General features: G+C 32.1%; 6 protein-coding genes across 8 annotated transcripts; 3 read left to right on the top strand and 3 right to left on the bottom strand.

Annotated features, from left to right (window-relative positions):
• Positions 1-4,541: 4,541 nt before the first annotated feature.
• On the top strand, positions 4,542-6,909 carry LOC123206126 (aminoacylase-1-like). Its single transcript, XM_044623256.1, has 4 exons — positions 4,542-5,592; positions 5,758-5,895; positions 6,248-6,487; positions 6,570-6,909. The coding sequence occupies exons 1-4, from the start codon at positions 4,741-4,743 to the stop codon at positions 6,669-6,671; spliced, it is 1,332 nt and encodes a 443-aa protein (XP_044479191.1). The 5' UTR covers positions 4,542-4,740; the 3' UTR covers positions 6,672-6,909.
• A 6,033-nt stretch (positions 6,910-12,942) lies between these two features.
• LOC123206104 (ethylene-responsive transcription factor ERF014-like) lies at positions 12,943-14,049 on the top strand. Its single transcript, XM_044623232.1, has one exon. It carries the CDS (start codon positions 13,063-13,065, stop codon positions 13,744-13,746), a length of 684 nt encoding a protein of 227 aa, XP_044479167.1. The 5' UTR covers positions 12,943-13,062; the 3' UTR covers positions 13,747-14,049.
• A 2,482-nt stretch (positions 14,050-16,531) lies between these two features.
• LOC123206087 (prolyl-tRNA synthetase associated domain-containing protein 1-like) lies at positions 16,532-21,419 on the top strand. Of its 3 annotated transcripts, none has more exons than XM_044623204.1 (12): positions 16,532-16,715; positions 17,557-17,616; positions 17,713-17,763; positions 17,903-17,963; positions 18,112-18,188; positions 19,065-19,114; positions 19,414-19,496; positions 19,872-19,952; positions 20,105-20,185; positions 20,489-20,631; positions 20,716-20,814; positions 21,029-21,419. In XM_044623204.1, exons 1-12 carry the CDS (start codon positions 16,677-16,679, stop codon positions 21,092-21,094), a joined length of 891 nt encoding a protein of 296 aa, XP_044479139.1. In that variant the 5' UTR covers positions 16,532-16,676; the 3' UTR covers positions 21,095-21,419. The 3 variants fall into 3 exon arrangements, with proteins under 3 accessions (XP_044479139.1, XP_044479138.1, XP_044479140.1); XM_044623203.1 differs by having other exon boundaries at positions 16,534-16,715; positions 19,872-19,942; positions 20,029-20,185; XM_044623205.1 differs by having other exon boundaries at positions 16,538-16,715; positions 17,207-17,616; positions 19,872-19,942; positions 20,029-20,185.
• Positions 21,420-30,961: 9,542 nt separating this feature from the next.
• Positions 30,962-33,291, bottom strand: LOC123206084 (radial spoke head 10 homolog B-like). The gene is made up of 3 exons (XM_044623199.1): positions 32,116-33,291; positions 31,421-31,649; positions 30,962-31,310 (listed from the first exon to the last, which is right to left on the bottom strand). The coding sequence occupies exons 1-3, from the start codon at positions 33,012-33,014 to the stop codon at positions 31,146-31,148; spliced, it is 1,293 nt and encodes a 430-aa protein (XP_044479134.1). The 5' UTR covers positions 33,015-33,291; the 3' UTR covers positions 30,962-31,145.
• Positions 33,292-38,128: 4,837 nt separating this feature from the next.
• LOC123206118 (probable N-succinyldiaminopimelate aminotransferase DapC) lies at positions 38,129-46,867 on the bottom strand. The gene is made up of 2 exons (XM_044623250.1): positions 46,600-46,867; positions 38,129-39,462 (listed from the first exon to the last, which is right to left on the bottom strand). Exons 1-2 carry the CDS (start codon positions 46,837-46,839, stop codon positions 38,311-38,313), a joined length of 1,392 nt encoding a protein of 463 aa, XP_044479185.1. The 5' UTR covers positions 46,840-46,867; the 3' UTR covers positions 38,129-38,310.
• A 2,759-nt stretch (positions 46,868-49,626) lies between these two features.
• LOC123206116 (protein NODULATION SIGNALING PATHWAY 2-like) lies at positions 49,627-51,455 on the bottom strand. Its single transcript, XM_044623247.1, has one exon. It carries the CDS (start codon positions 51,260-51,262, stop codon positions 49,763-49,765), a length of 1,500 nt encoding a protein of 499 aa, XP_044479182.1. The 5' UTR covers positions 51,263-51,455; the 3' UTR covers positions 49,627-49,762.
• Positions 51,456-72,089: the final 20,634 nt, after the last annotated feature.

Genomic DNA, 72,089 nt, shown 5'->3' with positions numbered 1-72,089 from the left:
TCCAAAGCCATATGTTTAAGCGATCCTTCATCTTCATAATAGTTCAACGTAGCAAGCAAGCCATATGAAAATTGGATTCCTATTCATAATGGGAACAGTTGCTTTGGACAGGGAGACAGGCCAAGAAATGAGAATAATTAGAATATAATGATCACTATCTGAGAATTGAGATTTAAGATGGTGGGCATGCTTACTTTCAAGATTAACATGGAATTGCCACTGATAAGCTCCTTTATCAGAGAAAAACTAGCATCAGCCCAGAAATGCATTATTAGGATATGTCACCAAGTTCACACTTTCTTCACTACTTTCTAATTGCTTTTCACTCAGATTGCCAAATACGTTCAGTGTAGCCAAATGTAAAAGTCAAATGTCAATTCTACTAATTTGCAGTGCTCGTTTATGGAGAGGACTCCTTAACTATGAGGAACTCAAACACAATTGAATATCAATCACACAAGTCTTAAAGCATTTGCAGAAAACCAAAGGCAATACACAGTAGGAAGAAAGAAGATTGAGATAGGGAAAACAGAATATAACTGGCAATTATTATCTTTGATATTTTACCAGTATACTTTTATATGCTATAGTTTTACACAATTTTTTATTATTACAAATTTTAGGCAGAAAAATTTCTTCTCCTTGTAATGAGAATTATTCTATCTTTCCCCCACCCATTTATGCATACGACTCAATTCAACTAATTTGAATGGGTATTCATCCCTTACTAGATATAACAGTAGATTGTGTTGGGTCAGTTCTGGTATAGTCTATTGTATTTAAAAGTTAAGTTATGTTTAGGCCCATCATGCCTAAGAGTTAGATGATTCATAATATTTATATATTTTACATATTTTTTTATTGTTTACCAATTTATTAATTTTTTTATTCTTTTAATGTACATCGTCAAACTAGTCTATGAGCCTTGACCTAAGACCTATAGTATAGTCTGTATGACCTTTTGGGTCCGTTTAGTTAAGAGATTTAAAGATTATCTTAATAATTTATCTTTTATTACTTTAATTATTTTTATTTGATTTACAAAGTAATCTTTTATTATCAATGGTGTGTGTGAGGTATATCATGATAATCTTAATTATTATTACTATTTTATCCTTACTTATTAAATTTTTAGGACAAAATTATCCTCAATATTTAATTAAAATAATACAAAATATAAAAAATATTTTTATACATATTAATTTTTTATATAATAAATAAAATAATATATTAATATTTTTTTAGTACTTCTAATCAAACAAAATAATTATTTATATATAACAATTTTACAAACATAACTAAATATAATAATAAATTTATCACTAATAATTTTTAAAATAATTTATCTTCAAAATAATTGTAATAAAACATCGTTGGAACCAAATGCCCCAAAGCTTTATATGACTGGCAATTTTACGAGTTATGATTCCGTGAACCTTGCCAAAAATTGGGCCTGGGCTGCTGCTTCAAATGCAACAGCTGCAAAACTGAAACGGTAATGCAGATGCCAAGCGACACGATACTAAACTATGCTACTCTAGTAATTGGTCACTACACTGACTTCCCTCATCTCTGCTTTCCTGTGTCGGCAAAGAGATTGCTCAAATAGTCTAAAAAAATTGCTGGAAAAGAGAGTAAAATCTGATAGAAAATCTGGCAAGGACTTCCGGTGAAAAAGAAACCAAGGCAAAATCCTTGCAAGGCCGACGTAGAGAGAGAAGATTGGTTGTTTGAAAGAGCTGTGTATGAAAAAAAAAAAAAAACCTCTAACGCATTTTTAAAATTGAGGGATACAAGAGTAAAAAGTTTGTTCGCCTTATTAACTCGACTAGTTTGTGATTAAAGCCAAACAGACAGAACAAACTCTTCTTTTGGTCGTAGCAGTAGTGATCCCTATCATTTATCTCTTCATTTGTTGTTCGTTCTTCTTTTTTAGTTTCTCCAATGTCTGGCATCGTCGGCTTAGCCATCTGTTATTCACAATGTTCAAGATTGTGCTAGCCATCGTGTCTGATCGAGTTCCTTGTTTGCAAGATCTACCACTTGTGTGTCATTTTGGTAAAAGTCACTGTCTCACTTTTACCCAATGTTCTTACACTGTTCGGCTACTCTGGAACTTCCTCACCTTGATATATGGGATTCGAGGATGGGATTCTACTCATACCTGGATGTTGTTTTTACTAAATTTAAGTTAATAATAGAAAAAAAAATTTCATGTTCTGTTTTATTTTATTGTTTATTGTTTGCATAAGATCACAACTCTAACATATACCTTCAACAATATCCTACCACCCAAAATTCCGGCCACCATCCACTGAATCTACCATTCAAAACAAACCTAAATAAAAACCAATCTCTACAAAAACACTAAACCCATATCAACTATCAACACATCCCCATCAACAAATGCAAACCACGGCCATCGGAAAACTCAAAATCCTACAATCTCAGTGCAGTCGGTGGTCATAGTAGCTGCCTTGTGAGGCTCCTCACAAGGCCATAGTTGCGTCCTTCTTTGAGTCGTCTTTTGGCCACAACTACAGAATCACAAGGCGGCAACTATCTGGCTCTTGCAATGGTGGGGTTACTATATATTGGGCACTAAGAAGCTGGCCCCTCTGGCGTGGCTGCTATCTTATTGAAAGAGAAAGAAAGATCAGGAGCCAGAGGGGAAGTGAGAAAGGAGAAGAAGAATGAGAAATGAGGTGGCGATGAAGAATAAATAAACTGACGATTGGCATACTTTTGAGTATATAAATTATATATCATTTTATAATTAAATAAAATTTTAAATTAATCATAGAATAATATTTGATTAAGAACTTATCCTTTCACAAAATCTTTAGGAAAAAAAAAGGGTTTTTTTCTTTCTGCAATTTATTGACCCAACAACGAGCACTCACATTTTTTTTTAAGTAATGAGAGACTATTTAAATTGAATTATTTTTTAAAGTTAAATCAATCACATCGAACAAGAAAAATTATATTAATTAACTTTAAAATTATCAAATTAAATTACTCAAAACTATAATCTTAATATACCATCGATTCCTAAAAATTTGAGTCTAAACTCTTCACTTTAAGGAGGCGTTTGGTTCTTGGATTTTAAGATTACCTTGGTAATCTATTTTTTATTCCTTTGTTTGATTTGTCAGTAATAAAATATTACAGTAATCTTCTATTACCAATGCTGACATGGGAGGTAATATAGGTGGTAATATGATTACCACCTTCACCTTAGGTATTTAAAGATTACCAAGGTAATCTTGATTTTATTATAATTATATTATTATTTATTAATTTTTTGAGACAAAAATAAATTTATTTTTAATTAATATGATAAATAATATAAAAAATATTTTAAAATAATTATATTCAAGGGCATTTAAGTAAAATAATTTATTAATAATCTTTTATTACCTTTAACCAAACATAATAATTATTTATACCTATCAAATTTTATCAAACATAGTAATAATTTATATCCAGTAATCTTCTAAGTAATCTATCTTCAAGGTAATCTTTCTATTTTGGTAATAAAACATTACCCAAACTAAACGCCCCCTAAAAGATTATTTGGTTGAAGGCTAATAAAGATTATTATAATACTTTATTTTTATTATTTATATTATTTTATTTAGTTTTTTAATAATAAAATAAAATAATATTATTATTTTATTAATACTAATGTGACAGATAATATAAGTAAATATCTAATTACTATCTCCCTCTTAAGTATTAAAAAAAAAACAAAGTAATTTTGATTTTATTATAATTTTATTTTTATTTCTTAATTTTCAGGACTAAAATACGCTTACTTTTAATTAATATAATAAATTATATAAAATATATTTTAAAATAATTATATCTAAAATATTTAAGTAAAATAATATCTTAATTTTCTTATATAAATTTTATTTAAACATAATAATTATTTATATTTATTAATTTTTATCAAATCTATTAATTTTTATTAAATTTTATCAAATATAACAATTATTTATATTTAATAATCTTTTAAATAATTTATCTTTAATTTTAATTTTTTTATTTTTATAATAAAATATTATTCAAATCAAACTTTCTTTAAAACCTTACTCGATTTGTCACGGACGCCCGCTCCGTGGTCTCCGTTAGGGTTAGATTTGAGCCAAGCTAAGCTCGGCTCGTAGCCAGCTCAGGCTCGATTCGGTCTATTTATGGTCGGCTTGAGTTCAGCTCGAGCTCAACTAGAGCTGAACTCAGCTCGGCTCAGGTTCGACTTGTTTTTGACTCAACTCGTTTACGGCTCAGTTCGGCTCATTTTTCATATTAAAACGACATCATTTTGTGTATATATATGGATTAAAATAACGTCGTTTTGTATAAAAAAAATTTAAAAAATATCTACCAAGCCAATCCGAGCCAGCTCAAACTCGGTTCGAGCTCGATCGAGTCGAGCAGAGTCTGACTCGTTTCAGGCTCGAACCGAGCCCTAGTCTCGGTGCACCCGTTCCAGGCGTTCTTGTACTGTATATGCTATAAATTTTATATGATTTTGTTTGTTGAGATTTGAGATTGCTCAGCATTGTTTCAATTTTTTTTTATTTATAAAATATTCGTTATCAATTTGTAAATCCGATCATCATATTCATTCAAACATCATCAAATTTGAACTTGTAATAATTCAACTTCCAGAGTCAATGGCTCTTCAATTTTAAGAATATCTACTTTTCGATCTCCCGTTTCATCTACCTAACCATGGCTTCCATCTCCCAAAATCTCCTCCTGATACTCACAACAGCAGCCCTCCTTTCTTCAACACAACAGCAACATGTACAAGAACCAGAAGCCATAACTCGCTTCAAACAATACTTACGATTCAAAACCGCCCACCCTAATCCTAATTACACCGCACCCGTCTCCTTCCTCATCACCCAAGCTCAATCCATCGGCCTCCAATTCAAAATCCTCGAATTCGTCCCCAGCAAACTCCTCCTCCTCTTAACTTGGCCGGGCTCCGACCCTTCTCTCCCTTCTATACTCTTCAACTCCCACCTCGACTCCGTCCCCGCCGAGCCCGACAAATGGACCCACTCTCCTTTCTCCGCCTTTCACTCCCAAGAGACCGGCCAAATCTTCGCCCGTGGTGCCCAGGACGACAAGTGTATCTCTATGCAGTATCTCGAAGCCATCCGCAACTTGAAACTCATTAAAAAGTTCCAACCGACCAGGACCGTCCACGTGTCCTACGTCCCGGACGAGGAGATTGGGGCGGTCGATGGGATGGCGAAGTTCGTTGAATCGGTGGAGTTTCGAGAGCTGAATGTGGGGTTTGTGATGGACGAAGGACAAGCTTCAACGAACGATGAGTTTAGAGTGTTTTACGCCGACAGATCGCCTTGGAATTTGAAAATTAAAGCCGTGGGTTCACCGGGGCATGGCTCTAGGATGTTCGATAACAGTGCTATGGAGAACTTGATGAAGAGCGTTGAAATGATCACTACATTTAGAGACACCCAGTTTGATGAGGTTAAGGCTGGAAAAGCGGCGAATTCCGAGGTTATTTCGGTCAATCCGGTTTATTTGAAAGCCGGGACGCCATCACCAACAGTGAGTATTTGAGTCAAACCTAAAAAATAAAACTGGACTTCATCTATGCCAGTCCAAATATGCAAAAGATATTCTGGTTAAAGCCAACATGCAAAACTCAAAGCCCTGCAACAAAATTGGTATCAATGTTTGATTTTGTGAAGATGATGTTAATTGTTTGTGTAGGGCTTTGTAATGAACTTGCAACCTTCAGAGGCCGAAGCCGGGTTTAATATCAGGTTGCCACCAACAGCTGACCCCGATCTTATGCGGAAGAGAATTGCAGAAGAATGGGCTCCAGCGACAAGGAACATGACTTATGAGGTTAGTGTTGCGGTTTCATCAATTTGGATTTTGTACATGTTAATGTGGATATCGAAATCAAAATGATTTTTTTTCTTAACTGATGGGGTTTATGTAAATTGAATGTTAAAATATGTATACATAGTTTTGTTGTATTTATTTTTGTGGTGAACTTCGAACAATTTGCATCACTTTTATGGGAAGTGGTTTATTTCTTTATCAACTGCCTCCTAAATAGTATTTACATGATTTTAAACACTCTGTGAAGTTGGTTGATTTCAATTTTTTAAGTATACTATTTTCCTCCCTTTGTTTTCTCTGTAATTAACTGGATCTAAATGGAAGTTTGTGTTATTTACTCATATTACGACAGATAATTCAGTTAGGACCATTAAGGGATTACAAGGGGCGCCCTCTAATGACCCCAACAAATGATTCAAATCCTTGGTGGTCCGTTTTCAAGCAAGCTGTCACAGCAGCTGGAGGAAAAATTGCAAAGCCTGAAATTTTGGCTTCAACTACTGATGCACGATACATGAGACAGCTAGGGATTCCCACTCTTGGTTTCTCTCCAATGTCAAATACTCCTATCTTGTTGCATGACCATGATGAGGTTTGTCTGATTGCCAATCTATCTTTACGGTGCCCTTTCCATCTAGTGCTGATAGTGTTTCCTACCTTATTCTATCTTGCAGCATCTGAAAGATACTGTGTACTTGAGAGGAATTGAGATATATGAATCTGTTATCAGCTCTTTGAGTTCTTTTGTGGAAGCAGCTCAGGAAGCTTCTCAATAGACTCGTCATTCAGACGTCTCAGTATTTGTTAATGGGGAGGGTTTGATCCATAAGCTCAACTTAATCTGGAGGTGTTTTCCCGATTAGTATGGTTATGCTTGCACTCCCTCCAAATTGTTATTCTTGTAACATTATATGATTTGGTTGCTGTCTAGATCTTAGATAACAAAAATTGCTCTATTGGCTACTGCAGAATTGTCTGCTATAATTAATAATAGCATTAGTTCATCCTTCAGCAGTTTATGTGTCATGTTATGATGTCCTTTCCAGAGGACATCCTTAAGTAATATGAACTTGACTATCTTTCCTTCAGCATGATGACACATATGAATTGTGATGCTACAATTAGTATGCACTTGCACATCAACCCTACCGATACCTGTATAATTGATCCGAATTGCTTGTGTACTGTTAGGTACCTGGAGAAATTTTGGCAGCAACTCCTCTGTATAATCATACTCTCAGCAGAGAAAATTATGTAACTCACACTTCTGTAATTTTTATCCCAGCAATACAGTAATGGTTTCTCTACTCTTTCTTCTCAAGCAACCACAACACAACTCAATTCATCAATTCAAACAATAAACTCAGGTTGGATAAAACAGTGCAAAAGTTGATCAATACAAATTCATCATTTCATTCTGGAAAATGGGTGCAATTTACATCAGTTCGTTACACCACTTGATTCAACAAAATAAGAAAAACAAAGAGCTGATCAACTACAAACAGAATGAAAATCCCAGCAAATTTTCAGGAAATTCGAGAGGCCTAGATCTCTCCCCTAAATCTCCACTTTTCCTTCTGAATTTTCTGATGTCCTCCACACACATGCTTTCTTCTTTTTGTTGTCCATAACAGCCAAGTCTCCTCCTGCAGTGACACATTTCTCCTCTGGTTTTGGTGGTCTAGACCATTGTGAATTTGCTATTTGTTTTAGTCTCAAGCTGCTATGTGTATCAATTTTGTTGCTGCCAGCTGTGTCATTCCTTCGGGCCTTCTTCTTGCGAGAGACATAAATTCGGGACCTAAGATGGACATACACGCCAAAACTGGGTTTTGCTCCTGTCTGGTTCAGCAAATAACACCCACACCACAGCCATAAACACACCAGCCTAAGCACACAGTTTCCACCACTTTTTCATCTTTCACCCTAAGGATGTATTCCACTAGCCAACCTTATCATTCATACGATCACCCATTCTCACCAACATGGCAGCCACCAAACCAGCCACTGCCCCCACTACCCAGCCAGCCAAACCACCTTCCAAAGCTCCATCTTAGGACAATAGAGTTCGAGTAACCAGCTCAAAATCCCACTTTAGCTTGGACCAAGTTACTTGCACTCTTAAGGGCGATGTGCCAAAGCTAGTTATCGATGACGATGTGATCAATGAGATTGCCGCATTATGGACCCGGTCCCGAAGAGTGTCGATGTAACATTGCTGTTTTCAGGCCCTATTTTGCAGATTAAAGGTGCTTTACCATGTAGTAATTACGTGACCGTTTTGGAGCCATGATTGTATATAATATTCATTTGTAAATCCTATCATACATACAATGACTACGATTCATATTACAAATTTTACATATGTTTGTTAGAGAAATCAAATACATGTTCTAATAATGTCATTAATTCGTTAACAAAATAAAAGCCGACACACCCCATGTGAATTGCAAAGGAAATCAATCTTTTTTCCATTTCTTTTTCCAGTCAAATGCTTTTCCATTGAAACCAGAGATAATATTTAAAACCATGGCTACCTGGAAAGTGGAATCCCATGGTCTTAAGCTTATTTCCAAATCATACAAGAAATCTAGCTACTAATTAATTATTACTGCAGATCTCAATATCAAATGGAAAACTGAACACTACCCGTTTGATATTATCAGGTAAGTTAAAGAATTTAAATCCTAAAATATCATCAGGATTTAAACTCATATTCTCCTGAACATAGATTCTTTTTATTGCAACTCAACAACCTCTGAGGGCATATTGTAGTTGTAGTTGTTGAAGTTATTTTCCTGCAAGTTTCTCTTTATCTTTTAACAGAAAATATTAAAGAGATTTGATTCCTAACCCCACATGGATCTTGCCTCTTCATCCTCCAGCATACATATTTGAAGCCTTCTTCGCAGTTTCGCCCATCCTCACTTCACCATTTCCCCCATATCTCTCTATCAATCGCAAAGTGACGCCTCGACAAACCGACCCTACATCCCGCTGGCAGGACTCAACATTCTTCTAATACGGACGCCACATTCCTTATTTTATTTTACTTTGAGTTACATGCGAGGTACGGCAGCTCGTGAGTTCGGAGATTGTCTTTCTAATGTAAGATTAAACTACTCATATTCCCATCAATATATCTATATATTCAATCATCTCATCAAATGCATTTAGACTTTTGAGTACTAAAATAGCGATAGATAAAGATATTATATAAATATGATATATCGTACTTGATATATAATTCATTTAGAATCAAATTTACTGTTGATACAGTAAAATTGTCTCTTTTTTATATGCTTCCAAAATAATAATAATATTTTGATAAAGGATTATTACGTGTGCATTGAGAAGAGAAACTTATCCTGGTTTTATAGTAGTTCATGAATATATGTTTAACAAAAGTGAATTCCCACTGTTTAGAGTCTGTCGATGAAAGTCCCCCGGCTTCTAGTTTTTACACAGTTTGAAACTGACAGGATCTAGAAACTAGCAAACAAAGTTTTCCCATTTTAATTACAATTTTATTAATTTTCACTAAGTATTGTTAACTAAAGTCATTGTCACAGCTCACGGCTGTGCCTCTTAAAAGCATTAGGTCAACCAAGTAGTGCCATTGGCAAATTTACCATATTATTAAAATGAAACTTCCTTCTCATTTTCGTAAGCAAAGTCCTCAGAAAAATGGCAGATTTTATTATGAAAAAATAAGGCTGTACATGTCGCCTGAACATGTGATGAGTAGCAAAATAACATCAACAGAATGCTTAATCAGACCGACAAAGCCACCTGATAGAATATTTATTCATAGTAATGTGTAATTATTTTAGAAACATGACGGTCTAATTTTAAGAAGGTATAAGATGCCTTATTGTGATTCTTATAAAATTTTTTTTGGTTGTGTTCCCATAAGAAGGACAGATGAGGGATAGGGCTTGTACGGATTGCCTAAACTATTCTTTTGAGATGCATATTATTTATTGAATTAGAGTTAAATTTAAAATAAATCAAATTTGAATTTGGATCAACTCAAATTTAGCTCAGTTTGAGAGACTCTGAATTTGATCTCATTGAATTTTTTTTAAAGTTGTTTGAGTTCAACTCATTTAAAAATTATTGATTAAAACAATATCATTTTAAGTAATTTAAGTTGATTTTTTCATGTTTATGAGGTTTACTAATAATATACAATTCAAACGCAGGCTCAATAATAGTAAACTCTCGTAAAAGAAAGTAAAAGAAAGAGACCGTATTTTTAGGAACACGATGAATAAAATCTTTTTTATTTTTTTATAACCCAAAACCTGTCTATATTAATTGAATTCATCTTCTCCCTAATAGTTTAATGCTCTATCATTCTTCTTAACCCTTAGGGTCTAAAATTTTCTGAAGTATCGTTTAAAGCTAAGCTATTTTTTTAAGCATTAATTTTGACAAATGAGATATAGATATACAGCTGTTTCTTACCAATCTAGCAGATGAAGAAGAGGCTTCTCGGAAGCTCATTCAATATTGGGAAAAAAAAATTATCTAAAGGCAAACGTTGAAAAGTTTGAATGCACCATCACAGTCACAATCACAATCACAATCACAACCAGACACATATCTTGTCGCATATCTCATCCCACTCCTGCCATGAAAAAGTAACACGAAATTTGACCATTGAATTGCTTCTGAAATTCTTCATCCTACTCTCAGTGAAACAGAAATTAATTTTAATGATACTTCTTGAACTTAGTCCACTGGGGACTTGGTTAACTCTATCAAAAAAATAGTTTAATCTTCAACTTTCACTAGCATCAATAGCCTTTTCATGAATTTCTGCAGGAAGGTTGACAAAAATCGTTTAACAAAATGAAAAGGTAAAAGTGTAGTTAGTTCCATTCCAAAAAATAATATCCGGTTTAAATGGGATTTTTTAGACTTTTCAGAATGTGAAAACTAACTATGAGTCCGGTTTCAGTGTCTGGCTTTTGACCACATCAGTCAAGATTATCAAGTTGGTATTCTCTGAAAGATTTGAACCCAGACTCTTTCCTCTAAGTCACGCACTTTCACCTTCCAAACCACTCCTTGGCGGCCCATTGGCAATATTATTTTCCAAAGTAGTTGCTTTTACTAGCTTTTGCTGTAGCACAGAGAATCCCGTTGAATTTTTCACGAAAAGATAGAAATTATGAGCACTGTCGATTCATGAAGGCGTCAGCAACTTTGCAGAAAAATGTCATGGAAAGAGACAGCTGAGCATAATTTATGAGACCTGTTATCAGTAAGAGAAAATGACAGTTTTGAATGAGGCCAACGCGGTTTTAGAGCTGCGAGACAGAGCGGCAACAGCTGTTGTTCTACAAATTATGAATTATACTGCTCACTGTTTGACTGCGCGTGTTGATGATGAGTTTTCTGTTTATTGATTATGACTGATTTTGGAAATCACTATAAAAGTTAAATAATAAAATTTTGTATATAATTTTATATATAAATAATAATAATATATTATTTTATTAAATATTATTTTATTTTTAATTTTTTATTATTTAACTATTAAATGATACGTTATAAGTTATGCATAAAAATTTTATAGGTAAAACTACTCGAAATAAAATTTATAACCAAACAACTTCTCTTTTCACTTAGATGGATTGGTTATTTTTTAAATTAAGTAGAATTTAAGTTAAAAACTGTTTAATTTGATATAATTAACAAGTTAAACAAATAATTCAATTCAGTTTAAACTTATATTGTAACTTAACTAAAAATATATCAAACAACTGTCATCAAAACATTACTATTTTATCAATTATTAAATAAAATGATATCATTTTATTTAATAATTGATAAAATAGTAAATTTAAATTATAAATCTGAGCTACAAATTCGAATTATAAATTCGAACCATAAACTTTAATTGAGCTTTAAACTTCAAATTAAAAAATGGAATCAAAATTAAGTTATCTTTAACTTTGATTTAACCAAAATTGAGTCGATTTTAAACCTATCTATTTATTATTTAAATCAAACTCAACTTATATGTGTTCGAAACTATGTTCATTTTGCCTTTTTCTCAAAAGTTACACTGGAACTTTAATTTCTTTACTTTCAAATTGTGTTATAAATTGGTGTGATGCAAACATAGCAGCTCAACAGAACATTCTACGTCCAACCTTAAAGGTGTGTTTGGTTAGGGGATATTAAAAATTATTCTAATAATTCATATTTTATTATTTATATTATTTTGTTCAGTTTATAAATAATAAAATATTTTGATAATATTCTATTACTAATAGTGATGTGACAGATAATATAAGAACTAATCTAATTACTATATCCATTTTAGATATTAAAAAATTATCAAAGTAATTTTTATTTTATTATAAATATATCTTTATTTATTAATTTTTTTAAAATAAAAATAATCTCATTTTTAATTAATATAATAAATAACATAAAAAAATATTTGATGATAATTATACTCAAAGATATTTAAGTATAATAATATATTGGTATTCTTTTGTTATCTTTAATTAAATATAATAATTATTTATATATATTAAATTTAATAAATTTTATCAAATATAATAATAATTTATATTTAATAATTTTTAAAATAATTATCTAATTTTAATAATAAATTATTCTCTAATACAGAAAGCCATTAAAAGCTTTAGTCCTAACATGTCCCTTTGCAAAATCTAAGACCCCGAAAATTTTTAACCAATGAAGTATGGTGCCTTTGACCGTACATGTTGATTGGTCTTCTCAAAACCTAGGCAGCAGCAATTTGAAAATTCTATGATGATTTATCAGCATATATCTATGCACGTGAGTTGAGTTTAATTTTTGGTATTTGATTCTTGCGTTCTAATTTAACCAGACTATTCATACATTATTTTTTTTTTTTATGAACAAATATAAATGGATCCAACAATTAGCTGGACTGATTTTACTGTCGTTGGAGAATCGTGCCATTTTAGAAGCAAGCAAGAAGCAACAATTGTCCTTTTATATAACCAGAAATATCTGTCATCCATTTTAGTATTCATACTGTTCCTTGACTAGGGGCCTTCTAACTCAAATTCCCATCTATAAATACCAGCCTTCTTCCTCTTTCCCATCTTCAGTTCCTATCTCAGTCTTTTTGTTGATCTTAGTATTATTATAACAATGGTGAAAACTGAGCAGAAGATTCAACAGGATCCAGTATCAAAGGCAGTGCCGTCAACATCATCTTCATCGAGCAAGAAGAAGAAGTACAAGGGAGTGAGAATGAGGAGTTGGGGCTCATGGGTGTCAGAAATTAGGGCGCCAAATCAGAAAACAAGAATATGGTTGGGCTCTTATTCTACACCTGAAGCCGCAGCTAGGGCGTATGATGCTGCACTGTTATGCCTCAAAGGCTCTTCCGCAAATCTTAACTTTCCCATCACTTCTTCTCATTACATTCCTGACACCGTTTTGTCTCCTAAGTCCATTCAAAGAGTAGCCGCAGCCGCTGCAAATAGTGAAAATGCCGCCACCACCACCACCACTAACCCACCAAAATCACCTACTCTTCCTTCTTCTTCTTCTTCCTCTTCTTCATCGTCTTTAATCTCATCTCCGTCAATGTCCTCCTCGGCGTCTGATCAACTAATGGATGATGATGTCTTTTTATTGCAACCTATTGAGCAGACCTACAATGAAGCCTCCATTTCCATGATGGACCCGCTTCCATGGTATAACTTTGATGGGATTCAATCACCCAAGTACGTTGATCAAATGTTCAGCAGCGTCTCATTATTTGATCTTCCTCCAACGATCGATGACTTTTTGGATGAAGGAGATATTCGTTTGTGGAGCTTCTGCTAGCTGATCAATTTTTAATCCATTGAAACTCATTCATGATCTTCAGTTGTTAATTGCTTGAAGAAGACATAACTGACAATGACCTAAATTCATATTCATATATTATTAAAAAAAAAAAAGTGTATTTTTGAGTTAGTAAAAAGAAACCCACTTGGAGATGAGACATTTTTTTGGACTCTTTCATGTGGGTTTCTGCGTATTATATATATATTGCATTTACCAATTATTCAAAGTGTTCAATATGTCAATGTTATCCATGATGGTCTTTTCTCTTTTGTAACGCAATAAAATGTAGAATTATTTCAACTATCCCATCTTTTTTTTTTTTATTAAACAGATAAATTTCTGAATTTAAGATAATTAGTTGGATTAGTAAATCTCTGAGTTTATAGGATAAACTCTATGGGGTCTGCCTATCTCATGTTTAATTATGCGGTTTTACATATCTATAATAAATGCCATTGTTTCATTTCTCTCGTGCCTCGGAAGATTTTGGTTTTGGCAAGCCTTAGTCTTTTAAGGTGTCAGAAATGCCAACTTGACTTGGGACAAGTACCACAGAGGCGTGGAAACTTGAAACCATTCGCAGCAGTGTTTTCCTAGTTGGAGTTGCCATAAAATACCAATGTATAAACTCAGATGATTTGTCACCAACAGAAAGAAATTTAATCAAGATCTACTTTCCCTTCCTGATTCATTAATTAATTTAACCATTTTTAAACCATGTTATATAATTTTAATATACCTTTTATGTATTATAGGAATATAGTAAGACCTTAATTTGATATCTATTTTATGATCATCCTAATCTTAGAATCTTAATCTCTCTAATTTATGTTCATTGATATTCTTATATAAAAAGCAGTTCAAATTCAAAGAAATATTACATCAAAATCATTTTAATTCAAGTAAATAATATTTTATTTAAACATATGAAATGTCTTTTTGCAACGATGAATTTTATTTTGTTATAATTAATTTTGTCATGGGAATGATTTATTTACAATAAATATATAGTAAAATGAAAAATAAAAACCCCAATTTTCCAGATTGATAGTACAAAATCTGTTTAAAGGCTACAATTTTCCAGAAATTCTTAACACAATCATCTCTTCGCACTCTTGACCAGAAAGATTAAAAATGGTAACCCTTTTATGAATAATTTAATGATTTTCTAACCAGTCACTGCCATGGAAAATGACAAGTCCCATCAAGTTCGTTTACATCCAGTAGTTCGACGGCAATGTTCAGTCTTCCGAAGCCAAAACTGAACCTGGTCAAGACTCAGAAGTCTGGACCGTCGGTTCAAGCCGGGATTCGCACATGCACAGTCGTTTTGTGCAAAAGGGTACTAAGGCTGAGTGGGGATGGGGTCCCATTCTCCATTGTTTCTTCTACATTGAATTCGGCCTCTTGAATGTTGTTCTGGTTGGGTCCACTCTGTTGAAATTGAGATGTGGCCCCATCAGACGCGGCGGCTGGGCCCCTTTGGATTACGAATGACGACGACCCCACTCACTTAGCCATGAAGTTGTTGATAAATATTAGCACATAACAATGCTTAAATAAATCTAATGTAACAGTTTACAACATGTCATGTGCATTTCAATAATTAATCTGTCCAGAGTTTTCATTTTTTTATACATTATTGCCCTGAATTTGTTCATATTTGAATAAATCCAATCGATTTTTCTTGGGTCAAATGCTGTGTAGGATCTATTTGTATTCAAGTGTATGTAATACATTTGATAGCACTTTTCTAAAGTATTTTGATTCCATATAGTTAAGGTTTGTGTAGGACAAATATGTCAATTCTGTAATTCAAAACATAGCAAATTATGCATCTAAATTTGAAGAATTTACCTACTTTGATTCTTCGTTGGATGATCCATAACGTATTAATCATTATCCATAACACGATTTGCTTTTATATACAATAAAGATTACATATTGTCTTCTGTATTTTTGTGGCTCTGTAGCAAAACAGCAGTTTATCCTTGTTTTTGTATAATTTGCATGTTTGCAATGATAAACGAGTGACTATTTTTGGGTCAAATAGATTTTTTTTTTTTGGGTACAGGGAGGAGATTTTTTTCTACGGGGATAGGGAGAAGATTTTTCTCTATGAACAGAGAACGGAAAATCATTTTCATCCCTATAATGGGGACGGACAAGGGACGGGGATTGATAAACCCTGTGGGGACAGGGACGAGGATTGAGATCCCCTCCCCACCCCTCCCCGTTGCCATCCCTAGTCCAACTATCAAGCTAATTGTCCAATAATCATAGGTAGTTTATGCAATTGAGTCAAGTCGACTCGTTATGAATAGACTTAAATCCAATAATTTGTTAAAACTAGTATACTATGAATAAAATTATGTATACAAATAAATTTTATTAATTTATCTATACACTCTGATGTATCAAAATGTGATTAGATAATGTAATTATTTTCTTTTTTTGTCATTTCAAAATAATTTAAGGCCAAAAGATCTATTCCCACCAAAGGCTTAGTCTATTGACAAAGTCATACCCTCTATCTTTGGAAAATCTAAAGACCTACCAATTAATTGTTACTGTTAAAAAATCTATTAGTTATAAGTTTATAAATGATATTTAATCAATAATATTAATTATTCCCTTTTTCCCCCATTTAATTTAAAAAATATACAATTACCCCGTATAAGTATTTAGCCATAATTTAATCACATACTCTACATATTGGGCCCAAACTAACAAGTTGGATACAAGAAGTCCAACATCAACGCCCTAAATAAACCACCCGATAACCCACCGAGTTTAGTCAGCATAGAGCCGAGCCAACGTCACTCACAAAAACGACAGGACCTGCAATTTTTGTGCGACGTTTCGTTTGTTTATGCTAACTCAAATTTCGCGAACTCTTTAGCTTTGCTTCAATCCACAATTTACTAATGGGCTATTCAAAGGAACAGTTGCTTGCTCGCTTGCAGGTTATCTCTTCAAATTATTACCCGTTGAAGATTTTAACCATATTATATGTTTCCGAGTCAAATTTGATCTGGGTTTGCTTTGATATCAAATTTCATGGTTATATTGTAAAGTGATATGAATTTTATGTCTTGAGCATAACTTTTTAGCTTCCGTGAATTATGTATTAGAGTTTGTTCGGGAATTATCGTGCTTAAAGCGGCCATATGAACGATTTAACGTGGGAATAATGTGCAGCTAAGCTTATATATATATATATTTTTAAATGTTAATATGTTTTGGATCACTCTGTTGCTGGAGTCTTTACTAATTCATCCATTTGAACATGTTTTTGTGACAACTGGCCTTGTGAAGAATGCTGGGCACTGCTTGTTTATAGGTTGCATTTGCTCGCTGTATTTGCGTTTTGATGGGTTTATTTTTTTTCGTTGCTACCCAATATTCTTTCTACTAGTGAAGTTCTAAATTATTTTAGTGTTTTTTCTGCATGCAGCCATGACTCAATCCTTCTCACCCATTTTACATCGATTTTAGAATTTGTGTACAGTAGAAGTTGAGATTACTCTCCCTTGGAAATTTGAGACATCAGAGATTTTTTTTTTATAAATTTGGTCTATAATTGGACCGTGTTATCAGTTTTTCTTTTGTGATATAACGATATTTTTAATTTGCAGAACTGTTAAGACAGGCTTTACTGGAAAATGGCAACATTATGTTGAATACTGATTTTCTTATTTTTGTGTTTATGTGCATTCCTCTCTGCGGCGCTCTTGATTGAGTGTACTGGAGTTTTCTTTAGTATCTTTTATTTTCTGGTACTAATAATTATATTGGATTTCTTAGGATCTTCAAATTGAATTTTCCAAGTATGAACATCCTGTTGTAATGACAGTTGAAGCTCAGGTAAGAGGAGAAAGCAGGAGTTGGTATATATCATTTCTAACATACGCACATGTTACATGGTAATAGATCTGAAGAGAGACATTTCTTTACTTTCAGGAAAAATATGTTGGAGGTATGGGAGGTGGATGTAAAAATTTGTTCTTGAAGGTATATAATACTTGATACTGGTAAAGTTGTTTTAACTGCATATTATTATGGCCACGGATCTCCTTTCTTTTTTTTTTTTTTTTAATTTTTTGTTCTGTTACATTTATAGCGCAGTTATTCCAGATACTTGTATTTGTAGGACAAGAAACACAGGTACTATATTGTCTCTGCTCTGGCTGGTACAAAAGTTGATATGAAAGGTATAACATCATAGTATCAAACCAAAATGGGCATGTTGATGTCAAGGGCTTGCATATATTTGTGCTGCCTTGTCATTGGTTTCTGCTTATGAATGGATTATAAATTCATGGTTTTTAATGTGAGTTCTCTGGTCCCATAATTGTGCAGTTTTGTCTCAAAGACTTGGTCTTGGAAAGGGAGGTCTGAGGATGGCTCCTGAAGAGGCATTGCCCGAAATACTTCAGGTAGGTAGATGTCTCTGATACTACTCTCCCAGCATAGATACCATTCTTTTGTAAATTTTTTTCTCAACTCTCTATCAGTAAATGCATTTGTAGGTCTATTCCTTTTGCTATACTTTAGGTTGCATGTGCAAGCTGATTAATACCAACCAAATTAACCTTTTCTGGATATCTTTGTTATAGTTTCAAGTTGGTCCAACTATTGCACTGAACCTAAAAGAGGTGTTATCAGCTTGGGTATTCTTTAGCAATATCTGCACAGTAAATTGCTACTTACATGATATATAATACGTTTGTGGAAAGTCATCATGTTATGTTTGTATCATATTTTCCTATTTGTAAGAAACTAAATAGACCAGTTATTGTCTTCATTAAATATAATTTTAACATGGCTGACACTATGCAACATTGCAACTCAGTAATTACTAACACTTACAAATCAAACAATTATATGTTAACTCAAATATAACTTCTTCAAGATAATTTGAACAACTGCATTAATTACTGATCAACTGCTACTCTACTGTAAATTAACACATGCCACGAGAACTCCATGTGGCCTAATGAAGTGGACTTGAAAATAAATCCTCACATGACAAGTCTACCAACAGTAGTGAGATATAATCTTAGTTTATCTATTGCAGAGGACTTTGAGTGTTTTATAGACTTTATAGTGTAACAGATTGTTGTGTTAAGTGAGAGTATTTTGTTTGTCTTGCAATGGAAATTGTTCTCTTTTATTCACTTGGCGGAACTTTCATGTTCATTTACCAAAAAAGGGCTTGGGGAGTACAACTGTTTATGTTATGAAATATAGCATTGTGGACTGTCATGATATGAGCACAATCTGATGTTGTTGCACTTTTTGTACTATTCAAGGTGCCATTAGGAAGTGTTACTCCATTTGCGCTGGTGAATGAATCAGCAAGGTATTATTTTTATTTTTTCATTTACTTGGCTTTGAATTTTGCCTTTTTATATGTTCGATTTTAAATTTAATACCAAACACATGTTATCATATTTTCTTAAATTTAAAGTTATTTATTTATTATTTAGGAAACAAATCTAGATATTATTTTTGTTGGCTAAACATGAAGGGTCTTTTCTCATAAGGGACATATTATGCTATTTACTTTTCTTTGTAATTACAACATGCAATCAAGCAAAAAACAAAGCATGTTTACTGAAGCGTCTACCTAATATATCTTGTAATTTTTCTTTTGTGAAGAGATGTTGGACTGTTGTTGGATAAAGGATTCAAAACTCAGGAACGATGCTTCTTCCATCCACTGTCAAATGACATGTCAATCTGTAAGTGGAAAGTGTTCAAGGATTTTTATTGACAAATTTGTTAAAAATCTGAAAAAAAAAAATCTCATAAGAAAATGTTAACTAATTGAAAAAAAGTGTTCAAATCTATATTGGTAAAAACTCTTTTCTAATAATAATATTAACTAATTCAGAGGGTCATAGTAGAGATTTCAGAGATGTGAAAAGTATTGCATAATGGAATTTGCTTACTCATGAAGGGTTCTTACTGCACCCAGCATGTGCTTTTAGATCATCTGCTTCATTGGATTATGCATAACAGTGCTCTCATGTTATTTTAGTTGATCTGCATTACTTAGTAAGGTTCTGTCTTAATGAGTCAGTGTCTGATATTTCACATATTGTTTCTGTTACCAGCTCTTAATGCCAATGATCTGGACAAGTTTCTTAAATCAATTGGGAGAGAGCCATCATATGTTGACCTGGAGGTTATTTTGGGTTGAATTTTGTTGTTGTTTTCACTATGTAGTTCTTTAGCAGTTCATCCATTTCTATATCATTGAATCTCCTGCAGGCTAACCCCACAGTTGGAAAAGATCAACCTCCTGACCTTGCTGCTTTTGTCCCATCTGGTTCTACCATCCTGCCAGAACCTCCAGAAAAATCAGCTTCTTCACAGAATGCCGATGGGAACAACGTCATTACAAGTAGTAACTCCAAGGCAGTGGCAGGTAAATTTGCACCATGCATAATATGAATGTGGTACTTCTTTTATTTTTGAAAATTGGTGTTGGAAAGACATTGGAAGAATCTGATTTTGTTTTGAATATATGATGGCTATTTTTATGTTTATTGATCCATCAGAATAAAAAGGATAGTAAGGGAACTTCCTGTACAAGAATTTGTTTACTAGTTAGTGCAAGAATGCAGCTTCAATTAAATTGGTTCTTTTTCCCAAACTGAAGCAGTTGCAAGTCTATTCTGTGTAGTCTAGCTACTGAAACTGCAGCTATACTTCCTTTTTGTTGGTGCAGAGAAAGCTGTAAAACTGGCCAAAAATGTTCAGAATATTAAGGACAAGTCTGCCAATGCTGTAAATCCTTCAAGCGCCTTCACTGATGCTGAGAAATTTGTGGAAGAGATTCTGAATAAAATATCAGCCCAAATATTTTTAGAAGTATGTGATGTAGGATATTATGCTTTCTTCTTTCCCAGTCTAATAAGTAACTTTTGGATAACCTCGAGAAATTGAATCATACAGACCAAGGATGGCAGTATCAAAGAACATGGGGAAGAGCTTGGAACTGAGATTGCAAACAGATTAAGAAAATGCTGTTGCACAGAGTTCAAGAACCTTGCTGTGAGTAATTCATGAATCTGAACTTCTTTATTCCTCAAATTTTTCTCATAAAAGCAACACTCAAGTGTCTCAACAGTTTAATGTAGTTCATGTCTAGCATTTTTTTACCGTATTATATAGAATGGACCATAGCACTGTGTATGCTTGGGTTGATACATGTATTTTAAACATTCTAAGTTATATTATATAGTCACAAGGGAAACCTTTATTGCAGACGATATTCAAGAACACAGCGTATACACAAGGGTTTCACGCTGGTAGAGCTTCATTACTGAGATAATATTGGGGAACATGCTTTTACAGATTAAACCAAGCATTTGTGAGCTGGTTGTAGATGGAACGCTCTCTTTTCTATTAACTTGCAACTATTTTCCTTCCCAAAATTTGAAAAGCTAAAGGAAACAAATGTTCAACGTTAAACTTCTATCTGTTACGAGGTACATTGGTGTAAAACATTTTGAAAAATGTTTACTCATTTGAAATGGCTTTAAGATGTACCACTTTTTTAAAAATCTAAACCTTGGTTATAAATTTATAGTGGTCCTTTGTTGGATTTGGATCACATTGAGGTGAACAAATTTTATTAATTTATTTATATAAACTGAGATGGTAACGTGTGATTATTTTTTTTTTCACTTTAAAATTATTTAATTTTTTGTTGTTATATTAGTTTGTATAAACAAGTTAATAAAATTTATTTGTACATATAGTATTAAGTGTTTTGGACTGAGGTGAACTTTCTTGTTTCCTCAGGCTCAACTCTAAATTTGATGTGCTTTCATTTATAATAACATAATGATTCATGTTGTTCTCGTCGAAAAAAGTTTTATCGTTGAAGTCAAATGTTTTTAAAAGATAGCATCATCTCTTTATAGATTCTCACTTGAGGTATAAGAAAATCTCAAAGTTTTGTTTTTTAACTTTTAAAAGTTCAAACACATATTTATGAGTTAAATTTTGTTAAAATTCTCTTTTAAAGTTAATGACAAACTATCATTTAACAAAAAAATTTTAAAACTAAAGTTTTATTATATTTTTTCTTCTTAATTTAAAAATCTAATAATTTATCTTTCATCCAAAGTTTGAAAAATAATAATATTTTCTTAGGGTTTTCTTTCATCTCCGATGAGTGATTTCTTCTTGGTCAGCGGCTGACTTTCCTTCCTTCTCCCTCGATAGTTGCCTTCTTCCCTCCTTTATCATCTCAAACGAAGACCATTACCTTTGCAAAATTAATTAATTTCCACATAATTTTTTTAGTTTATAATCATCTGTAGTACAAATCTATTTGTGTACATGTATATAAATTTAGTGCGTGTGCATGATCAAGAGACGTGAAATGCAACAAATTTTGACTTTCTAGGATTGCAGAGGGCTATTTTTTCCTTGTGTGCATATAACTTTGCGGGCTGTTTGTTATCACTGTTTGATGTCTAGCTTAAGGAATGAATGAGTACTCTGCATCAAAAATTTATTTTTTTTATATTGTATATTATATATTATATCCTATTATATAATATATTTTTTTTAAAATAAAATAATAAAAAAATAATTATTGACACATTATTATTTTAAAAAAATACTATAAATATTTTTGATAATTCAAAATTTTTTATATACATTTCTAATATATTATTTATCCGTGTCAATAATATGAATCGTATAATAAGATATATATATATATATATATATATATATATATATATATATATATATATATATATATATATATTGTATTTGATATATTTTAAGAGATATATTATTTTTATTTATATTATATTTTATCATAGAATACATATTTTATATCATAGAATATTAACGACCAAAGGTGTGGTGCTCCAAGAGATTTGTGCTGTGGGTTATTTTGACCATTGGGCCTATGCCATTTCTCCAAAACTAGGCCTTTTTCACATCATTCCTTTTTTCTGGGCCAGTATTACTTACGGGTACTGAATTTTCTCTCGAAATTTCTACACACAAAAAACTCTTTTGCGGGTTATATGGAGCCTACATTAGCCCTCATTATCAATTAACAATGGCTTGAGTTTAGGCCCAAATTATGTTGAGACCCCTTGGACACTCCAATTTAGGGTTCAATTCAAATTGAGTTAAGTTCAAACTCAATTTGATTTATATGAAATTGAGTTCGAGCTTGAGTTCGCTTTAAATAAACTCGAACTCTATTGCTTTTAGCTTGACTTCGGCTCAAACTTGATTTGAGCTTGAGTTTTTTACTAGTTCGTTATTAAAACAACATCGTTTTAATACATATTAATCAAAACGGTGTCCTTTTATATCAACATTTTAGCTCACAAACTTGACGAACTAAACACTCTAAAGCTTGAACTCGAGAATATTGGCTTAAGCTTGGGCTCGTTCGAGCTAAGCTCAAGCTTGAATTTGAATAATTTCGATTCGAATCCAACACTAGTTCAATTGGATTGTCCATTCTCAATAGGCTGAAAGACTTATTCCCACTTAGGGTTTGATGAAACCCTAATCTTTCATCTACTAACTTTAAAAAATTCAAATGCTTATCATTATATTAAAATTCATAGTTAAAGTTAAGGATAAAAATGTTATTTAGTTAAAAATATTTATAAAATAAAAAATTTATTATATATTTTTTTTAATATAAAAATTTAATAATTTTTTTCACCTAAAATTTGAAAAGTAATAATTTTTTTCTTAAAATTTTGAAACCGTCACTATTACCAACAAAATTCGTTGTCTTCGACAGCCTTTATCCTTAGTCTCTCCATTTCTCTTTGATGACCTTCATCCTTAATCTCTCTCTTAGGCGGACTTACCGCTGTAATCCCTCCCTCCACCTCTCTCTTGTGGCTGACTTGTGTAAAAAGAGATACGAAAATATTAATCTTCCATTATTTCTCATCAAGTTTCTGCTCGGTTAACCATAAATTCTATTAAAAACTCCATGCCATATCTCCAACAACTAATCAATAACAAGAAGCAAGAAATGTAAATTCAATAATTGTAACAACCGGTTGCCACTGGTCACCAAAAAAACAAACGATTATCACTGCATTAGGAAACCTGTCTAACTACTTCATGTGCTGGCTCAGAGTATTTATGATCCCAAGAAATTATCAGCATTTTTAATCCCACAAGTAGGAGGGTATCAATTTTTATTGCATGGTTTTTTCCAATGTTAGGTGATCTGACTCTGACTCACTGCTTTGTCATCCTGGATTGATCAATGTATGTGCTTGATAAACTCTTCAAGAATCGCAAAGGGCGTTTATGATCCCAAGAAGCAAACTTAGCCGAAGATTCAAATGGAAAATTATAAATGCCTGTGGATTGTGTTCCACTCCTTAGAAAATAATATAGATTTGATATTTCTATTCAGAAATGAATATTAATCAATCATGCTAAGAAACAATTTCCACCTACATGTTAATGGGATAATTAAATCCATAAGATTCCTTCCAAGTTTCATTGTTATCTACTAAACCCTTTTGAGCCGATCATTCTGGCTGATTTGATCATGATAAAGCTTGATATCTCAATATGATAGTGATAAATAGAGATGGAACATGGCAAGTAGAGATTGAATACTTAAATCCCCATCTCCGATAGAGGGATGATGGGAATCCCTACGTTCACTTATGAAGAAAAACATTTTCCCTTTCCTCTCCCTATTCCCATGAAAAAAATTCTCCGCACTTTCCTCTTCATATGCTTTTTAAAAAAATAATAAAATATTTATTAAGTGTGAAGATATATTTGTAATAATTTAAAACTTTTAAAGATAATTCAGTATGTAAAAGTTTAGAGAATATATAATAAAGAGGATGAACTGGAAAAACAACAAATTGGGATATATATATATATTTGTCCCCATTTATCCCCGACTAAGGAAATTTTAGTCACCTTATCTATGTCTTTATTAGAGATCCCTTCCTTGTTTGAAGAAGGGCAAGTTGAAGAATCGATTTTATGGTCCAATTATCATCTCCAGTTATAAACTAGGCAATAAAACTTATACTAGTTTTGTTGAGAGACAAAACAAGATGGATGTGGGGTTGATAAGCCATAATTATCTTCAAAATATAATTACCAGCATACATATTTTCATATATTTTTAGCCCACCGAAAGTGTAAAGTAATTATATCTAAATCGATAAGTTTATTTATTAGTAAATTGGTGAAGTTATGGACGTGTATGGGCTACCTAAAGAAACCCTAATGCATGCAATTGAAAAATAGTAATGTGAAAAGAATAACGTGTATAGATCACTCTCTCTTTTAAATGGTTGAAAAAGAACGTAGTCTACTTGATTCAGGGAAGAAAACTAAGATCATACGATGACTTAAATTCGAAGAAATTATATTCAATAATGCAATACCATACCTACCATGGAGAATGCAGAAAGATGGTTTTGATTTGAAAATTGACACAAGATCAGCCAACCTCATAAATATTGTTGAATTTGATCATTGTAAACGCCGGGCATTTTTGAAACAGTCACAGGGTCAATGCCATAAAAGTTTCGATTCTTCAAATTAAATGGTATTGAGATCAATTAATTCCAAAATAATTTTATAGTTTTACTCCTTGTTTGACTTTGATATAAAAGGAACTCCATTTAGAGATGGATATGAACCGAGTTAAACCCGAACACTCCTTAGTTTAAGTTTTGTTTGAATTCGTTGAGTTAACATTAAAGATGATTTAAATTTGATTTGAATAAAAATGGTTCATTTTGAGTTTGACTAGAATTTATGACTCAAATTCATTATTCAAATATATGATTTGAATTCGTGAGTTGATAATAAAATGATGTTGTTTAACAATTATTTAATATAAATTGAATCGAGTCATGAGCTAAGTTCAAGCTGAATTGAGCCATTTATCCGGCTCGTGAGTCAAACAGAATCGAACTCTCTATAACTCAAGTTCAAGTTAATTTTAAAACTAATTAAGCCTCTTAACTTGAACTCTATTCATTTTCGAAATAAACAAATTCCAATCAAATCAAACTGATTTTCAAGTCCGAACTAGCTTGGTTTAGGTCCAACCCTAACTCCATTAAATCTCTTATTTCATGTAGATCTTTTTTTTAGATGAATCGATTATATTAATCAAAATTTAAGTTTAGTGATTGATTTCACAATCATTATATTAAATAAATCAATAATTTAATTTTGATATTTTATAAGTGAATTTTTAATCCACACTCTTTTGTTTAAACACTTCCCACCTTTACCATTCAAACGATTTCTTACGACAGCACCATTTAATTCTTCAATCTTGGCCACCAAGAAAATAAAAGAACATATTTAAGAACACTTGCACACAACAATGTCAATGTATTTAAATTAGTCTGCTTACACGCAATTCTGATCAACTCCATCATAATTCCAAATTTAGAAAATTTGTTTATGAGATTAAAATCCCAAAATTCTAAAATTAAATACCAAAAAATATCTTAAAGTTTAAGAAAATGAAATTGACACATAAGCTTATCATTTATCTATCATACCATCATATAAGGAATAAAAATTATAAGAAAAGAAAAAGGTGTTCCCATTATCCGATAAATGATATTTGATATATTTATTTATAAAGTGATTACTTACAAATTAAATAAAATAATATAAATAGTAAAAAATAGATTAATCTGATAATATTTTAATCTCCTCAACCGAACGACCTTTATATCTTTATAATCAAATCTTATTATATATTCTATGTGCTTAGTTTTTACGTTGTCCACTTATTTTTTATATTATGAATAATAATAATAACTGCATTATAAAAAATTTATCTTCATTAAAAGATTCTAGTAATTTTTAATTATCAATGATAATATAACAAGTAATATAAGAAGTAATCTTGTTACCACCTCTAACTTAGGTATTATTAATTTTTTAAAACAAAAATAATTTTATTTTTAATTAATATAACAAATAAGATGAAAAATATTTTAGAATAATTTGACCTATGGGCATTTAAGTAAAATAATATCATAGCATTTTTTTTATTACTTCTCATTAAATGCAATAATTATTTATATTTACTAATTTTTATCAAAATTTATCAAATATAGTAATAATTTATATTCAATAATATTCTAAATAACCTATCTTTAAGGTCATTTTTTATTTTTATTAATAAAACATTATCCGTTGATATATATTTATGTGGTCAAAAGTTTTAGCTCATTAGGTTGTCTTTTGAACACAACTTTGATATAAATACTAGTTAGTGTATCAAAAGTCAGAAGAAAGATTTTCATGACATAAACCTCTAACCCTTCTTCAATGTATCTAAAAATTAAGGATTTAATTAGTTTGGTGCTTAAAAGCAATTCATGAAGCCACTCAACTAAACCTCACATTATAAATTTAGTGCTCATATTAATTTGCATCTAATTAGTCAATAAAGCAAACTGGATTAGGTGACTTAACCAAATCACGGCTTCATAATTACCACCACCCAAAACAAGACTAAAGACAGAAAAGTTTGCTTAATTTGAATCATATATATACATATATTAGAAACTACTATATTTATCATATCACTTTCACTTTAAACCTCTTGGCTTGTAGGCTTTACTTTTATATTAAACACTCCACAGCAACGCAATCAAATTTGGAGGGCAAGTATTTCAAACCATTAATTCTTATAGGTCGTGAAGTCAGAATCAAGAAATTTCAAAACCTGGCCACACACCCTTGTGGCTTAAGGCGGTTTTAACAAGGGCCAATAAGCTCCAAGACCAAGTTAAAATATGAAGTGACACATTTTATGAAAATCCCATGAACAAGTTTTTAAAAAAATATATAGTTGATGTTTGACCTAACACAAATTAAGCAAGAAATGGGCGCTTTCAAAATGAGTGAGATTGCATGAAAATGAATATGCTGTCGTGAGAAGGATTGTAAATATGCAAATGTTTACATTCTGTAAATAGAAATTGCTTCTCTTTGTAATACCACTCATTGTCCACACAGAGGAATTAGCTTAGCTTTAATAAAGAACGTATTAACTTTTCTCATTTAATTTGAATAAAATTATATGCATAGACAAATTTTACAATTTTTTTATATGAATTAAAGTGGTAATTTATTATTGAATCATGTGATTATTTATTTTTTTTTTCACTTCAAAATCACTCAATCAGATGCTATTATATGAATAAGTTTATATAATTTGTTTGTCGGTATAATATTACTCATTCAGTCTACACTGAAGTATATGATTTGTTTTGTAAACTAAGTATTAATTGCATTTTTTATGGGGTAAAAGTATAAATAATACTATGCATACTTACTTTGAATATATAAATAGTTATACACACAAATAGATATGCATTTATGTATGTCATTATATGATTAGATGTTATTTTATTTTTAATTTAAAATTATTTAATCATATAATAATATATTAGATGTATACCTACTTACATAGTAAAGTAGATATGTATAGTTTTATCCAAAAAAAAAAAAAAAAAACTATGCAGGCAACCAAAGATCTTTAAAATTTTTCTAATGAAATGATTGGTTCAATGAAAAATTAGTTCTAAATGAAGAGCTTAGGCTGTACGTGAAGGGACTGATGGAACAAAGACAAGGGAAATAAATATGGATGACATATAATGAATAATGAATGCAGGAACCAAACATTTCTCCTCTATGTTCTGTAATTTGTATTTTAAATCTACAAAAGAGGGAAAGCGAAGGAGTTTTAAACTCAGATTTTATTTTTCATACAGAAATGAGTGCCAAGTTAAAGGTCTCTTCCCATTTGCTTGAATTGTATGTATATTCATGGGGACAAACCCCTCACCTTATGGCTTAGTTTTTAACAAAACATTAAATGGGGATTCCCTCCAAGAAATTTGACCAGACAGATAATTCAGATGCATGCAACAAAACCCTACTAATATTTTTAATGCAAGCATTGCTAAAATGATCACTGATTTAACACTTCCAATAAACACAAATGAATACAACATGCTTATTATTAAAATCATAACTTAAAACTATGATAACTTTTGTTATTAACACGGAGATTTATATTTTATTATTGATATTATCTTTTTTGTTTTATAAAATAATTAAAAATTTTGATAATTTATTATTATTAATAGTGATATAACATATAATATCGATGATAAAATTATTATATATGCTTTAAATATTAAAATACTATTAAATTAATATTGATTTTGTAATGATTCTAATCTTGCTTATTAATTTTTTAAGATAAAAAATATTTTTATTTTTAATTAATATAACACATATTTTAAAATAATGATATCCTATAATTTTTAATATATTTAATTAAACACAATAATTATTCATATGTATTAATTTTTTTCTATATATTATTAATAATTTATACTTAAATTTTATTTTTATAATAAAAAATATCTGAACTAAAGGTACACTTCGTTCCAGGACACTTCTCTCCCTCTCTCTCTATTTTGACTATAAAAAATAGAAAGGTGCATGTTTGGAAAAGGCTAGGTCATGGCTGAGGTAAACCGAAACCCCTCTGGGAATTAGTCAAAAGCGGGAAACATAAATGATCCTATCACTTAACCCCAAAAAATATCTTTGTAAACTGCATTTTCTTGTTGGATTTGCTTTTATATTCAACTTTATTACTCTTGTGTGAAATGCATGTGGAGTGGTTGAAATTTTGAGCCAACAATGGTTTTGAGTTTTTGGTATCTAGCTGTAATAGCCAAAGCTAAAACCAAGAGAGGAAAAGGATCTATGTATATGGATTTGAAAATTCAAATAGAAGAAAAGAAAGAAAAGGGTTCTTTATTTTTTTTCACCTTTATCTTTTAAAAATAAGATGAAACACAGCTTGTGGATCCACTAGCATGAATAAATATTTGCTGTAATATCATGAGGACAAGAACCCACCAGCAGGTCCACAAGGTCATGTGCAAATATGTATTGAATAATGCCATAGGACCCAACATTATCCTACATGAAGAAGGGTGGCACATGGATTCTCATACTTAAACTAATGAAATATATATAGGCATCTAAATAGGTAACAATGGATGACTAGACGTCTCATTTATATTGAATGAGATCAAATAGAGCCTGTCTGCACAAATTCATAAGAGTTTTGAGACAATTATCTGGTATAGGACATCTGCTGACAGGTTTAAATGGAAAGGGCTAACTGTTATGGCTCTTAGATCTTTCACATCTTACAATGTTACTCATGTCCACATTCTGGTGATCTGAATATGGGTAGATATTCAATAAAATTATACTTATCATTTTGAATATATAAATATATATATGTTTAATACATGTTATCAAGTGAGTAAGTGTTTTGAATTAATGAAATAGTAACAGTAATCAAATGATGACATATTATATATGTACTCATTTGTATACTAAAAAACTGTGTGTTTATTTTGAGTACACACATTAATACACACTTTATATATATCATCAAGTGATTGAGTAATTTTAAATTTAGAATAAAGTAACATTCAATCACTTAATGACACATCATGTGTATACTTATATATGTATTTAAAAATAGATACGTATAACATTACTCATAGATGTTTGAAAAGTCTTTGAACATCCAATGTAAGGTGAACAAATAGGTATTTATGGATATATCGAGTTTAAACTAGGAAATTTTTGCTCCATTAAGTGTCCTATCTCAAGGAGTTTGGCAAAAAATTTATGGTTAGTTTCTTGTAAGCAAGTTGCCTTGTGAGGTGTTAGACAAAGTTTGGAAGAAATCACATTATGTTTATCCCAATTCAAGACCTTCACTAAAATGTCAATTGAGTAAAATTATTTATACTTACAACGAATACTACTTTTTGCATTATAACATATCATAGATGTTACTTAGCAGAAGAATTAATATTCACTGTTAATACATAGAGTTTTATTGATACCAATTTGCCTCTTAAAAAAGGATTCTTTCCAAAATTTGCTTCTTTTTGAGATAGGGTCCTAAAATTGCAGATAAGGCTTTCATATTGTAGTCGTCAATGACTGATGATGCTTCAACAGACAAGATGGAAACCAACCTATGACTCCATATTGCTTTGCCAAACACAATAATTGGGTTCCATGAAACAACTCCACATAATTTCTCAACTGGATGGAACAACAGACAAACTATAATAACAAAACTATTGACCACTCATCTTGAATTCAATTTACATGGTTTATATACAAGTTACAGTGTGATCAAAATACCTCAAACATACTCTGTCAACCTCTGATAAGCTGTTGCTAAACGGGTTGACCTTTTCCGGGCCATAAAATTAGTAGAATTTACACAATGCAGCAAAACTAAATTCCTACTCATCTATATCACAAAATTTACCATCCATCCGGTTCTGGACAGCTTTGACAGCAGCAACTCTAGCAGCAGTGGCTGCTCTATTTGCAGCCAGCACCGCCTTGTTCACCTGTTCATCCACTCGGTGTAGGTGAATGGCATGGTCAGCAGCTTTTCTAGCACCCTGCAATTTAACAACCAAAATATATGATCCGAGACTGAGGTGAGTAATGGTTTGTAGTGCTACCATCAACAGGTAATGTATACTGAACAAGTAATTGACGGATACAATACCTCAACTGCTCTAAGTACTGAATCTGTATGTGGAGGTAGAGGAGTCTTAAGGTTGCCACAATCCCATCCTCCACATCTTTTGTCTCCATTGCGAAAAGTATACAAGCCATAGCCTTGCTTGCGGCCTTCATGCCATGATCCCTCATAACAGTGGCCATTAGCGAAGTGATAAACACCAAAACCATGAACTTTGTCCCCAAAATATTCTCCAGAATATTGATCTCCATTTCTACGAAACAATAAAATTTACATTCAAACTGAGACTCACAATGACATAATTTATAAATCAACAATATCAAATAAAATTCAGTCTGCCTTTGAGTACAAAAGGAAGAAAAAACTAATCAATACATAGACAATCTGAGAGGCAATATCAGAAAGTTAAACCAAAATTTCATACATTCTCCGGATTATCCAACCAAACAATGCAGAACATTGAAACAATTAGCAAACCAATTATTGTAATTTTCATATATATGATGTTACATCTTTTTAAATCATTCAACATCATTAAAGCTTGGAATAATCTGAATCTGAAAATCAATTCAATACCGTTAAGAAAAAATAATTATCAATAGACCAAAATAGAAACACCCATAACCAAGAAAACAATGAAAAGTAAACACCAACAAAAATTTACTGTTCTATAAACCAGGAAATTAAATTTAAAAAAAAAAAAGCAAGAGAAAATATACCTGAAATGGTAGCGACCAAGGCCGTGCTTGACACCGCATTTGAATTCACCCACATAAGAGCTCCCATCCGCACATGTTTGAACACCAACACCATGGCTCTGCCCATTACACCACTGTCCAGCATAAGAATCCCCTGTATAAAATCTATATATACCATATCCATGCCTCAAACCTTGCCTATATTGCCCTTTATATCTACTGCCTCTAGCCCAGCTCTCTATGCCGTAACCATCATACTTACCATCGACCCACTCTCCTTCATACCTTCCATTCACGAAGTAATTATAAACTCCGCTTCCACTACACTTCCCTTTGTGAAACTCTCCTTCATAGAAATCCCCGTTGCTGTAAAACTCCACCCCTTCACGCACAATCTTCTTCTTCTTCACTTTCTCATTCCTTCGTTTCTCCTCGTCTGATTCTCCAATGAACCAGTGGATTGGTTTCGTCTGGTTTCTTGAAGTAAGTGTAAATCTTTTTGTTGTTTCTTGCGTTATTTGTCTGATTAAATTCTTGTTCTTGTTCGCCAAGAACAGAGTAATAGCTACAAAGATTAAAGCCAACAACAGGTTCTCCGAGGTGGGGATTTCTTCTCTTTTCATGTTCAAGAAGTAAACGAGGAGAAATAGAGAGAAGAGCGTGAAGAAGGAAAAGGAAGCCATTGCAAAAACGGGGAGAAATCGGGCCGACCCGGTTCGATTTGAAAACCCGAATTTTTTCCTCTTCTTTCCTTGTTTTAGTAACAATTCTTGTTCTTTCCCTTTCCCTTCTTCTTCATCCATTCGCTCGTTGCGCATCTCAGCTTCGGCGACAGAGTTGAGACTGTGGATGGACGATCGGATGGTGGGTGACGACCGGAGAAGCGACGACTGGGTTCTAGTAAGCTTGTGACTCTCCATTGGTCTTCAAAAATTCAAACTCAACCGTCCAAAATACGTACAAAATCTTCAGCTTTCTAAATTCTACTAAGCCGTTCTGTAACGGGAGATTCCAATTCTGAAGATAAGTATTCTTAAGACCTTGGCCGGCGACATTAAGGACTGACACATAAGCACAGGCTGAGCTAAAATGGAAGAGCCTTTTTAAGGAAAGAAGAAAGCTCAAGACACAGATAGGTAGAAGAAGAGAGAATTTTTAGGCGTTTGGAAGAGATTACTGAGAGTCTGTGCAATTTGGACCGGGTTTTCGGGTATTTATGGTGTAATGGGGAGAGAGGGCGAGATTTAATCTGGATCGTCTGATGGGGATAGAACGGTTAGATTGAATAAGCGAAATTACAGTCGTTGGATTCGATTTTTTTGATCTTGGACTTAACGGGAAAATCTGGTACTGCGGATCTGGATTCGGCCCGCCCCTTTTTGGCTTTACTATGACACGGTGGCACACCGTAATTTGAAATTTTATACCAAAGTTTTTGTAAAGCTTAAAAAAAAGAAAATTGGTATTTACATAAATAATACATACAATTTTATATATTTATATATAAAATTATATCTATTAATTATTATAATAAATTGGTGATCAATATTTGATTATTATCATTATTTTGTTTAGTTTGTTAATTAATAAAATATTTTAATAATTATCAAATATAAAATTTAATTTGATTATCATATTTATTTTATCTATTAAAATATTATTAAATAATTTTATTTTTATTTATTAAATTTTTTAATAAAAATAACAGTATTTTTATTAAAATAATAAATAATATAAAAATATTTTAAAATAATTATATTTAAATAAAATAAAATCATAAAAATTAATAAGTTTTTTGTATTATAATATAATTTTTAATAATAAAAAATTACTTATTTGTTAGGATTTATTGAGTGATTTGTTGTAGGAAGAAATTTATTAAACCGGTCAAAGTAATTGATTTTTTAATAAACAAAAAATCTTTAAGAGATATTATTAGTTTGGTAAAAAAAATACCATAATCCAGACTTAATTAATTTTAATTAAAGATATGATTTCAACTTTAATTAATTATATATAGGAAAAAAAGGCGTAAATTAATATTATTATTTTTATTTATTTAATTTTTTTATAGGTGGTAAGATTCCACCGTATGTATTCGAATTCACGACAGTGTGGTACGATAACCGTCGATCAAAAAACATGAATCCCGAGATTTGAAGAGGTACGCTTTCGGATACAACGAGGCAAGTTGTTGGGTTGTGATGTGGTGTGACGTGGAGTAGGGTAGACTTTTGTGGAGTAATAATTGGTGGACGGTGGGGGTGAGATTAATGATTAGTCCCAGGCTTCGGTAGATCCTTTTTATTTATTTACCAAACTAATAAAAAGTCGATTGAAAAGATGTGACAGACCCATTTTTACAATGTTAAAATTAACTATAAAGGGTAATTAAGTAAATATTCATTAGCCCATTTTTTTGATAAAATAAACTACAAAGTTCTTTTATACTGAATTTTTAGATAAAATTGTTATAGAAAGTTGAAATAAAACAGATATTTATATGGCTAAAAGACTTATTTTCACCCAAGGGTGACTTTGAAATCTTCAATTTTTATTAAAATTTACCCTTAATTAGAAGAGTAAAATTATCATTTTATTAATTATATTTAAAAAATATAATTTTATTTTATTTTTTTAATTTTAAAACCAATAATTCTATCCTAATTTTATCTTTTTCAGTTTTTAAAAATATTTTTTTCTCTTTCATCCGTAAAGTTTTTTGCTTCTCTCTCTTACCATCATATGTGGCAACCATCTCCATTGTCTCCCACCATTTTTCCTCCCTTTAATCATCTCTCTTTGTCAATGCCAAAAGATGAAGATGTTCAAGGGCAAGCCAAAGGGAGGAAAAAGGGTGGGAAGATAACAAAGATTGTGGCCGAAGAGAGAAGAAAAAAAACCTTAAAAATGAAAGAAAAATTATTTTTTAAAATTAGAAAAATTAAGATTTATATAAAATTATTAGTTTTCAAAATTTGAAGTAGGGGAATGAGATAATTTTTTTTATAATACTAATAAAATGATTTTTTTTATAAGTAAAATAACAGTTTTACTTTATAATTAATAAAAACTTTTAATAGAAGTTAAATAAAGTATGAATATTGAAAATTTTAAAATTTAACGGATAAAAATTTTAAAATTGACTAAACCTTGGGTGGAATAAGTCATTTGGCCTATTTACAATCACATTGCTTTTAACATTGTATGAGCAATTGTTTGTCAAAATTTACGGAGTCCCACAATACTATTTACTTGCATGCGAAAATGGGAATGACTATTTCTCACATGAAACTTAGATGAAAGGGTAAATTTTTCAAGTTTGAAAAATCACTTTTTCTCTTATAAGTCAATTTTTACAATTAACTTTAACTACAAAAGAATATAAAAATAAACAGATAATTACGTTAATATTAAAATATGAATAATTTAAAATGTCCTTAAAAGCCCTTCAACTACTTTTCTGAAACCGCATTTAAACCTTTTCTATCTCTATCCTCTCTACTATAATCATCACTTAATCTCGAATCTCATTGTCTCCTCTCTAGCCTCTCTTGTCTCCCTCAACCTCCATCACTACCATGGATGTCTTCGTCATCCAACCCTAAATCTTTGCAAAACTTGAAAGAATTTATGACATCAAGCTTAATTGAAAAATGCTTGTGCATACACAAACATCATAAACTAAATTTGCAAATGCCAAAACATGAAAACAAAAATGTTAAAACACAACATGAAATTCAATGAAAACTTATCCTTCAAGAACTTTAATAATCATGAAATTAAACAAAAGGGTAAATATTAATTCTCTTTTCTTGTTTGATTTGATGTTGATAACAGAGAGTTAAATATAATCAAACTTAAAGAGTGAAAAATCATCATTTCATTAAGGTTCAAATAAAAGATAATTATTTCGCTTATATTGGATTTATGTATGCACATCCTACATCATTTAAGAATGAAAAAAATTGATTGATTGAATGATCTGTAAACCCTTTAAACTATTAAAACGTATTTTAAATTGTATATTTAAAATAAATAATATCTTAATAATAAATCAAACTATTAGAACAGAGATATTACAATTTATAACTTTTAACACGTAATTGTTTCGTGTTCATACACAACTAATTGCTTGAAATAGATAGAATTGTCATTTTTTAGTATCAATTATGTGTTTGACTATCAATCTTTCTTGATTACTACTCTGACTTCTTTAAACTTCCCTTGCAAGTTAAATTCTCAAATTGGACCACATTTTGGTTCACTTACATTAACAGAAACATATGGACATGATTAATGAAGGCAGCGGTCAACCAATTCTGACCAAATAATACTCCAATGACATGGCCAGTGGCTGCAAAGGAAACACAAATTAAAGTAACAACCACATTAATTTAATTGGCCTACTTTGACTTTGCCTGCATTGAATGCATAACAAGAACCGGCAGGGAAACAATTTGAAGTGGAAAAGGTCAAATTTAGTAAAGAATAATCGATTTGATTCTGAATAGGAGAGACGGTGGTGAATTTCAGAACCTGACTTGTAATTTATTATACTGCAGTGTTAACATGAACTCACCCTGGTCAAAAACATGAACTCACCCTATGAAATATTGAACTTATATAAAATTTACATTGAAAAAATTTGAACTTATATCCCTTTTATATATAAAATCTCTTTTTTTTTTTGGTTCAATGGGGTATCTCTATGAAATATTGAAGCAAGCATAAAACATGAACTCACCCTGGTCAAAAAAATTTAAGTAGGGAATTTATATATTCAAATTTGGTAATATTTTATGTGGTAAACGATTAATCTTGCAATTATTAAAAGCATCAAATAATTGTGGCACTAAAAACAAACAGAAAAGACAAGACATTGAAGAACGATTATCCCATTAGCCGGAATGCTCTTCAATTTTTTATTCCATCATTCTTCTATAATGATCTTGCCCTTTGACGCGTTGTTTGCACTAACCGCCTACACTGTTTTTCATTGCAATTCTAGCTTGTGTTCACCATGCAAGAACCCAAAATAGGAAAGCCAAAAGCCCACAATGTCTTACTAGTAGGCCCAAACTGGGCAGCTCCACCCAAAGAACAGCAGTCCACAAGGGTTCCGCAAAGTGCAACCACCTTCACCACTGGCTGCTGTATTAGGTGGCAAAACTTTGGCCCTGGTGGGGATTCTCTACAATCTCTCTCTCTCTCTCTCTCTCTCTCTCTGTGTATATTCTCCATAGACAAACTGAGCTGAATGAGGTTCAAAAGCTAGCTCAACTAAGTGCAAATAAGTTCAAATTCATTTAACTTAAATTCAAATTAAATGTGAATTAAGAAATTTAACTCATTTTTTAAATCAAATCAAACTTGAATTAAAAAAAATTTGACTCAATTTAACTCACAAGCTAAATAGATGATTCGATTTTATTCGAACTTAACTCATGATATGATTCAAATTATGTATAACAATTGTTAAAACAATATCATTTTTCTATCATTAGATAAAACATTATTATATTGTCAACGAGTTACAAATTTAAATCGTGAATCCAAAATTCTGAATTACAAATTCGAACTATAAATTCAAACTAAAATAAAACCAAACTTAAGTTAAATATTTTTATTCAAATTAAACTCAAATCATCTTAATTTTGACTTAATGAGTTTAAATTGAATTCAAATTAAACTATTTTCCACTTAAATTAAATTTGAACCAAGAGATATTTATAATCTATATCATTTATATCCACCCTGATCCTATAGCTATCATTTTAACCGCGAGTCTCTGTGAATCCACAACGATGTAAGTTAATTCCTGCCACCATGTATTAAGATCCATGTTCTTAAATTTTTCTAATAATTTCAAATTATAACCATAATTCATCATAATCTGTTTAATCACATGGATACCACGGATTGCATTTGTCATATATCATGAGTCCCATTTGTCTTTCACTTTCAAGAATACAGAACCAACTTTCTTTTTTTTTTTTTTTTGCTGTTTTTGTAAGCAAATTTAGAGATCATAAACACTTAAACAACAACCATTACATGTTGATTTAAGATACAGAAAGCAGAATTCTATTTATTTAAATAAAATTCATTCTCCTGGGAATGATAACAATTACCTCAAACCTGGAAATGCTAAGCATTAGAAAGAGAAACATTCTTATACTCTGACATGACTGAATTCGAGTTACATAAATACTGTCACTTTTTCTTCAGCTTTTCCTTCATCCTCTCGACTGCACTCCTCAAAGTTCCTTCATCTTTGCAAAAGGTAAACCTGACCAAATTCTTCCCCTCCTCCGGGTTCAAGTAAAAAACACTAGTTGGAATTGCCACTACACCGACTTCCTTGATCAGATATTCGCAAAATTCAATATCGTTTTCCAGCCCAAAGGGAGTGTGATCTACAACCACAAAGTACGTGCCACTTGATGGGAATACCTTGAAACCAACAGCATTCAAGCCTTCCACCAAAATTGCCTTCTTAGCCATATAATCCTTCTTTAGCTCCACATAGTACGAGTCTGGGGCGTTAAGAGCAGCTGTAGCTGCCCACTGCATTGGAGTGGATGTAGCAAAAGTAAGGAAAGAGTGTGCCTGCCTCACTCCCCATGTCAGATGTGGAGGTGCTATTGCCCAACCGATCTTCCACCCTGTTAAAGAGAAGGTCTTCCCCAAGGAATTCATTGTTACAGTCCTCTCAAACATTCCAGTAAGAGAGGCTATAGAGATGTGATCCATTTCAAATGCCAACTTTTCATAGACTTCATCAGAAAAGACCAACACATCATTCTCAATGCAAAGGGATGCAATAATATCAAGTTCTTCCCGAGTGAACATCTTTCCAGTGGGGTTATGTGGCGTGTTCATAAGAATTGCACGAGTATTCTTTGAGATTGTGGACTTGAGCTCATTAATGGGGATAGCGAAATCAGGAGGGCGCAATGTGATGCATTTGATTTTTGCACCAGCCATGGAGAGGGTGGCTTCATAAGAATCATAAAAAGGAGCAAAAAGGATCACCTCATCACCAGGATTGATCAAACCTAATATAGTTGCAGCAATGGCCTCCGTGCATCCAGAGGTAACAGTAACTTCCTTTTCAGGGTCCACCACCAGTCCAGTATCTTTCTTAAACCTGGCAGCAATTGCAGCATTAAACTCTGGAATTCCAAATCCACGGGCATATTGGTTTTTACCATCATTAATAGCCTGAATTGCTGCTTCTTTAACAAACTCTGGACCATCAAAGTTGGGGAATCCCTGGCCAAGATTTATAGCTCCGTGTTTGATGGCAAGCATACTCATTTGTGTAAATATTGTCGTTTTGAATTTTTCCAAGCGCTTAGCTACCTGACAAGGGAGAGCAACTTATTACAAGAATGAAACACTAAGAACAAAAGGGTCACAACTTTCTACTTATTCAGTTGACAAACTCAAAATTTAGTAGATAAAATAATTCTCGTTCTCATATATTTATTGAATGATTTACATCCAATATATAAGTAATAACATACAATCAATGCAATTAATATACAATCAACAATTTCCTAGTCAGTCAAGTTCGATAATAAGAAATCCGATAACATTTCCCCTCAAATTGTTGCATAGATGTCACTGATGCTCAACTTGTTTAAAAATCTTGCAAATGATCGACTTGAGACTACTTTGGTGAGAGTATCAACTAACTGGCCTTTTAATTAAATCTTAGGTAACTCCAAAAATTTTCCATCGAGTTTCTCTTTAATGAAGAATTTGTCCACCTCAACATGCTTAGGATTATGTGCACTATCAAATGTAACTTTATTGTCACAATACAACTAAATTAGGAGCCCAGATGAGTAACCCAAGTCTTACAAGAGGAATTGTAGCCAAAATATTTCACATAGTCCAAGTGTCATACCTCTAAATTAAGCTTTAATGCTAGAATGGCAACAATATTTTGTTTCTTACTTCTCTATGTAACCAAATTACCACCACAAAAGTAAAGTAACCTAAAGTGAATCGTCCATCATCTACACAGTCAACATTTATACACTCTTCTATGCATTGGAAATTTGTCTTCTTGATAAACAAAATTACCTTTCTAGGAGTAGGCTTTAGATATCATACGATGTGCATGACTACATTCATATGTTGTTCTCTAGGAGTACACATATATTGATTAACAACACCTAGTGTATAAGCAAGATCCAACCTTATGTGAAACATATACATTAGTCTCCCCACAAGTCTTTGATACCTCCTTTTGTTAGCAAAAACTTGATTAGGTTCAACACTTAACTTCAAACCTTCTTTTACTGATGTATCAATTGGTTGACATTCTAACATCTTTGTTTCCTCTAAAAGATCTAAGGCACACTATTAGGATCTCAAATACAAAATATGAGATTTGGATCTTATATTGGAAAATATGAGCCTTTAGTATGAGATTCATATAGTCTTAGGATCTCCAATTTCAATAGCTAACTTTTAAGGTATGGTTCTCCCAAGGTTCATATCATTTGGTATCAAAATCATCACCACATCTCTCAGTTGCAATCTTGCAGCGCAGGTGATGACGTCGATATTGCATTGTTCACCCAAGATTGGCAGGAAGCTAGCGCATACTAGCCCACATGGGTGCCAAGGCTACCAAAGGTGGTGGTATGAAACTTGGATCCCATATTAGAAAGTATGGGCTTCTAATATGGGATTTATACAACCTTAGACTCTCCAATTTCAATAACTAGCTTTTGAGATGTAGCTCTCTCAAAGTCATATCACATGCTTCTTTGGGATAGAAAGATTCCTTCAACTGATTGAAACTTCAATCCCAAAAAAGTATTTCAAAGAGCCTAGATCCTTCATTTCAAATTCTTTAGATAAGTGTCTTTATAAACCCTCTCTACCGGATCATCCCTTATGACAACCATATCGTCCACATAAACAATGAGTACATTGTTTATTTCCCTTTGTTTATTCAGGAATAGAGTATAATTTTAATTTTTGTGATGGTATCCAAAGTCTATCATTGAGCTTGTGAACCTTTCGAACCAAGCTTTGGGAGATTGTTTCAAGCCATACTTTGATTTCTTTAGTTTGCATTTGCACACCCTCTGACTATGTTTTACTAGAACCATACATCTTGGTAGGAAATCCATGTAAACTTCTTCAAATAGTTCACCATGTAGAAAGGCATTCTTCACATCAAATTATTGTAATGGTCAATCCAAGTATGTAGTCACTTATTGCAATGCTTGAACCATGTTGATTTTGACAACAGGTGCAAATGTCTTTGTATAGTCAATCCTATAAGTTTAGGTGTCCCCTTTAGCAACTAATCTTGGTTTAAAGCGTTACACCATGTCATATGCTTTGTACTTCACAATTTAAATCCATCAACAATCTACTAGTTTCTTCCCTGATAGGCAATCAACAAATTCTCAAATTTTTTTGTAAGAACTTCATCTCCTTATTCATAGAAGTTTTCCACTTGGGATCAACTAAAACATCCTACACACTATTAAGAATAGTTACAAAAGATATTTGATTTACAAATGACTTATTTGATTATAAGAGACGATGATATGACACAAAATTACTCATAGAATATTTAACTTTGCTAGAAAGGTTAGTTTTCATATGTAGTTTTAAGAATACCTTTAGTGTGATGTTGTGGTAATTGTCTTTTGATCGACTTAGAAAGTTAATCAAAGTCATTCCTTAATTAGTGTTTTTATGTTTGGTCAAGTGTATCAACAAAAAAATCTGACTCCAAAGATTCAACAGTTGTCGGAAGAGGAATCACACCTTCTACTTCTGAATGTTCATTACCCCTTTGGTCATCTAATGCTATACTACTTTCATCCAAGGTACTTATATTTTGATTAATAAGTCCTGAAAATCTACTTTACTTGGCAATAATTTTTGGAGATCTACTTTCTTTAGAGATGTGATAACTTTAATAGTCCAAAGTCTAAAATTTCCCTAAGACACTCCTCTTTAAGTTCGAGCTTAAACGAAAAATATATCGAATCTTCATGAAATTTCACAGCTATTGTGATAAACAATCTGCAACTTAGGAGATGGAAACATCAATATCCTTTTTGAAGAATAACATATCCAAGAAAAACATATAGCAATACTCTAGGAGTTAACTTGTTACATTGATGCTTATGAAGGTGAATGAAAACAACACAACAAAAAACATGAGGAGTTGAATTTGGAGCAATAATAGCATCACTGAGAGTCTAGAATGGTGTGCAAAAGTCAAGAGAGTTGGCAAGAACTCGATTAATTAAGTATATTGGGGAAGTAAACGCTTCTCTCCAATATGATAAATGCATATGAGCTTCCATTAATGATGCTTGCACAAACTCTCAAAAATGTCAATTTTTTTGCTTGACCACTCCATTTTGCCGAGGTATGTTATAACAAGTGGTTTGATAATCATTCCATGTGTTTCCAAGTATTACTGAAAATCATAAATCTAACACTTACTACAAAGAACTTGTACCTTTGCATTGTATTGATTACTAATTATTTAATGAAATTTCTAAAACAAGTTCAATTTTCCTTTTGTTTTCATTAGGAAAAACCAAGTTGTCCTAATACAGTCATCAATAAAAGTAACAAACCATCGACATCCACCCAAGGTTGGAACTTTGGAAGGTCCTCAGACATCAAAATGAATAAACATAAACAAGTTTGGACATTTATTTAAACTTGAAGGAGAACATGTACAATGACTTTTTGCAAGTTCATAAATGTAAATGGGAAACATTAAACTTGGTACTAGGAGATAACTTCTTTAATATAACTAAAGGAAGCATGCCCCAATTGTCGATGCCACAACCATATCTTATATTTCATTGTCTCCAATTAGGCGAAAAAAATAACGCAAGACAAGGCCTTTGTTAGTTGGAAAACTAACACAAGATTATAATCTAACGATGGTAAAATTAAAACAAATTCTAAATTTAGAGTATCAATGAAGGTTAAGGATCCTTCCCCAATAACTTAGGTTGTGTTACTATTGGCAATGGGAAAAAAATTTTTTGTAAAGAGCATTTAAGTCGTGAGAGATGTCTAAAATCAACTATCATATGATATGTCGCATCAGAATCAATTATCCACGTACTATTTGAAACAGGTGCAAATGTATTTAAAACCTTACCTCTATTATTTATGGTTGTGACGAATGACGAGACTATTTTTGAAGCATCATGTTAGGGTGAAGGTTTATGTCAAAAAGAAAAGCAAAAGAGGAAGAGCAGCAAATAGCAGTCAAACGGGAAAGGCAAAGAACAAAACAGCAGGCCTTGAGAGTTTTTCAAATCAATGCAGCAGGAATGAATTGATCCTGGGAAATGCAAATGATGAGGTGGCAGACCATGAGTGGGAGACAGGAAGCAGAGAAAAAGGAGAGTAGATATAGACTTGGAGGGGAAAAAGATGGGCAGCTTTTTGGCGGATGAAAGGAAGAGAGAAGGGGGAGATTACAGCCTCTCGAATAGCTGTAAGGAGGAAGAGCAGTTGAGTTGGTGAGGGTATTGTGGAAGACTGTCATTTTGTATGAACAGTTCTCTTAATGTAAATTCTGCAAATTTTGATTGTAATGCACAGGGAACTCTCCATTCTTTTGTGTAAGAAAATCTATTGTAATGCTTTGGGGACTCTTCCATTTATGAAAAGGAATTCTGTGGAATGAATACAATACAGATCTGATTGTTCTGTTACATGAGATAATTGCATTTCACTGTTTCATTGCTTATTGTTTTCTTGTTTTGGTGTGTGACTGGGTTCCTGAGATTGTTGATAACTGAAGCTGCTCCCTGGGTACCATTGCTCTGCTGGACTGGGAACTGCTTGCTCTCCAGGTCTGTATCACATCATCATTAGTCTTTGTTTCACTAGAAGGAATAGACTCTTTTTCTTGCTCATCCTTTAGAACCCTTGATTGGATCTCTCTTAGAATATTTCCATAACTCTCATTTTTCCATCAGTACTTTCACGATTGTTCCTTATCAATTTCTTCAAATCATCAATAGAAATCTCCAATTTGCAGGTTTGTATCTCCAATTGAGTTATTCATGCGTTGACATTCTCTAACACATGCAATATATCATCAACAAATTTCATCATGTTCGATCAAATTCCAATAGCAAAGTGGAATTCGAAGAAATACAATCCCTTTTTAGAATATACAAGGATGTCTCATACTTTGTATGAATGATTCCAAAACAAAGAGGAAATAGGTTAGGTTGGTCGATCATTTTCTTTCTCTTGTTCTCTCTTTCAAGAAACAAACTCTCGATTCAAGAAGAAAATAAAATGGTGAAACCTTCAAATCTACAAGACTCATCCAATGAAGCCATATCGAACAACTCCATTTCGTTAGAGGACAGGCAAATCAATGATTAGATCAACAATGATGATAATGAGCAACTTGAAGTCATGATACGATCCGCTAGGTCAAACAAAAACTTCGCCGTTCGATGAAGAGGTTGTTAATGAGGGTGAAAGAGTGATGTTCCAACAAGAGATCGACACTCTTTTTTGGCAAATAGTTTATTGAAGTTGATGATGATGACAAATGTCAATGATATGAAGCTTTTCTAGCAACGATATGAATGATAGCATCAGGCATTGAACGACAAGAGATCAATATCGAAAACTTGTTGAAGCTGGTGACGGTGATAGCACGAAATTGTCAATTTTGTTGTTTTATTTGTTAGCAACAATACAAAATTTGCATGTAACCTAGTTCTCAGATTCCTTTAAATGTGTAGAAATTAAAGATGGTACCAAGAATGAAAATAAGCAAAAAAAAAAGTAAATAATTTGACACAACGTTTGATCAAGACAACAACCAACGCATGTAGCGGCAAGGGCAAAAGCACATGACAACAACAGTTGATAGGATCTTGGCTCTAGAAGAAATTTTCAGCTTCTTCAGTGGGTGCTCTTTGACGGCTCCCTCTGAGTCTGAAAATAATTTCCAACTTTTCAGTGACAATTTCTTCAGTGGGTGCTCTTCAATGGCTACTTTCAAGGTATCACTGACTTAGATATCAATACAAAATTTAATAGAGAAAATAATTATTTTTTATATTTTTACTAAATGATTTACATGCAATATATAGGTATAGAATACAATCAATGCAAGTAATTAACAATCAACAATTTCTAATCAATCAAGTTATTATACGATGAAATCCAGTGATAATAGGAAGAAATTATTCAGGGATATTTACAAAAAATTATATGCAATCTTCAATAGACATAAACAGAACTATGTTGAAGTTTTTCCTTTGCCCAGAATACAAACAACATTCATAAAACTGAGAAAAGCTCAAAGTGGTTATCTTGAATTCGGTTCAACAAGGGAAGTGAGAAATAGATCTCTGTACAAGATTATAGTATTGATAACACAACATAATTATAAAAAGGAGAAAAGTAAAAGAGGCATGTTGCATTTTTGACAAAGTCAAATGGCTACAGAAAATAACCGGTGAAAGCTAAATGGCATCTTAACTTGCAAGAACTATGCCATGGTTGCATGGGGCTCATGACACTTGTAAATGAATGTACACTCAGTTTTGAAGAACATAATCCAAATCCTCATCTAAAAGCAATATAAGGGAAGCCAGAATAACAGAACGCAAAAACTATAATCCACTTAAGAAAAAAAAAAACCCAATTTTTATCCCATTTGCAAGCATACAAATAGACATTTATATATCATGCAGCATAAGTATAACTGATTCAAAGATGGATATGGAGAAAACATCTATAATAGCACAAGCATCCAGTGTCTTCATATTTCTACTTAGGCACCACCAAAATAGCAAAAGTTGTCAACTTTATACACTGAGTAAAAAGTATATGCCAAGCCTTAATAATTTCTATCTTGAGACTAAAATATTTTGTTAATGGGAAAGAGGAGGCATGAACTCAGCAAAGACTCTGATATAAGAATGTACAATTGCATCATTTGAAATATAAAGATAATTATCGAATCGGGTCCCTCTTCATCATAAATTCACACAAACATAAAACAACAATTACTACTCTTAACGTGCAACTCTATGCAGTGCCAATCAAATAAAATTCACAAGCTGAAGCAAATAGTACAGGTTGCTTCCCCTTGAGTTAAAGCTTTGATTAAAAATAATACGAGCAAAAGAACATTGATAGCCAAAAAATATAGAATCAATTGGCAAAATTTAACAAGTTTAAAGAAACAGCCACATAAATAATGACAATCTTCAAGTCTAGGAATACAAAAATCATTTGATTAAATTCAAACTATCTTCTCGCCCAAATCGAATGCACCATGAAGACATATGCCTATACAAACTATTAACCCAACGCAAAGAAACACTAAACACCAATCTTAAATTATGGCAAAAGTGAAATCTAACAACTAAAATTAAAAATTAGCTCAAACCCACTTCAGAGCAGCTGAAAACGAACTAACATCAAGAAATTAACAACTGGAAATACCTCTACAGGCCGATTACCGCTCTGGGTCGACACATTTTGTTCCAAAACGGCATCTTTCTGAGTCGAAACGCTGGACAGATTTGCCATGAGAGATGGGCACCTGGTGGCTCTTTTAATTTGAGTACGCGTAGGAGTATTTATACAAAAATGCTTAGAAAATGGATGCAATGTCGAAGTAAAAGTCCTCAAGGAGTAGGGTTTAAGCATATCAGAACTTGTCCAGGTACACTGACTCTGCATGACTAAGAAAATTTGTATGGGGTTAGGGCGGCTGGTCTCTTGCTGCGTTTTTGAAGGCAGGACTGGGCCAAACTTTAGATAATGGGCTTGTGACTGTAAATCTTTGATTAATGGTTCCTTAAAAAGTTCAAGTTTTCCAAAAGTCAAATTTATAAAGCTATCTCCTTCACTTCAATAACTTTCATAAATTTTAGAACAATGCTATGTGTATCATTTTTCAGTATATAAACACACACACATATAATTTGTTATCATATAATTGGATATTATTTTATTTTTGATTTTAAATCATTCAATCAGTTTATGATATACATCAAATATATACTTATTTATATATTCAAAATAGATACATATAGTTTTATCGTAAATTTTATTGTTCAAAACTATGAAAATATTAAATCCCTATTTATAATAACCTAATCTTGAACTAGAAACTAGAATTAAGTAAAATCAAATTTAAACTCTTAATTTTCACAAACAAACCCATCAAGTAAGCAACATTCCATTTAGGCCCATTGTTGAGTTCTTATTACGATACCCATTTGACTTACGTGTCAGCCCACCAGAGAGGTATTTAGTGGCAAATACATTAATTCTTTCAAAGTCTCTTCTACCTAGTAATACACAGAGCAATGCTATATATATATGTTTTTGATAAATAATTTGGATATACAGATAATATATATATATATATATATATTGCAGAAGATTTTTAGAGATAGTTTAAGTAGTAAAAACATATGATCTAAAAAATAAGAGCAATAATTCAAATCTATCTCTAGATTAAACTTTTGATTTTATTATAGGGCCAATAGATGTCTTTCATTCTAATAGTTTTTTCACATTTTTCTTTCATCACTCTTGATCATAAAAAATAAAGAAAGAATATAGGAGAGAATTTATGGAATTGCATATTCAATTCATTTGATGTATTGATTTTAATTGAATTTATGCATCAACAAATTAATATAATTATCATATGGGGCAGGCAGGGGAAATGGATTCTACATCGTTAGATTGGAAGGCTAAGGGCTACATACACCCCTATTAAATTTGTTAAACTTTTTAATTACAATAAAACTCTACATAAATATTTTTTGTACATAATTTAGATATACAGATGTATCATTATATGATTAAATAATTTTAAATTAAAGATAAAATAATATCTAATCATATTATAATATACCATCTATATATTTAAATTATATATTAAAAAATATATAAAAATATTACTTATTATACGATAAATAATAAATTATGGTTTCTAGAACAAAAATTTGATTAAAAAAACAAAGCATTAGGTGTGTATAAATTGCAATAATGAAAACATAAATAATAAAGAAAATAGGGTGTCATTTTAAGGATGAATAACAGGAGGGAACTTTTTGGGTGACATAATTAGTTGTAAAGAGGATTCAATAATCTTGTTATAGTTGACAAACAAAATTAATATACAATTTGTATTGAAAGGTACATTCTGAGGAATCTTCAACATGATGAGGTAAAACAAGACAGCGATTTGCTAACAAATAATATTATTGGAATTCATATGATAATTTTTATGGAATTAATCATATTTAATCTAAGATGACATCAACCGTACCATACCATACCATACCAAACACTAATCAAAACTAAAAGAAATGATAACTGGCCTGGTCGTGGACCCAAATAATTTTAAAAGCTTTCAATGTTTTGCTTCAAAAGATCCCATTTGGAATAGCTGATTAAATAGTGATTAAATTTATAATTATTATATTAAATAAGTCAAAATATATAATTTGTTTGTTATTATAATGATCGGGTAGAATATGATACGGTGTACAACCAATGTATGCACCCATCAAAGCATAAGCATAATTGTTCTTTAAAGGGAAAAGGACTATTTCGCACCCATTTTTTAGGTCTATCTCAAACTCATACCCACGGGAGATGAAAATTTAGTTTTCCCACCCATGACCAAACTGTCATCCAATTTTTCAGTTAGGGACAGGGGCAAAATCAATATTTTACTATTTATATTAAAAAGTTATAAAGTTATTACTTTTCACCCCCCTTAGGTTTTAGAAACTAACATTTCATCTTTCACCAAAGTTTTTAAACTTTGAAAACTAACATTTTCACCCCCAAACCTAGGGTTTCCATATTTTTCAAAACGCAGCCGTCCCCCATAACTTTCAAAAATAGCAGTTTCACCCTCATTCTTCAATTTCATCTTTCGACGTCGTCACCAACCTCATTCTTCTCCTGGTGGGACGACGATGGTGCGACGAAGAGATCTTGACCTCCTTGTCGCACGGTGCGACGAAGAGACGGAGATCTCTTCATTGCACGATGCGACGGTCTCTCTTCGTCACTCCACCCAGACGTCGTCTACTCTTTTAGATCTGGACGACGCTTCATTGTCCAGATTTGGACGACGAAGGGTTGTCCTTCTTCGTCCTTTGTAGTCGGAGATGCGAGATTGGTGGAATGCATCGGCCGTCGGTGGTGGCTAGAGAAGGAAGCAAACCCTAGGGATGAAATCTAAACTTTTTAAACTTTGAGGATGCGTTTAGTTGTCAGTTTTTAAAACCTGGAGGGGAAAAAGATGAAATTTTAAAGTTTTAAGGTTTTAAATAGTAAAATATCGATTTTACGCCTGCCCCTAACTGAGAAATTAGACGATAGTTTGGTTATGAGTGAAAAAACTGAATTTTCATCTCTTGTGGGTATGACTTTGAGGTCGAACTAAAACATGGGTGGGAAATAGTATTTTTCCCTTCTTTAAAACTCAAACTTCAGTTTCGTACAAGCCGTTCATATCAACATAAAGCCGATCTGGCGCTTATTATACAATACAAATAGTGGGCTTATTAGAAAGGTAATACCAAACAAACCAACAAACAATTTTTACAATGCGGAAAGAAACAAACAATTTCTACAATTCAGAATCCAACGAACAAATCCACACAGAAGCTGACAGCAAACGCCTACTTTTCCATCCCAAAACCAGCCTATTATTTGCCGCTTCCTCCACCCGGTACCCATCATTGAATACGCCTAACAATAGTTTCGCCTGGCAATGATTGGCAAAACTTATATCACCAGGCTTAAACCCCATCCCACCCAACCACTCACCCCATGAGCAACTCTCCTCTCCTCCATGGGTTCGGTACATCCGAGCCAATGACCCGGATATTCGGGGCCCCAAAAACACCCTTTCCACTAAAGCTCGGGCTCGGTTCTGCATTGGAAACCCTGCCTCTAATGAATCATAAACCGCTGAATAATGATGCAATGAGTCCATAAAACGTCCCACAAACCCTCCATCTCCAATGGGTCCTGTCTCTTCTTCCACTAGAGTTACTAGTCTTGGGTTTAAGCTCTTGGCTCCCGATAGAAAAGAAGAAATCGAATCAGGTGCTCGGTAACTAAAGTGTGGGAGATGTAACATACAATTCACAATCAATGTCTCTCCTCTGACCAATTTTACTGTTGAAGGTCTAAATGTCTCATCAGACTCCAGCCTACATTGATGGAAAGAAAAAGGTTGACCAATTGATGCTGCAAATGCAACCAAACGGCGACCTGTTTCTTGAACGGTCCCGATTGACCGTCGCCCACTTCCGCCTCTTGATACGGCAGTGATCCGAAGATGTGGGGCTGGTGGGCCATCCTTTCTGGAAACTAAAGCTTGCATTAAGGAAGCCCATTGGATCCCTTCCATTATGTCATAGTCAACTATGTGGACTCTCCTGTCATTGGCTACGGCTTCAAGAATCGCCTGATTGGCCGTGAAGTGGCCGAACTTTACATAAGGTGACATGTCTTGCAACAGCTGAAACGCAGCAAGCACGTCGTTTTGATGATGTTCGTCACGGTGATGATGGTGGTGCGGCCCTTCGGTTATCAGGTGTTTACCATGCGCACCACTGGAGCCTTCTATTAAACCTTGCAAGGCGTCTGTAAAATACGCCGCCAATCTTTCCATATTGGTGCCGTTGTTTGGGGACACCAACTCCTTGAGCCGAACCAATATCACTCGAGCCAATTCACGGCTCTTGTTAACGCCAGTTAGAGCCTCGGCTGCGGCCATCAAGAGATGGACCAACCTCAAGCCCTTGAAATCTTCGCCGTTGGTTTCTTCATCCACGGCCATGGTGGTGTCAACGGAGGAGTTACTGGTTTCACTATCAACTAGAGCAGCGTTTAATCCAGAATTGTCGATCATTGAATCGATAAGGTCCTGAAAATCTTCATGGCCGCCTGATAAAGCCTCCCAATCGACAACCGGGGACCAGTCATTCCAGTTATAGGGTTGGCCGTCGTCGGAAGTGGTGGGGGTTGTGGCAGTAGTGGTGGTGGTGGTGGTTGAGCTGTAGCCGGAGAATTGGAGGTCAAGGAAGTCATCGAAATCCATAGCCATAGCCATAGCCATGGATGAAGTCGAAATTGAAGCTATAAGATCGTGAATCTGGATGTGTTGGTTGTTCAGTTTAGGGTATTATAATGAGAGACTTAGGTGTACATAAAAGAAGAGGGAAAGAGCTGGAAGAAGAGACAGTTGAGGTGGCAAGTGATTGATTGAGTTATTAAATTTTAATTGAGTATAGAATAAGATGGGCTCTAGATAAATCCTTTGCCATTTTATAGACTCTCCACCCACCTGCTCTATGACATTTATACGGGACGTCTGGATGGCGAAGATAAAAATGAGGGAAGTTAAATTAAATAACTATTTTACCTCATTATTAAGTAAAAATACCTATTCTTTTATTTTTAAATAAAAATATCTTAAATTTTTTTTAAAATACTAAAATTAATTTTTATTATATTTATATGAGCTCTTTCATTCTCACTCTCATTATATATATTTTTCATATCATTTAAATACTTATTTTTACTTAATATCAATTACTATAGATTCATTCGGAAGGAATAAGTTCATATTTTTTAATTCAAATAAAAAAAATCAATTCATAAAAAAAAATATTTATATGAATTTTAACTCAAAACTTAATTTTATTTGTTAATCCTATTTCGTATGTCATGTAAATAGGACATTTGGATATTTGATAATAATTTAGGGGTTAAATAAAATATTAGAAAAATATGAAGAGCGTTTTGATATTACACAAATATATAAAGGATTTAAATAATATGTTAAAAAAATAGATTTATTGAAATACCCTAAAATGTCAACAATTACAAAATCACTTAAAAATCTGAAAAAAGAGATCTAAATTTTGAAAACTACCCGTTCTTAGAAACAAAAAAATCAAAAAATTGATCTGAAATTTCATAATTACATCGTAAAACTTGTCCAAAAAAGCACAAAACTAAAGAGACAGATGTCAAATTTGAAAACTACATATAAAAAAAGTCTAGTCCGGTTACAAACAAGCTCAAAATCATAAAAACTGAAAATCTTAAATTTGGTAAAACAAAAAAACTGCATAATACACACTGAAACAGTTTTATTTGGGCCTCCAAATTGGGCTCAATCGGTGAAGCGGGTTGTCGTTATAGAGCTTGAAACACCGTAACTCCTTTCGGATCAAAAGTTATAGTTGTTCAAAGTCTGTCTCCTAAAGGCCTATAGTTTAAAAAAAGTCAATTTCTACCCAACCCACGGTTTTCACAGACTGCCTCACAGTTCAGTGTAAAATTTTCTACGCCCCTCTTTCCCTTCTCCTAAAATTTTGAAAACGCTAAATTTTTCCCCCACCCCCTGAGCGCCCATGGGAGATTACCGTAGCGCCGACAGATTTAACCCATTTTTTGGCAAAAAATCGTCATTTCAGCCTCTAAATTCAAGTAAAACAACCAAGAATCAAACATTTTATGCATTGTTCAAAATCAAAACCCAAAATATTTAAACCTCAAAATTTCCCTTAAATCTCAATACTTTCAACAATAAATTAATTCAAATAAGAAGTGAGATGATGTACTATCTTTATTTGTCATTTTCGATTATCTAAAAATACAAAAAGTCTATGGAAAAAACGAAACCCAGTTGCGCCCCATGGGAGATCCGATTTTTTTTCTGAATTTGAACAATAAATCTATAGGAAATGTGGAGTTTATATATAAGGACAATTTAGTCGTTTCCCAAATTAAGGGTAATTTTGCTTAATTTTTAAAGTTTTAGATAATTTCACTTAACACCATTTAGTTTTACATATTTATTATAATTTCTCATAAATGTTTTTAAAATAGTTTAATTAGTTATTTTATAATTTATGTTATTATTATATTATTAAATACTTTGCCTTACCTTTGGTTTTGGACCAAGGTGAGTTACTATGGTTAAATGATTTTAATATAATTTTCTTTTTTGTTAATAAGGAAACTACCGTTGTAATAGTTAAATGTATAATAGTTGAATTGTATATTGTATATCAAAAATCTAATTTTTATATTATATATCATATATTAAATATTATATTATATAATATAATTTTTTTAAATAATAAATAATTTAATTAATATTTTATATTAATAATATATATTATATTATATAATATATTAATTAATTATATTAATTTGATATATTTTATAATTTTTTTTTTATATTATAATACATCAAATTATATATATTATATATTACAAAATATTAATAACTACAAGTGAATGAATACACTGTGTGACATGATAACCGGATAATCAGAATTTCAGAGTCTGGAAAGAAAAATGCATGATTGGGGGAATATAATATAAATTATATAGAATGTAAAAAATAATAATAAAAAATAGCAGCAAAGATATTTACGAATCAATTTGCCTTGAAACCATCAAAATGAAATTCAGTACGACAGCAATACGTTTGACAGTACGTCAGTAAGATATATTCCGTAAACTCCATCACTTTGACTGGTTTTTTTTTTTTTTTACTGTGACAATGTCAGCATTTCCACCACCTCACTTCACCGGCCGGATCCGCCGTCTCACACCACCTTCTCTAAAATTACTTATACATCACCGATCGTACTTCCCATCATAAGAAAAGTTGTTAAGCACACCAATCTTCGCTTTCACTTTTAGAAGAATGTTTAATGCCCATGCAAAATTTAAGTCTTAATTTGGACATTTAGTCCTCCTTCTATTTAAGACATAGTAAAATTTTAAATTGATATTTATTATTTTTTAAAAATTTAAAAATTTATCTATAATTTAATTTTTGTTAAAATTATTTTTATTAGGGTTAAAAGTAAAACTATTATTTTACTAATAACATTAAAAAAATTATAATTTTATTTAATTTTTTTCAATTTTGAAAACTTATAATTTTATCATAGTTTTAACTTTTTTAATTTTCAAATGTGATTTTTCTTGTCTCCAAATCTTTCGGTTTTCATCCTCCTACTTTAGTAACTATTTAACGACGACACTCATATGAAAAATCATTAAAGAGAAATCTCTCATCTCTAACAAGTATCTCTTCGTCTTCATCAATATTAACGATGATATCTCTTACTAGTTTATTTGACGAACATTCATATTTAGTCACATTACTAATTCAAGTAAATTATTTTACTATTTTTGACGATATCACAATATAAATTGTTTAAATCATTTGGATTTTATGATAATTTGTAAGTAAAAATTACTTATTATTAATAAAAAGTAATTAACTGTGTATGCTTAAGTGACAATTTAACCCATTTACTCAAATTTTCTTACAAGAAAATCTCAAGCCTAGGGACAAAGACATCTCATTCTATTCGTAGATTTAACCATCCAAGGTGTCTTTGCCTCTATATTATTTTTATAGATATTCACTTTGTATAAATCATTTTTATTTTATATTTTTATATATTATTTTCTTGATCGAATCCATTCTTTGTTTTGAGTCTCTTGTTGATGTTGAAAATTATATAATAATACAAGAGATTTTTAAAGAAGTTTGGTTGCTTTAAGCCAAACCTATTTTCATTATTCTATTTTTAATTTTTTAAAATGTTTTTTTAAAAAACAATTACAAAGAGTATTCTTGCTTTTGGTGAATAAGTGAATTTGAAATGTTATTATAGAAAAACTAAAGAGAATTCAAAGAATATATTCACAAGCGTGAAAAATGATCGAATTGATAAGAAAGATCTTTACCCTTATCCCTTTATTGGCTTTTATGGCCAAGTGGTGAGGGTATTGTCATCATCCAGGGGCATATAGTGTTTGAATGTTTTGCTAAGTATGCATATCCATCCAATTAATTAAGGTGATATGTGTATAATCATTTGCCTAATGTAACAAATGCATCTAGGCAACTTGAGTTATCTACACGCTCTTGGTGTGAATTATCTATACACTTAGTTGATGTGTCAAGTCAATAGAATTCTAGATATACTATCAGATATTTGTCATATGACAACTAAACATTACTTTAAAGTATAATTACTATGAGATATGTACTATATAAACATGTCAAAGACACGTTATGCAGTGGCACGACCCAAATTTTACTAGTCATGTTGTGTCTATGAATTGTTTGGGTTGCATCGGGGTCTTTAGGTTCAACCTACCGAAAACTCATATCTTATCATATCACAAGTCTTAACATGATATAACTTATAAATATAATAAGTTATATTAAATTTGGTCTGATATGACCTATGACCTTGTCTAGGGGTTAGTGTACCCGCATAACAATTATTGACTCAATAAAATTTTTAAAAAATAAATTAAATCTTTTTGAGAATTAAAAACCAAAAATAAAATAAAGTTTTTATGACATTTGAATATATATAAAAAATAAATTCTAATGATATAGTTGAGTATAAAATATGTAAAAGTGATTCTCCGATTAAATATAAATAAATATTAAAATAATATTTATCATTATTAATATTTTGCTTACCCGAGTAATATTGTTTAATATTTATTTTGTTTATCAGAGAATGAGGAAAAGCATACTCATTTACGGCTGCTAAATAGCTGAAATGATGGACCAAGTAAAAAGTCAATCCATCGGATGGGCGGAATCATTCTCAAATATGCCAGTCAGTCGGAGCAATTAATCTTAACGCTTGGTCAAAGTCCAGTGCAGTGATAAGGATAGTGAAATTTTAGAGGAAGAATTTTCAAAATAAATTAATTACCCAAAATATATATAGGAAATTAACGAATACAAATAAAAATAGAATACATGGATGTTGATATACAGTGAAGTGAAGGATTCCCCAAAGTGTGACCTAAGACGTGGCTATATAGTGGGCGCTTGATTGGAACATTATAGTAATTTAATTGATGCAACGGCCTGAAATGTAAGATGTACGCAATGAAACAGACCGGTCCGTGAAAATCAGGCACGCGCCTCCACTGTCCAGTTCTGTTTGGACGGCCGGCTACAAGGACAAGTCAAAAAGCTTCGGTAAGACAGTAACTAATCATTATTTAGTTATTGCAACTAGACACACCTGGTCTCACACATTAATATTAATTAAATTTAATATTTAATAATAATTTTATTATTTATTAATTATTATAATTTGTAATAGACCGAAAGACTTATTCCCATTTAAGGGTGATTTGATTTGAAGAATATTTTATTATTAAAATTAGAGTATTATCTTAAAAATATATTATTTTAAAGATTATTAGATAAAATTTATTACTATATTTAATAAAATTTAATAAACTGAGTAGGTATAAGTAATTATTATGTTTGGTTAAGAGTAATGAGATAATATTTATATATTATTTTACTTAAATATTATTGGATATAATTATTTTAAAATATTTTTTTATGTTATTTATTATATTAATTGAAAATAAGATTATTTTTACTCTAAAAAAATTAAGAAATAAGGATATAGTTATAATAAAATGAAGAATACCTTAATAATCTTTTAATACATAAGGTAGAGGTAGTAATCAGATTACTCCTTATATTATTCTTTATATTACTTATCACATCACTATTTGTAATAAAACATTACTGAAATATTTTATTATTTATAAACCAAACAAAATAATATAAATAATAAAAAATACATTACCAAAGTAATATTTAATGTCCTCTAACCAAACGCACCGTTAGAATATACTCTTTTCTCAAGTTTCTATTCATTATTTTTCAAAAAATCTAAATATCCATGCAAGACAGTTAAGTCTGTTAGTTTTACGACTAATATTGTTATTTTATAATAATATTAAAAATGAATTAAAATTTTATCTTATTTTCTCTTATAAACTCTAAAAACTAACAATTTTTTCTCTAGGTCAGACTTTAAAAAATAACATTTTCCCTTCCTAGGATTTATTTTTCATTCTCTCGACCCAATTCATAACAGCCACTTCCTTCCTCTGTCTTTGGTAGCCTTTCACGCTTAAGACCAATTCAACGTCAGTCCTGCCCTTCATCATTGGCACTCTATTTTCCCAATGGCTTACACACAATGCGACATTCTCCTTTATTTGTGTTGTCTGTCGTCGTCGCTCTCTTCTCCTCCTGAGAGTCGTTGGCCTTCCTTTCAAGATCGTGAATCCGCTTGTGACCCTAGGGAAGAGAGATTGTCTTCTCAAACAAAGAGCTCATAATTTTCATTTAGATGATCGATCAGAGAGAGAGAGATAGGGAGAGAGAGACTGCCAGAAGAAAATGAAGCTTTGGGAGAGATAGACCATTTATACTGCATTTTTGTTTTTTTAAAGATAATAATCTATGAGTGGATATTTATGTTTTTTTAAAGATAATAAAAAAAAACTTGAGAAAAGAATATATTTTGGATGGGAATAAGTCTTTTTCACCTTTATAATATTTATTATTCTAGTTTACACAGGGAACAATCTATTGAGGGTTTTAAAAGAAGTCAAATTCGAATTAAATTTCTTATTTTATACTGCATTTTTAGTTTATTGCAATCCATTTCTCCATTAAAAATGTTATAAGAAAAAACGGCAAGTGTTCAAAGTTGACGACTCTCCAAGTTCTCGTGGGGCTATACATGTCCCCCCGTCAGTGAGCATTAAAACTGCAACCCTAATGTCATAACAATTCAAAGTTTTAAGTTTTATTTATTATTATTATTTTTTAACTGGAGAATTCTATTTGAATTGATTGAACAAGTAAATTCGAGATTTGGGATAAGTTAAAATTTCACAAATCTAACAAAAATTCTAATATTTTATAAATTTTGTTAGCCTTTACATAAAGTTGGAGGTTCATGCACGCAGCTAACCTACCAAATTTAGTTTAATCAAAAATCAGTCCCATTTCATAAGGAATAGACATTCATAATCCAAGTCAAAATGCAAGCCGATTGGCGCATTTCCTGAGATACAACATAATAAAAATTAATGAAACAATAATCCTAGCATATAATAAAAACTCTGTTGTCAACTCTTGTAATTAACAATTTGATTGAATATATCTTTTTAACTCGTATCGTATACGCCGAGGAAGATATGCGATTCTTTTGTCTAATTTGATGACTACAAGATTCCTTTTAAAAATAATCTTCCATCTTACATCACCATTAAGTTATCAATAAAATTACGGTTAAATTCGATATAAATTTACTCAAATTTAAATTTAAGTTTAACTCAAATGAATCTAAAATAAGTTAAACTCAAATGAATTTGAATTTAAAAATTTAATATTTTCGAATTCAAACTTTAAGAGTATTCAGTTTGTGAAACTCACTAGTCTAAAAGATTTAGCATAAATCAACCAAAATAATATTATTTTAAATAATATATATCAAAACAATGTCATTTTACTATTGAACTGAACACAAAACTCGATTCAAATTCAAACTCAAGCTTCATTAAACACTTTTAAAATGAGTTTGACATGCTCAAGCGTGGCTCTAGAGAAGTCGAGCTAAACTCGATAAAATTATATTTATATATTTTTAAATATACATATAATGATGTATTAGTATATGATTAAATAATTTTGAATTAAAAATAAAATAATATTTAATCATTTGATGATATATTATATATTTACTTATTTATATACTTAAAAATATGTTCACATAATATAACTTTTAACTTATACTATTCTATTAACCCTAAACGTGGCAAGTGTTTCTTACAAATAAAATTACAAATCCTATAGATGTTCTAGATATAATGATTATATAATAATATATTATTTATATATTTAAATTATGTATTAAAAATATACCCAAATGACATTGCACATTATTGAGATGGGTGTAACTTGTTTGGCAACGTGAATCACGGGTTCTGGTTGTTTAAGAGAAGGAAGGAATGACTCACAACGAGGATGATGTTTATTGAACAACCGGCAGAGACAGGTTCACCATACTGACAAATAAAAAACCAGTAGGGGACGACATTTGGGAACTAGTGTTTTGTTTTTCTTTTTGTCTTTCTTTTGACATTATTGTCCCTGAAATCGACTGAAGTTATATAAAATTTGCTGCTTCTGGATCTGGTCATTTTTAGGGGTAGATACGAATCAAGTCAATTGGAACTCAAACTCAACCAAACTCAATCTAAAATGAGACGATATCGTTTTGATTAATATGTATTAAAATGATGTCATTTTGATAACGAAAAACGAATCAAATCGAATTTGAGCTGGCTTTAGTCGAGCTCGGTTGAGCTCGAATTCAAACTCAAGCTAACTATATATAAATCGAATCGAATTCGAATTTAGCTCAGTTCAAATTCAATCCTAGTCATTATTGTATTGGAGAAATATAAAATAATTCTTCACAACAAAAGCTATGAGGCTCCATCTTTAGCAGTGCTGGCAGCCAAATCACATCTCTCCCTTGAGAGCGTGGCTTCAAATTGAAACAGCTAGAATCAGCGAATGACTGCGTAAGATGCATTGGGTTTTTGTTAGAAAACACTATTATCAAATTCGGATTAAATCAATTGATTTAATAAGTTCAATTAATTATTTAATTGTTCACTAATTAAAAAGTCAATCAAATCTAATGAGATCCAATTTTTATTTAATTGTTCACTAATTAAAAAGTCAATCAAATCTAATGAAAACCACTCAATCGAAAAAAATTGTTTAAACCCAAGAAACCTATTTTTATTTTACTTACTAATTTTTTATTTTGGCAATGAAAAAAAATTTAAATACTACTTTATTTAATATTAAAATTTAAAAACATTAAAACTTAAAATTTAAAAGTTTTAAACCTAAAATTAGAATCTAACTTTTCTCTCAAAGTGAATACACACTTCTCACCTCTTAAGACTCAAATTTCAGTCGGAACTCCACACTGTAAATTTAAAATCTCTTAAAAGTTAAAAGCTCACGACGAATTAAATGTTGTTTATGTGAATTATTTATACAATAATGTTTGTATTATTAATATAAATGAATAGATTTAAAATTGTATTGATTTTTTTAATAGTGGTAAATTTGAGAATGATAATAACACTCAATGGAATAATTCTACAATATTATAAAGTGTTAATTCAACCTTTTATAATAATTCATTCAATTATGGTAACTTATATTAAAACTAATCAGTTGAATTAATTAAATCAGTTAAGCGGTAAAATAATGATATAACTGATCCGACTATCAACCTAATTTTAAAAACATGGTAAGGAAGTCTGCAAAAGTATCAAAGTTCAAAGAAACCAAAAGGCCAAAGGACTATTTTCCACTCAAAGTATCCTATTATCTCAAGTTTTCCCCCGTTAACTTTAAAAATCATATTTGCCTATTTATAGATGGTTAAAATTAATGGTTTCAAAGGTAAATTGATCATTTTATTTGTAATATTAAAAATAAATTAAAATTTAATCTCCTTCCTCACCCCCTCCCCCTCCCCCTCCCCATCCCTAAAAAACCCTAAAAACTAATCATTTTCCTCTAGACCAAGTTTTAAATAATCAAATTCCCCTCTAGGGGTTAGTTTTCAGTTCCCGGCTCCAAATCTAGTGCCATCGCAGGTGATAAAACTTTTTCGATGCATTATCATACTTCGACAGTCTCTCTCCCCTCCTCTGGAATGTTGACTGATGCAAATCTGACCTAAAAAGATGAAGATCTTCATTGGGAGAAGAAGCTCTTCATCTTCCAAGATGAAGATGAAGACCTCGTCTTTGTTTGGGAAGACGATTCTCTTCCCACCCTGACGCTCTTTGTCTTCCTAGAATTTTTCTTTTGGGAGATTGCTAGAGCATGATAATGCATCAGAGAATCTTTGTCACCCGTGATAGCATCGAATTTAGCATCGGAGATTAAAAACTGAACCCTACAGAGAGAATACCATTTTTTAAAATTTGACCTAAAGAAAAAATGGTTAGTTTTTAGGGTTTATGAGAAAAAAAAAAATTTTTAAGGTATTAGAGTTTCGTTAAATTTAACTATATATATATATGGATAAATAAGATTTTTAAAATTAACAAAAAAAACTTGACATAACAATATATTTTGGGTGGGAATAAGTCCTTTGGCCAAACCAAAAGCCGAAAGTAACTTGGAAGTAACAAATGATAGCGAAACCTCTATCTTTAATCCTAATTATCATAATCCTACAGTGTACTTAGCGTCAACTAATCACTGATTAGTTAAATTATAATTAAGACTGGGTAAAGCAATAAACCATGTAGAATGATTCCTACTTTGAAAGCGCCCCTTGGAGAACCAACAGGCTGCTGCTTATTTGTCGTCCACGTGGAGCGATAATATCAACTGATCCTGTCCAAAAGAAAAGTCATTTTCGTTAACTTTTTAGCCAACGTCATGCTTAATTAAATAAAGAAATTAGTTAAAGTTGAAAGGCAGTGATGTCACTGCCTTAGATCCGTCACTTAAATTAATTGTTTTTTGTAAGACGAGAATCAACCCATTAATTAAAGGGGGTTTATGTTCCTGAAAGCATCATTAAGGAGTTAATTAAGGTAATGAGACGATGACATTATTGTTAGATTAATACAAATTGCACAAATTAAAAATAGAGACCACAGCTGTTGATAGCGTTGTCTCCTTTCTTCACTGATTAGTCGGTAAGAATTTTGGTTAAGTTGTTGCTTTCTTCTTAGCTGCAGAAAGTGTTGACCCCAGTTGATGGTTAAGCTCATGATCGCTGAGAGCTCATCAAATTTTTAACCTAAGTACTTTATTTTATTTTATACATAAAAGAGAGTTATAGAGGCCTTTTAGACAAATAATCCTGTATCTATTGACTTTAAATATCATCTAGAAGAAGTTTTTTTTTTTTTTTTTTAAATATAATAGAAAAGATATTTTCCTTCTCCCTCTGTCAAGTTGCTTAAAATGTTGCTCTAAATTACTTGAAGATATTTTTTTGGTCATTTTCATGCATATTCGTTTAGACTAGTTTGGATCAAACCCATTTAAAACCGACAATGGAATGAACTTGGGCTTTGTTAATTGAGTTCGCGTTGATTGGACTGAAAGTGATGTTTGGGGTAGGCTTAGTAATAGTTAAGACTATACTTATATAGATGACATTTCCGTGTATGAAATTAGGTCTAAGCTTGTCTCTCTCTAAATTAAAAAAAAATTCTCTAATAAAAACAGAGATGAAAACAGTTAAAATTTTTGTAGTAAGGGACAGAGATATATATATCTCTAATATATCATCTTTCTAATTAGTTTTTTCTCTTATGGAATCTTTAAACTCTTATATATTAAATTACTCTTACAAATTTTGAATTATTATAAATATGTTATGTTATTTAATAGATATTTTATTATTTTTTTAGTGGGGATAGAGAGAGAAAAAGTGTAAGAACTTTTTTTTATATGAATAGGAAGAGAAAAAGAGAAATTTTTTCTACGAAAAAAGAGACAAAGATTTTTTGTTATTTTTGTATTCGGAGAGCGAGACGAAGAGAGAATAAAGAAAAGTTTCTCCGCTAGGAAAATAGACAAGAATTAAGGCTCTTGGCCAACTTATTACCATCTCTATGTGCTTCAAAGTGAGCTCTAAGCACAAGATTGGATTAAAGAGATGATAAACAATTTCGAACATCAGGTTTGGTACAAGTACTATGATGGGCCTCTCAAGGTCTGCGCTGGAAGGAAGAAGGGGACACATAAGAGAGGAAATTGGTTAAAGGGCAAAAGGATTACGGAAGATTCTTCGAAAAAGAGTGAGCAACGTGGCAGCAGAAGGGAATAAAAGTTGGATGATTTGGCAAATATATTAGTGAACAGTGACAATTGTTAAGGAGGTTATGTACTGGGCAGCTATATGCTGGGGAGGCTACCGACACCTCAAATGGTCTTAATTTACTTTTCTGTTGCTTGATTTTGGATGGCGTGAGAGGTCTGATTGAAATAGAAGACGTTTTATATTGTTTTCTTGCTCAGTGAGAAAAATAAAATCAGACATATCTTCTTCATTTACACTAGTTTTTTGAACTGTGTGGTACTGTGCTTTGGAGAGATCTGTAGGGGAGTCGATCATAACATTGAGAGGGCGTTTGGTTTTTGTATTTAAAGATTATCTTGATAATCTATTTTTTATTCTCTTATTTAATTTGTCAATAATAAAAGATTACAGTAATTTTTTATTATCAATGCTGACGTGATAGGTAATATAGGTGCTAATCTGATTACTATCTTCACCTTAGGTATTTAAAAATTACCAAGGTAATTTTAATTTTATTATAATTATATTATTATTTATTAATTTTTTGAGACAAAAATAAATTTATTTTTAATTAATATGACAAATAATATAAAAATATTTAAAAATAATTATTTTAAGAATATTTAAATAAAATAATTTACTAGTAATCTTTTATTACCTTTAACCAAATATAATAATTATTTATACCCAGTAATCTTCTAAGTAATTTATCTTCTACATAATCTTTCTATTTTGGTAATAAAATATTACTCAAACCAAACGCCCTCTTAATAAGTTTCGATTAATTTATATTTTATTATTTATATTATATTATTTATTTAATTTATAAATAATAAAATATTTTATTATTAATAATGATATAATAAATAATATAAAAGATATCATAATTATCACATTTACTTTATATATTAAAATATTATCGAAGTAATCTTGATTTTTTTATAATTATATCCTTATTTATTTATTTTTTTGAAGTAAAAATAACCTCATTTTTAATTAATATAACAACAATAATATTATACATACCAACAACAATGTGTCATTATATGATTGAGTGTTATTTTATCTTTAATTTTAAATTGTTCAAGCGCATGATGACATGTTGTTGTTTGTGCACAAAAATTATATATATGACACTACTCATATAACAAATAATAAAAAAAATATTTTAGAATAATCAAATCCAAATATATTTAACAAAAATAATATGTTAATATTCTTTTATTATCTTTAATCAAATATAATAATTATTTATACCTCCCAATTTTTATTAAATTTTATCAAATATAATAATAATAATAATAATAATTTATACATAATAACCTTCAAAATAATATTTCAATTTTGATAATAAAACATCTCCCACCAAACTCCCCGTCTTGTAAAATTTTTCAGTACCATTTAAATCCCTGTTGAATTTCATGGTTTTAGGGAATGTGTAGGTACATCACCATGTAGAGAAAAGCTAGAAGTAATGCATACAAATAAATTACAACATAATACACAAGAAACCTGTTCTGCGATAGTTATAGCATCACAATAACCTTAATTTCAAGCCTATGAGAGTCTCGATAATCTGATTATTTTTGTCTAAGGATTCCTTTACTCATTTAACAGGTGAGAAATCAACGCTAAGGAAGGTTTACAAGTTACAGAAGAAATCCTGAAGAAGAATCCAGCACATATACCAACAAAGCATAGAAGAAATCCTGGAGGCAGGACTCATATCATAATAGCAGCTTTCAACATCATTGTGGAAAGTAAAGCAACTGAATGGATTATGATGTCTTAGCAGAAATAAAATAGAATTATTTGGCAGTTAATTTTAGTTCAAAAATTTCTGCACTCGTATCATTCAAGGGGTAACTTCAATCAACACTGAAACACATCATACATGCTAATGTCAGAATATAACTTCAGGAAAAGACAAAGTCTAAATTCATGCATGTCGTAGTAACAACCTGGATTTTGATTCAAACAGTTAGTCACTGAAAAACAACCGAACTAGCCACAGGACAGAAAACTTACCTAAACAAGAATCCAAGAGCCAAAAAAGTGTCACGTATTTTATATAAGTATCTCTATTCTCTTCTTCCTGATCTTTATGAAGACAATTTTTAAAAGGGAAAATCCTATAAAGACTGTAAAAACCTTGTTCCTGATGGGACCTCGACTATTTCATAGATTTTCCCACAGACAATCCTTCCTTCTGGTTTAGAGAGAACTGCATAGCCTTTGCTGCTGCTATGGCAGAGTCTCCCCTCTTGATAATTTTTTCAATCTCCCCAACCTTCTCTGATAGCAATCTAACATTCGTATCAGTGGACTAAACCAAATTATTTGCAGTTTCCAGAGCAATGCATAACTGACATAACCAAGAGAAATTTAATGAAAGAAGGAACAAATATAAGGGTAAGGGATCTGAATAATAGAAACCATTTTGGAAAAAAATACTGGAGAATCTGGCGCAAATGTGGAAAACATAAGTCACAGCAAAGAAGATAGAGAATTGTCCACAACAGTCAGTAAAGAAATAGAATACGAAATTAATGCTGAAACACTACCATGCCACCTCCATTTCCACCAACCGCAAAGAGTGAAAAAGAAAAAAAAAAAAAGATGAAAGCATATATAAGACACAGCTAAGTGTCCGAAACAAGCCTCATTGATGCGGAAAACATTCTCAAACAAAAGAATCATTCAACCAGAGACAATTCTGCATATCCTTTATATCCTTCATCAGAGATCATCCATTACCTTTAAAGTTAGAGCTGTCCATGAGTGATCAGAACCAGAAAGTGCTTCATTCAATTGATTGTAATTTTCCTGAAGCAAAAATGATCGGGGTGAATATGCTTTATCATCGTAGATACAAAGAAAGAGGTGTGTAAAATTTCAAAACCACAGGCAGATTAAACAAGAACTTCAGTTCTATATATGATGAACACCTTCCACTCCTGCATTATAATTAGTAAAGTTAACTTCTTTTTGTAACGAAAAAACTTTATTTGAGTCAAACTGTCCTTTTGTGGTTGAACCGGCCACACCAAACAAGTGAATCCAATTATCAGTCTCACAATTACTACACTAGATAAGTCAAAAAATTTATATTGATATGTTATCATAAGCTTCTAACCCATGCGCTGACCTCGCTATAAACATGATCAACGGATTATAAGCTTACAACATAGCCAAAGTTTGTTTATCACCTCACCATTCTACAAAATATTTTGTCCTTAACTTTTTTCCCCACACAGTAATCAATTTTTTTTTTTCGAATTTTATAAGGCAATATCTTATTTTCCTACTCAAACAATAATCAGATTCCTTTTCTTTTTACTGATAGTGATGTAGGAGCATTCCTTTCCTAATTTATTTACTTATTTATTTTTAAATAAAACATTCATGTGACTAGCATGTGACTTTTTAAGTTAGGGTTTATTTTAATAGGTGATGTAATCTTAGTATAAATAGTCTCTTAAGGCTATTTTAAAGGATCATCTTATTTTTATCAATAAAACTATCATTAGTGGTTTTTTTGAAAACCTTAATTTTTTTTTATGGTTCGGTCTCAATCCACCCATCTCAGGACAGATTTTTGCCGCTTTTCTCGATTTAGACCTGTTACCACATCAATTGGTATCAGAGCAAACAGAGCTTGTTGAGATCCTTAGCCGTTCAGGGATCCTATTTGTTTCCTTCACAATGGTTGGACGTGGTAGAGGTCATGGGAGAGACAATCAAGTACAACAAACAAAGCTCGCTGAGATGCGTCGTATGATTGAAGATTTGTCGCGGGCTGTACAAGCTTTGCAGCGGCAAGAACCTGCGGTAGCCCGTACGGAGACTCCAGAAGATTACCGCGACCCTTTTGACATACCGGAAGGTGGCTTGGAGGATGATTTTGATGATGTAGAGAATGAAAACCCTTTTCATGATGCTGGAGCCATAAATAATGCAGTGGGAGGCAGATTGGAAGACCTTAGCCGTTCAGGGTTCCTATTTGTTTCCTTCACAATGGTTAGACGTGGTAGAGGACGTGGTAGAGGTCGTGGGAGAGGCAATCAAGTACAACAAACAAAGCTTGCTGAGATGCATTGTATGATTGAAGATTTGTCGCGGGCTGTACAAGCTTTGCAGCGGCAAGAACCTGCGGTAGCCCGTACGGAGACTCCAGAAGATTACCGCGACCCTTTTGACATACCGGAAGGTGGCTTGGAGGATGATTTTGATGATGTAGAGAATGAAAACCCTTTTCATGATGCTGGAGCCATAAATAATGCAGTGGGAGGCAGATTGGAAGACCGGTTACTGCATGCTCTTGATTTGAATGGTGGGGGAGTCAAGGTGGAAGCTACCGATTTTTATGGGAAGACGCATGTCGAAGACTATTTAGATTGGGAGGCTAGCTTGGAAACATATTTTGAGTGGAAACCAATGGCTGAAAATAGGAAAGTGTTGTTTGTTAAACTCAAATTAAAAGGCATTGCACTTCAATGGTGGAAAAGAGTTGAAGAGCAACGTGCTAGGCAAGGCAAGGCAAGGCAAAATCAACACTTGGGAGCACATGAAGAAAAAGTTGCGGCAAAATTTTTTGCCAACTGATTATGCTATGGAATTATATGAGAAATTTAATTCCTTGAAGCAAAACAACATGTCCGTCAAAAAGTATACTTCTAAGTTCAACAATTTGTCTATTCGTGTTGGTTTAAGTGAGACAAATGAACAGATGACTTCACGTTATCTTACAGGGTTGAATAGAACTATTAGAGATGAAATGGGTGTGGTTCGATTGTTTAATCTTGAAGATGCTCATCAGTACGCTCTAATGGCCGAAAGTAAGGTGTTGCGCTATGGTGCAAGGAGGCCTTTATTGGGCAGAACAGCAAGCAATCCTAGCATTAATTAGACTTTTCAGGATGATCAAACAACTCAACGTAATAGCAGAGGGGTTGTCACATCCATTAAAGCAAGAAGTGGAGGTGTGAGTAACGTGGATAGAAGCGAAAAAGGAAAGAGTGTTGTGCAATATGAGGTTCAAAATAATTCTGGTTCTAGTGGTTTCAAGGCAGGTAACAATTCACAACCTCCATGTTTTACATGTGGAGAACAGGGACATTATTCCTATTCTTGTCCACGACGAACACTGAACCTTGTAGAGTTTAATGATGCTATTGAGGATGTTGAACCTGTTTATGATGAATATATTGATGAAGAGAATGAGATTGTTGTTCATCCAGTTCAAGGGGAGTCCTTAATGGTTAGAAGAGTGATGATTGCAACAACTAAGGAAGAGGGCGAAGATTGGAGGCGGCGCAGCATATTCCAGACTCGTGTTCTATGTGGTGGTAAGATGTATAACTTAATTATAGATGGAGGAAGCAAGGAGAATGTTATTTCAACTGAGGCAGTACACAAATTGAAGTTACCTACAGAGAAACATCTGCATTCATATCAAGTTAGGTGGTTGAAGAAGGGCAATGAGATTCCAGTTACGATGCGATGTTTGGTCAAATTTAGCATGGGTTCTAGTCTGGATAAAGAGGCTTTATGTGATATTGTTCCTATAGATGTTGGTCACATCCTTTTGGGTCGACCTTGGTTATATGACTATGATATGGAACATCGCACCAAGCCTAATATCTACTTCTCCTATAAAGGCGACAAAAGGTACACTTTGCACCCTTTTAAGGAAGCTAAGGAAACAAATGCTCTTTCAATGAATAGCAAGGTTAATGGGTACTTGTTTGCCGAGAAGTTTGAAGCTGAAAGCCAAGAACTTGGGGTTATGTATGCTTTGGTTAGCAAGATAATGAACAATGATAAGGTTAAAAAATCAGTTCAATTTTCCCCTAAAGTTAAATTAATACTGAATGAATATGCAAAATTGGTTAGAGATGACTTGCCGCATGGTTTACCACCTATGAGGAGCATACAACATGCTATCGACTTGGTTCTAGGAGCACCATTGCCAAACCAACCAACCTATAGAATGCCTCTTATGCAGTGAGTTGAAATACAAAGGCAAGTGGAAGAGTTGCTTAGGAAGGGGCTAGTGCGAGAGAGCAAGAGCCCATGTGCTTGTCCGACTTTACTTGCACCCAAGAAAGATGGCTCTTGGAGGATGTGTGTGGATAGCCGCGTAATTAACAAAATTATGGTCAAATATCGCTTCCCTATTCCTCGTCTAAAAGATATGTTAGATCAACTATCCGATTCGAGAGTATTTTCTAAAATTGATTTAAAGAGTGGCTATCATCAAATCAAATTAAGAAGCGATGATGAGTGGAAGACAACCTTTAAAACACTGAATAGGTTTTATGAGTGGTTGGTGATGTCTTTTGGTCTCTCTAATGCGCCTAACACTTTTATGCGCCTAACACTTTTATGCGAGTCATGACAGAGGTACTAAAACCTTTTTTGAAGTCTTTTGTTGTGGTTTATTTTGATGACATATTGATCTTTAGTAAGACTAAAGAAGAATATTTAAAGCATGTACGTCAAGTTTTTGAGGTGCTTTATAAAGAGCAGTTGTACATAAACTTGAAAAAGTGTTCTTTTATGTGCCCCGAAGTGGTATTTCTTGGCTTTGTTGTGTCTGTAGCAGGTTTAAAACTAGATCTAGAGAAAATACGTGCCATTATAGAATGGCCAATGCCACAATCCATCAGGGATATTCGAAATTTTCATAGAATAGCTTCATTTTATCAGAGATTTATCTAGAATTTTAGCTCCATTATGAGCCCCATAACTGAATGTTTGAGAAAGGATAGTTTTGATTGGTCACATGTTGCCCAAAAAGCCTTTGAACGTGTCAAGACTACGATGACGAAAGCACCAGTTCTTGCACTACCAGATTTTGAAAAATTATTTGTGGTGGAATGTGATGCATCATAGGCTGGAATTAGGGCTGTTTTGAGTCAAGATGGAAAGCCAATAGAGTTCTTTAGTGAAAAATTAGCTGATTCAAAACAACGATATTCCATTTATGACTTAGAGTTTTATGCGCTGGTAAGAGCAATACATCATTGGCAACATTATTTGGCTTATCGGGAGTTTGTGGTTTATTCCGATCATCAAGCCTTGCGTTATTTAAATTCACAAAAGAAGCTTCTTGATCGACATGTGAGGTGGAATGCATTTCTTGATCAATTTAATTATTCCTTGAAGAACAAATCTAGTGGGTTAAATATTGTTGCAGATGCGTTGAGTAGATGCTCTTTGCTTTTGAACGTAACAAGTACTCAAGTGGTGGGTTTTGAAGAGCTGAAAGAACAATACAAAGCTGATCCATATTTCAGCAGTGTAATAGTTGAATTGCAAGTTTCAACTAATGCAACAACTTTGCCGTTTAGAATGCATGATGGCTATTTGTTCAAAGGTAATCAATTGTGCATTCCTGAAGGGTCTTTGTGTGAACAAATTATTTGAGAGCTCCATGGTACTTGTTTAGGGGGACATTTTGGGCGAGATAAGACTTTGGCAATGGTGACTGAGTGTTACTATTGGCCAAAAATGTCACGAGATGTGGAGAGGTTGGTGAAACGGTGTTTAGCTTGCTAGTTTGGCAAAGGAAGTTCACAAAACACAGGGTTATACACTACTTTACTTAAACCAGAAGCACCTTAGGTCCATTTGAGCATGGATTTTGTACTGGGACTGCCCAAGACCTCTAAGGGGTATGATTCCATTTTTGTTGTGGTGGATCGGTTTTCAAAAATGGCCCATTTTATCCCATGTTCCAAAACTTTAGATGCAACACATATTGCTGAATTGTTTTTTAAAGAAGTAGTGAGATTGCATGGTGTTCCTACTTCTATTGTGTCAGATAGAGATGTTAGGTTTGTGGGGCATTTTTGGAGGACTCTATGGAGGAAACTTGGGACTAAATTGAAGTATTCTAGTACGTGTCATCCCCAAACGGATGGACAAACAGAGGTTGTAAATCGAAGTTTGGGTAATATGTTGAGATGTCTTGTTCAGAAAAATGTGAAGACTTGGGATTCCGTGATACCACAAGCTGAATTTGCTTATAATAATTCAGTAAATAGAACTATAAAGAAGACACCATTTGAAGCTGCCTACGGGTTGAAGCCACAACATGTTCTTGACTTAGTACCATTGCCACAAGAGGCTAGGGTGAGTGATGATGGAGAGGCTTTTGTTCACCATATCCAGCGGGTTCATCAAGAGGTGAAATCAGCCTTGAAAGCCAGCAGTAAGGCTTATTTTGTTGCTACAAATAAACATCGACGGTTGCAAAAATTTAAGGAAGGTGACTTGGTGCTGATGCACTTAAGGCGAGAAAGGTTTTCCAGAGGCACTTATGGCAAGCTTAAGTCCAGGAAATTTGGACCTGGTAAAGTGCTAAAGAAAATTAGCTCTAATGCATTTGTGATTGAGCTACCCTCTAATTTAAATATCAGCCCCATCTTCAATGCTTCTGATTTGTATTCTTTTGATGGGCTTGATGGCGAGTTAGATTCTGTTTCTAAGAAAGTTAGTCAATTGTCCAAAGTGCAAGCAGATGTTATTGAAGATGTGTTGAACGTCAAAGAAGCGACATTAAGAAGGGGCAATCAATATAGATGATTTTTGGTGAAGTGGTTAGGTAAATCTGCTAGTGAAAGCACATGGATTGCTGAAGATGACTTTAAAAGGGTTGATCCAGAGATGTATGCTGAGATTGTTCAAGTTTTTTCATCTGAGCCAGATTCTTTTCCAACCCGAGGAGATTAATGCAAGCACATTCTTTTCCAAATTTATTTACTTATTTATTTTTGAATAAAACAGTCATGTGACTTTTTAAGTTAGGGTTTATTTGAATAGATGATGTAATCTTAGTATAAATAGCTTTACTATTTTAAGGGATCATCTTATTTTTATCAATAAAACTATTATTAATGGTTTTTCTGAAAACTTTAATTTTTTTTTATGGTTCGGTCTCAATCCACCCACCTCAGGATAGATTTCTGTCGCTTTTCTTGATTCAGACCCGTTACCACATCAGATAGCCTAGAAATCCCCTAAATCCACTCTAGGAAACCCAGTTTCGATTGATTTTGCCCACACATATCAAACAGGAAGAACTAATAACGCAAGTGCAGCTTCACAATTGCACTTGGTTTTGGAATAATTAAAGAAAATATCAAGAAATCTAAAACTTAAAAATTCAGCGAAGGAATCCAAAAAGAA

The sequence above is a fragment of the Mangifera indica genome, unplaced genomic scaffold, assembly GCF_011075055.1.
Source record: "Mangifera indica cultivar Alphonso unplaced genomic scaffold, CATAS_Mindica_2.1 Un_0024, whole genome shotgun sequence".
In the NCBI taxonomy this organism is placed as follows: Eukaryota; Viridiplantae; Streptophyta; class Magnoliopsida; order Sapindales; family Anacardiaceae; genus Mangifera; species Mangifera indica.
The sequence above is the reverse complement of the archived record's forward strand: the minus strand, read 5'-3'. Positions and strand labels throughout refer to the sequence as shown.

Bases quoted from the DNA above. Each gene is read 5' to 3' on its own strand.
- LOC123206126 (XM_044623256.1), top strand. From the start codon at position 4,741: ATGGCTTCCATCTCCCAAAATCTCCTCCTGATACTCACAACAGCAGCC. The intron at 5,593-5,757 runs GTGAGTATTTGA...TTGTTTGTGTAG, and splicing joins CCGGGACGCCATCACCAACA to GGCTTTGTAATGAACTTGCA. The intron at 5,896-6,247 runs GTTAGTGTTGCG...ATATTACGACAG, and splicing joins CAAGGAACATGACTTATGAG to ATAATTCAGTTAGGACCATT.
- LOC123206104 (XM_044623232.1), top strand. From the start codon at position 13,063: ATGGTGAAAACTGAGCAGAAGATTCAACAGGATCCAGTATCAAAGGCA.
- LOC123206087 (XM_044623203.1), top strand. From the start codon at position 16,677: ATGGGCTATTCAAAGGAACAGTTGCTTGCTCGCTTGCAG. The intron at 19,115-19,413 runs GTATTATTTTTA...TCTTTTGTGAAG, and splicing joins CTGGTGAATGAATCAGCAAG to AGATGTTGGACTGTTGTTGG. The intron at 19,943-20,028 runs GTTATTTTGGGT...AATCTCCTGCAG, and splicing joins CATCATATGTTGACCTGGAG to GCTAACCCCACAGTTGGAAA.
- LOC123206084 (XM_044623199.1), bottom strand. From the start codon at position 33,014: ATGGAGAGTCACAAGCTTACTAGAACCCAGTCGTCGCTTCTCCGGTCG. The intron at 31,650-32,115 runs GTATATTTTCTC...ATTGTTTCGTAG, and splicing joins CTTGGTCGCTACCATTTCAG to AAATGGAGATCAATATTCTG. The intron at 31,311-31,420 runs GTATTGTATCCG...GTTAAATTGCAG, and splicing joins CAGTACTTAGAGCAGTTGAG to GGTGCTAGAAAAGCTGCTGA.
- LOC123206118 (XM_044623250.1), bottom strand. From the start codon at position 46,839: ATGCAGAGTCAGTGTACCTGGACAAGTTCTGATATGCTTAAACCCTAC. The intron at 39,463-46,599 runs GTATTTCCAGTT...CTCCCTTGTCAG, and splicing joins GCGGTAATCGGCCTGTAGAG to GTAGCTAAGCGCTTGGAAAA.
- LOC123206116 (XM_044623247.1), bottom strand. From the start codon at position 51,262: ATGGCTATGGCTATGGCTATGGATTTCGATGACTTCCTTGACCTCCAA.